This window comes from Bubalus bubalis, chromosome 2, assembly GCF_019923935.1.
Source record: "Bubalus bubalis isolate 160015118507 breed Murrah chromosome 2, NDDB_SH_1, whole genome shotgun sequence".
Classification (NCBI taxonomy): domain Eukaryota; kingdom Metazoa; phylum Chordata; class Mammalia; order Artiodactyla; family Bovidae; genus Bubalus; species Bubalus bubalis.
Genome location: NC_059158.1, coordinates 4,584,037 through 4,655,098, shown reverse-complemented (window position 1 = coordinate 4,655,098; position 71,062 = coordinate 4,584,037). Strand labels below are relative to the sequence as shown.

The following is a 71,062-nucleotide window of genomic DNA, read 5'->3' as shown; positions in this document are numbered from 1 at the left end:
AAACGTTCTCTATTTTGATTGAGATGAAGGTTACATGGAGGCGGGGTGTAAGTCTATCAAAACTTAATGAAATGTACACTTAAAGTGAATGAATTTCATTGTATGTAAACAGTTCCTTAATAAAGCTGATTTACCAAAAAAAAAGGACAGTGTTATTTTTAATTAACAAGTGAAACACAAATACTACATTATTAAAAAATTAACATGAACAATTAAAATTAATTATGGATAAAGCTAAACTTCCCTCTGACCACCTTCCAATCCTGGCTCCCATCCTTTCTCCCATCTATACCTCCTCCCCCAAGTAACCACTGTCGAGTTTGGAAGTTCTTCTGAACCTTTAAAAATATATTTACATACATATAGGGTGGCCAGATGGTAAAAATATCTGCCCGCCAATGCAGGAGATCCGGGTTCAATCCCTTGGCCGAGAAGTTCCCCTGGAGAAGGGAACGGCAACCCACTCCAGTATTTTTGCCTGGAGAATCCCCATGGACAGAGGAGTCTGATGGGCTTCAAACCACAGGGTCACAAAAGAGTCAGACACAAATGAGTGACTAATATACATATGAGAAGTCACAGAAAATGTGCACTGCTGTTCTTTACACAGATGGAACTTGGATGTGTTTCTGAAACTTGCTTTTCTTCATTTAGCATCATGTCTCTTAGATCTAGTCATGATAACACAGTTCATTCCTTCCAGTCTGGTACGCTGCTCCATCACATGAGTCTGCCCTTCCTCTTCTGATGCGTATTTGGCTTCTCTTCTCTGTTACAGTTCACCAGTGGTTATCCCCGAGGGGGCAACAGGTGGTGCTCCAGGGGTTGTTTAGCCTTATCTGTAAGCTTTAATTTTTTACAATAAGAATGCATTTATTTATTAGTTATACAACTTAAATATGCACTTTAAAGAATATTTTGATACATAAATTATACAAAAAAAAAAAGACAATGAAACACAATCAGCAACAAAAGGCGATCAACTAGGAAAACAAAGCCCTAGAGCATCATCATGTACTCATGGTATGAGAGGTGTTTATTGAAAAATAACGATATGAGCACTGAACGGCCAACAAGCACATGCTCCTACTGAAAGCAATGATGCCAGACACCAGCGTGCTGGTCACCGGGGCCCAGGCCTAACTACCGTGTGCACAGACACTCCGCTTTACATTTTTTGCTTTCTTCTTTTGTGACTGTGATGTCTTTCCCCATCCCTGAAACGAAAGGGGTGAAAAAAAATGACCAAAGCTTTAAAATAATAGTTCACAGCAATGTATTTACATCAGATATAAACCAGAACAAGTTAAAACATGCATTTAAAACAGAACAGTTTTTTTTTTTTTTTTTAAAGAGTAAAGAAAAAAAAGCATCACTAAAAATAAAGGACAAAACTGAGATGAGGATACAGGAAATGGATTTTTTTAAAGCTGTGCTTTAAAGTATATGTACAAGGTGGATGACCTGAGAGTTCACATCAAACAGGACTCTGGAGTCACAGGAGGAACTCAGAGCTCTGAGCTCCGCATCCCGGCTTCCAGCTCAGCTCCCTGCAGGTCATCCCACCTCAGGGTGGGTCTCAAAGAGTACTTCCTGCTGACACTCAACTTATCCTCACTAAAGGAAATCATCCATGTTTAGGTTTTGAGACTATTGGCCTTACAAATAGCTGTGAAAAGAAGAGAAGCGAAAAGCAAAGGAGAAAAGGAAAGATATAAACATCTGAATGCAGAGTTCCAAAGAATAGCAAGAGGAGATAAGAAAGCCTTCTTCAGCAAAGAAACAGAGGAAAACAACAGAATGGGAAAAACTAGGGATCTCTTCAAGAAAATCAGAGATACCAAAGGAACATTTCATGCAAAGATGAGCTCAATAAAGGACAGAAATGGTATGGACCTAACAGAAGCAGAAGATATTAAGAAGAGATGGCAAGAATACACAGAAGAACTGTACAAAAAAGATTTTCACGACCCAGATAATCACGATGGTGTGATCACTGACCTAGAGCCAGACATCCTGGAATGTGAAGTCAAGTGGGCCTTAGAAAGCATCACTACGAACAAAGCTAGTGGAGGTGATGGAATTCCAGTGGAGCTATTCCAAATCCTGAAACATGATGCTGTGAACGTGCTGCACTCAATATGACAGCAAATTTGGAAAACTCAGCAGTGGCCACAGGACTGGAAAAGGGCAGTTTTCATTCCAATCCCAAAAAAGCCAATGCCAAAGAATGCTCAAACTACCGCACAATTGCACTCATCTCACACGCTAGTAAAGTAATGCTCAAAATTCTCTAAGCCAGGCTTCAGCAATATGTGAACCGTGAACTTCCTGATTTTCAAGCTGGTTTTAGAAAAGGCAGAGGAACCAGAGATCAAATTGCCAACACCCGCTGGATCATGGAAAAAGCAAGAGAGTTCCAAAAAAACATCTATTTCTGCTTTATTGACTATGCCAAAGCCTTTGACTGTGTGGATCACAATAAACTGTGGAAAACTCTGAAAGAGATGGGAATACCAGACCACCTGATCTGCCTCTTGAGAAATTTGTATGCAGGTCAGGAAGCAACAGTTAGAACTGGACATGGAACAACAGACTGGTTCCAAATAGGAAAAGGACTATGTCAAGGCTGTATATTGTCACCCTGTTTATTTAACTTCTATGCAGAGTACATCATGAGAAACGCTGGACTGGAAGAAACACAAACTGGAATCAAGATTGCCGGGAGAAATATCAATAACCTCAGATATGCAGATGACACCACCCTTATGGCAGAAAGTGAAGAGGAACTAAAAAGCCTCTTGATGAAAGTGAAAGTGGAAAGTGAAAAAGCTGACTTAAGGCTCAACATTCAGAAAACTAAGATTATGGCATCTGGTCCCATCACTTCATGGGAAATAGATGGGGAAACAGTGGAAACAGTGTCAGACTTTATTTTTCTGGGCTCCAAAATCACTGCAGATGGTGACTGCAGCCATGAAATTAAAAGATGCTTACTCCTTGGAAGGAAAGTTATGACGAACCTAGATAGCATATTCAAAAGCAGAGACATTACTTTGCCAACAAAGGTTCGTCTAGTCAAGGCTATGGTTTTTCCTGTGGTCATGTATGAATGTGAGAGTTGGACTGTGAAGAAGGATGAGCGCCAAAGAACTGATGCTTTTGAACTGTGGTGTTGGAGAAGACTCTTGAGAGTCCCTTGGACTGCAAGGAGATCCAACCAGTCCATTCTGAAGGAGATCAGCCCTGGGGCTAAAGCTGAAACTCCAGTACTTTGGCCACCTCATGCGAAGAGTTGACTCATTGGAAAAGACTCTGAAGCTGGGAGGGATTGGGGGCAGGAGGAGAAGGGGACGACAGAGGATGAGATGGCTGGATGGCATCACTGACTCGATGGACTTGAGTCTCAGTGAACTCCGGGAGTTTGTGATGGACAGGGAGGCCTGGCGTGCTGCGATTCATGGGGTCGCGAAGAGTTGGACAGGACTGAGCGACTGATCTGATCTGATCTGAACGTGTATCAGTCAACAGGGACTGATTGGACATCAAAAATTACTTAAGAGGAGGAAGAACTAAGAAACCAAAAAAAGAGAGCACAATTTTCTTTAATCAAGAGTTGATGTGTATGCAATAACCAGAGGTTATCCTTCAGTAAATGAATCAAAAGGGACTACCAAGAAACTACTTCACATTTTGAACTCATAGCTAGCTTTAAACCTACAAATTGAATGATAACAAGATGAGCAGAATTATTAAACCAATAAGCCTGATTCCTGATCACCACTGATCCTGAAGAGACACCACTTAAGATCTTACTTTTAGACAAGCACTGTGCAAATGACACTGAACAAGGCACGGACCTGCCTGCAACGGGCTCGGTCCAGTACAGAAAAAAATAACTTAAGGTCAATGAAACGCAGGTGCTGGGCAGAGTGGCAACAAGATGGGAAAAAAAAGGCTTCGCGGAAATGACGAAGCTGCATCTTAAAGGCTGAGGAGGAGTTTAAAAGAACAAAGAGGCAGCAGAACAGCGTGTGGAAAGGCACGGATGAGGCACGGCGGGGACGAGGAACAGTGCGTGGCCCGGGCTGGCTAGGGCAGACGCTATGGAATCACGGGGTGTGGGCAAAGCACAGAGTGGAGGGCCGAGTGACCTGCTCCCGGAGGCCTCGAGAGCTGCTGTAAACCACAAGCATTCGGCTGCTGAAAGGCTCTGAGAGGTGAAGGCTCACTCCAGCAGCTGGGGAGGGACAGGTCCATACAGCACCAGCAGAGACAGAACAACCAGGAAAACTCCCAGAGGACAGCGCTCAGGGCAGAGGGGCAGGGAGCGCGAGAGGGCCCCGTCATGCAGGACCGACGACAGCCAGCCCAGACGGCGAGAAGTGAGGCAGCGGCTAGCAAGCTCTCGAGTTCTGGCTTAGGAGGATGGATGCCGGTCATCGCCAACCAGGACAGGCGTGCGGGGGCAGGCGAGCAGAGCGGAAAACAGATGAGTCCAGGGGCAGACCTGGCCAAGCTAAGGTCCAGGCAGAGGCCCACTAAATGGCTGGGACACACGAACAGGCCTCCGCCAATCTGCATTATCTCAGTATCACTTTCTATCTCCCCACTGATCAAACCTCTATCAGGAATCCCAACAAGGGCCGAGCTGAGTGCCATAAAGCCTGGGCCTTCCTCTGACTTAGTAACGCCCTTTATCTGAGGGATTAGCAAGAGAAGGCAAGAACGATGACAGGAAAACAGGAAGGGAGGGGCAGATACTGAGGGACGGAAGGAAAACCCAGGCAAACACCTCTGCAACACGGCCACCCTTCTGTCCAGACATTCCTTTCCTGTGTCTTGCTGAGAAGCAGTTCATGACAAAGGGAAACCAGGTCCGAGCAGGCGGACCGAACCACGCCCGCAGAGCTGTGGACAGCCGCCCTGCAACGGGACGCACGTGAAAGACCCTCACAGGCTGTTTGCTCCCCGACCTCGCGGTGCTCACACTCCATCTTCTCGACACGGCCTGTGACGGAAGGACTGTCCACGTGTCAGAAGCAAACAGCTCGGCCACGAACGACGCCCCGCCGGGCTTACCTCTCCTTCCTTCTCCGGGAGTCCCAGCCTCTGTCCTTGTCCTTATTTCTTTTCCGCCTGTGTGGGCTCCGACTTCGGTCCCGCCTATGCCGTGAACACTCGCCGTCCAGATGGCTCCCCCCGGAATGCCTCGAGTCCACTGAGGCCGATCGTCTTTCTTCACTCCTGAGACAGAAAGAACAGTCGTCAGCTAGTTTCAACCACTGGTCTCCACGACAGACCAGCCTCGAGCCCAACATTCTATAGCAGAGACCAAGTAAATATGCATAATCTTGCACTCCAGTAAGAGGACAGGTAAATAAACATAGCTCTGCATGGTATGTTTTACGACTGTGGAAAGAGGAAGAGGAGGAAGCCTCCGGATGAATCACAGTGTGCTGTGACTGGTCTTGGAGGTGCTCAGACCCAGCTGGACAGTGACAGGCAACAGACTCGACCGAGGACCGCTTCCACCGAGACACGACGACATACTTGTCCGCCCCATCCACCTCCTTCTCCTGCTCCTCCTGCCAGTGGCTGCTCAGCTCCTCCATGTGCACGTTGATCACGTCCCGGATCACCTGCGGGCGGGGAGGAACCAACTGCCAGGTAAGAAAGCTGCTCGAGAAACAGACGGTACTGCTTGCGATCAGTTAAACATTTCCTGAGAGCTACGATTCGGTGGACTATTGGAGGTGTGCAGTCTAGGAAACACAAACAGGCGACACACTGAGGATTCAGGGGTGCACGATCATGACACGTGTTAACTCAGCCTGAAGAGTTTAGAAATCACGCGCAGAAAGACAGAGTGCACACGCAGGAAGGGGGCACGAGTCACCCTGGGTGATCTGGGAGAAGGACACACACAATCGAGTCCTGTGTCCTGTCTGCAGTAGCACAACTCATCTGTATGCTGGAGATCACTGAGATACGATAAACCACTAAAAGGATGGGAAACATGGACGTTTTTACAGATGAAAGACATCCGGGATCTGCTCCCAGACCACCGACTGCTGGGGCAGAAGGAGAGACGGAGTGAGTGGGTGTAAAATAAACAGAGATTATATGCAGATAACGGGCTTCCCTGGTGGCTCAGTGATAAAGAATCCACCTGCCAGTGCAGGAGATGGGGTTCACTCCTTGGGTCGGGAAGATACCCTGGAGGAGGAATCCAGTACCCTTGCCTGAAAAACCCCATGGACAGAGGAGCCTGGTGGGGCACAGGTCATGGGGTCAGAGAGTCAGGGACACAACTTAGCAATTAAATCACGGATTAATGCACTTAACGGAGAAGGCAATGGCACCCCACTCCAGTACTCTCGCCTGGAAAATCCCATGGACGGAGGAGCCTGGTAGGCTGCAGTCCATGGGGTCGCGAAGAGTTGGATACAACTGAGCAACTTCACTTTCACTTTTCACTTTCATGCACTGGAGAAGGAAATGGCAACCCACTCCAGTGTTCTTGCCTGGAGAATCCCAGGGATGGGGGAGCCTGGTGGGCTGCCATCTATGGAGTTGCACAGAGTCGGACACAACTGAAGCGACTTAGCAGTAGCAGCAGCAATGCACTTAAATTTTATTATATACATAATACTGTAAGTTACAAATAATTTATACCAAAACACTTCTTAAGCCCAAATGTTTAGTAGAGTACATAAAAAGACTAAGTTTCTGCCAAAAAAAGCTATTTATTAAAAATTCCTTTGTCCATAAGCATTATTTCCATCACATCTCACGATAACCCTACCAAGTCTGTATTAGTATAAAATGAAAAAAATCTCAATCTTAAAAAGCTCAAATCATTTGCCCAGGTCAAACAGACAGTGATAAATTGCAGAATCAAAACTCAAGCCTGGGTCTGTCTACAGCCAAAATCTATGTTCTCATCATGATGCAGTATCACTTTGTCAAAAGCAGTATTTTTTTTTAAGACTGTACAACCTCTTTACATAAGGTCTTTGTACCCTGGAGAGCCTTTGCCTGGTGAAGGCTGGGTCTGAATGTGATGGAGCAAATACAAATCAGACGTGGCCACATTGGAGCCTCGTCCTCTCAGAAAACCTCTCGGCAACTGTGGAAACCACGGGACAGGCGATAACTGCGTAAGGGAAACCTCTGCATTCAACAAGGCTCTACACAATCATGCAGAACTTACCTCGGTGTATGACTTCTTGGTTATGTGAACGTTCTTAGCTCTATAGGACTGGCGTCTTCTTTTGTAATCTCTCACTTCTGCCAGGATTTCAAGGTAAGATTTTGGACTTTTTCGACTATTATCTAATAAAAGAACACAATAAAATTATTACATCATCAGAAACTGTAAATTCTTATGAATTAGAGGGAATGAACACCATAATCATCTGATATTTTACATTTTAATGTAGTACTTCAAAAATTTTATGTTGTATAAATGGACTATTTTATATCATTCCTTTTCTCTAGCCATTAGTTGAACATAAAGAGTGTTTTAAGTACAGAGATTAAAGTAACAGCCCAGTTCTAAGTAACGTATGTTACGGAAGGAAGGTATGCTTAGTGTAACAATCAGAGAACAAAATTTCAAGTACTAAGTAAACACCTTAACATATGTTAATATCAGATGATACAAAACCATCCTATTCCAACTCAAAATGGCCTGACAAATCATCTTAATAACACTTAAAGGACGAAATGACAATTAAGAAATAGAAAACTAAGATATTCATCTCAAACCTTGATTGACTTTGGCAGCCAAGTCTACAAAGAGATCGCTGTCATTTTCGATAATTTGAGAATCTGAGCGTTTTTTCTTTGTTTCCTCGACTACAAAATCGTAGAGAGCAAGACGATCGGCTTGAGTGAGATCACAAACAAACCGTTTGTGATTCAGAGGAACTTCAACAGGCAATGAAGAATACACCCCTAGAGTAAAAATAAGATCACAAGGATAAATAATACATGAAGCTCTGTGGATTTACGACCTACAATACTCATCTTTAAACATGCACAGTAACAATGTGACGTTTAATTAACACAAGCCATTTGTTTTCATAGCAGTCCCTAAACATACAGAACAGCCACCTGTGTGATAATGGTCGACACTGACTCTGTCCCAAATGCTGCATCCACAGAAAGGACGGACGTGGATGTTGGCTATTCTCCCCGACAGTGTTAAGACAGATCCCATGAAGGCAGACAGTAATAACCATAAGACAATTTGCCCATTGGAAAAAAAAAAAAAAAACTTTTAAAAGGCTCCCCATACTGTAAAAGTAGATATGAATTTTCTCTATATACGCTTTTCCGCACAAAAGGTGAAGGAAAATGATTTTAATAGGAAATACACATTACAGCCCCCTTGAAAATAAAATATATGAAAAATGTGTTAAAAACATATTTATGAGACACCAAGCAATATATTTCAGTCAAAATATATTCCATTTGGGCAATGACTTAGAGCTACGGACCAAGGGGCAGAAATCCCAAACTTCCTCAGATCAGAGAAAGACAGACTGAGACTAAAACTTCTTTTAATTTTCAGAAGCAGCAGCAGGTTGGCTTCACCAAACTAAAGAAAGTTATCAACAGCAAGTGCCCCATCCCCCCAAAATCATAGAACTTTCTATAATCTGCTCATTAATGAAAAAAAGTAAATACAATACCTTGATACGATGTATTAAACATTGAAGAAAAGTTTTGAGATTCAAATTTTCTCAAAGAAATAAAAAATTACTGTAACTGTAAATAAAGCAATTTAAAAAGATTCTTTCTAGATTTCATTATCCATGAATGCAAACAAAGAACACCGCTACTAAAGGAATCCTTTTAATGTTTGCCAGGTTATCCTAAAGTCATCACTCAGGTTCACAGGGTAATATATAACCAGTAGCTCTTCTCAGATACTTACAAAGTGGCAAAGCAAGAATTCACATGCGAGCCCACCATGAACTAAGGGTAACAGCGCAAGAAGAGAGGCGACTTCACAGGCTATAAGTTACCAGGAGAGCTACACTGAATCGGGGGCTTGAAGTAACAGCGATGGGTAACAATCTGTACTAGTAAGAGCTTCTGAATTAGTGGGGAGGAAGGGTTCCCCACTGTCAATCCCTCTTACTCTAATTCTGGCAAACACTAGGAAAAGCCCCTTTATGCAGCCAGACTTTGAACACTTCATTTAGTAATTCAAAAGTGAGTTATCTTTGATAAACCTAATTTATATGATTATAGGCTACATATTTTGGAAGAAAAATACAAAGATGAAAAGAACACTGATGTATTTTAAAACACGTTCCACACAAACCTTTGCCTGTTCTTTGTAAACAAAGAAGTGTAACTTCCTCCTTAAAATATTTTGGAGTTTTCTTTATTCATCTTAAAATTTCTGTCTGGTCAAGACTGATACTTAAATTCTTTGAAATTCAACTAAAATCCCAAGTCAACACTATAATGTTTTGACAGTGATTAAGATAAAGTTTAGAAATTTGAATGATACTTTTAAAAGGATATCATTTGCAAAAAGGATACTGCATATCTTTAAATAAGGAGTACATTCAGGTTCCTAATTCCTCTTTATACTCACCCCAATTACTGAAAAAGAAAAAGTACAGGAAAAGTTAAACAACAAATGGCATTCAAATCATTCAGAACATAGATATTTCTGACAAAAGAAAAAAATGGATAAACACACTTAAAGAAGCTCACATTTCCACAAAACGTAAAAAGCGCAGATGAAGCTTCTGTAAGATTTGGAGAGCTATCTGAATGAGCTGTCGTCATGCTAACTGTGACCCTCTATGTACTTTTTAAGAATAGTTTTTCAAAATTGCCGTAAAATAGACACAGCGTGGAATCTGCCAACTGACCCATGTTTGGGGGAGAGCTCGGCGGCAGTCAGCACACCCTCCCTCCTCGCGCCGTCAGTTCTGCCCACCGCCAGAACTCCGCCATCACCCCAGACTGAAACTCCACTCTACTTTCTCAGTAACTGGAACTCTCATTCTTCTCTGTTAGTCCTTGTGGCCATCACATGCCATCTCACACGTGTGAAATACAATATTAAATATCAATAATGTTAACATTACATAATAATATATTTAACAATATTAAATATTAACTTGTGTCAAAGATATGGATTCAGAATCTTGTGAAGAATTCATACCAAGTCAATTTCCTAACATGAGACGCAGAAATGAGGCCCTTACAGATAAAATGATCCACTGAAGTCTCACAAGTGGGAGAAAAAGATCAGGGTTAGAACCGTCATCTCCATCTCTTTAGGATGCTTTAGCCTGGTAACTCATGTTCAAATCATGGCCACCGGCCACACAGATGTCGTGAAATTCAAGTACGGCGACTTGAATTTTTAATATTGAAGGAAAAAGATCATCAAATATAAAGTGACTGTTTATTCCAACATAACTACATCTTAAAGTAAATAGGTAGATCTAATGCCTGTTCAAGCTTTGACAAAGATTAACAGGTTGAGAATTCTATACCTTGAGTTTGGGCCTGATATGACCAATGAAATGAAAATATAAGAAACTTAAAATTTAGTACATAACCAACAAAATATTAATTATATGGAAAATGTAAAGCTGCTCATGTTAGTCATTCCTTCAAAGTAGACATCAATGAGATATTAAAGAGATTTTTGTCCTGGGGTAAAAAGTTTTAAATGTGTAAGACATAAGTGGGCCACAAAAAATCATCTCTATTGAGAAATTGCAGAGCTGTACATAAGATGAAAAAAAGTTTTAAAAAGAGGATTACAGATGATATAACAAGTTGTCCTTAACAATTAAATATTAAGACAGTACAAAAATCCAAAATCAAAGTTCCTTTTATCTACTGAAAGAACTATTCATTTAAAGTAACTGTTTGCTTTTGTAAAGAACCAAATTCAACGTTCAAATCCACAAAATTCAGAGCTAGGTTTTCAATCCAGCTTATATTAAAGCACAAAAGTGTTAACTCACTTCTGTGTTCCTCTATTTTTTCACCTAATATGGAAGAGAAAATACTTGTCTAACCTATCACAACTATGATGTCAAAGAGAAATGAAATACACAAGAGAGCTTTGGAAAAAAACAAACAAAAAGAATCTCTTCTAAAATAGAAAAGTACTGAGGAACTTTAGAACAAGCACCCCAAAATTTCTTTCATCACCTCTGCTGGACAGGGTTTATTTCCTTATCTGAAAAAAACAGATGCTGGAGTAGATAAAATAAATTCAGTAAATCTCACTAGCTAAGATCAAATCAAGTTAAAACTAGTAACTTCTCCCAAAACACACAAACAAAATCCTCTACTTTTTAACTGGGTCTTAACTGAATAATGGCCAAAAAAGGCTTAACTGACCACAGCTCAGTATCTCTTTGAGTAAGATGAGAGTCAAACATCCCTCTCAAAGAAAACACCTGGAACTACATGGATCCTTCAAAACAGCAAACACAGGAAACATGCTTCTGGCTGCTACCAATACACTGAGACTAACAGACTTCCTCCTTCCAAAGCCACAATGCGATCAAGGGAGAAATTGAGCCCAGATACTGACTTACAACAACAGGGTCATGACCTTAAACATAAACAAGGGAGAAAAAGGTTAGGTACTCAGAGAAAGGTACCTTCAGAAAGCTCAAAGACAACTGAGAACCTTTATCAAAGGAGCCAGTCAGGGTTTGGCTGGATGTTCTACCTAGAGTCAGAAATCTATTAATTCCATTTACCCATTTACTTCTATGGTTTTGAAGGATGAAGTTCTTCCAATTTCCTAAAAGCTGAAACTTAAAATTCTAAGCTTGTCTCTGCTAAAGTGAAGTCCCAGGTAGCATCTCTTACCCCAGCTTCCAAAGCTGGGCACCAGGTACCCACAACCCTCTGAAATTGTACGTCTAACACTGTCCGTGCTTCACTACGAGCAGCAGGGACGGGGCTGGGTCTTCCTCAGCCTGAGCCTTTCCTCTCATGTTGCACTTCAACATCCTTACATGTAACATCGGGCTAATTCTCGAGAGGGGTTTCCCAGGTGGCTCGGTGGAAAAAACCTGCCTGCAATGCAGAAGATGGGGGTTCAATACCTGGGTCGGGAAGATCCCCTGGAGAAGCAAATGGCAACCCACTCCAGGATTCTTGCCTGGGAAATCTCATGGACAAAGGAGCCTGGCAGGCCAGAATCCACGCAGTCTCAAAGAATCAGACATGACTGAGCAACTAAATAGTAACAACAATAACAGTGGTCATGAGAGCAGAAATCTCAGGGTGAGACAGTCTACTCAGGGGCATTTATTTGACACCAAGTACTTAGTCTAATGTCAGATGGAAAGCTTAACCTATTCCATATAACTGTTTTCACAAGATTTCTCTTGAAAATTAGTGATATGCGCTATGGAAGAAAAACAGTCTAACTAATTAGCTCAAACTATGATGCCACTTACTTTGATTATAATAATCACCATCATTTCCAACTGCAGCTCTCGCTTGTTTAATTATCTGGAATTGTGAGTCCTTACCTGTCAAAAAAAAAATCCATAAACACAATATGAATCATCAGTGTCCACAATGGAATTATTAACTAGGTTCCAATAATCCAAGCTCTCTGGGCACACTGAGAAACGTTCCAGAATCTTAAAACCCACCTTGCTGCTGAGGTAATCTGAATGCAGAATTCTTTCTGATCCACCAGAATCCAATAAGTAACCAGACTTCGAGCAGTTCAGAAAACACTATTAATATAATCAAGCACGCAGCAGTTGCGGCCGCAAATTTTAGCAACCAGTGTAATATCTAACATTTCGTGAATCCCAGCTAAGTGTCAGGCAGTATTCTAACCATATCACATATGTGATATTTAATCCTCCTTACAGGTGTTATTAGCATCATTCCTATTTTACAAAGAAATCTAGGCAAAAAATCGGTTAATTACCTTACTGAAAGCCACACAACTATTAGTGACAGAATTAGTTAAATGAGGCGTTCTGATTCCAGAGCCCAAGATTTTAATCTCTGTGTAATCGGTGAACACTCAGAACACATTTCCATCCTCGGCTCTATCTTCAACGTATATGTGTGGCCAGGTTTTGTTATAACCAAGAAGGCAGGCACGTGCCCTACTGCAGGGCGCTCTGGAGGATTCCTGGTGTGCATTATAACCAAGAAGGCAGGCACGTGCCCTCCTGCAGGGCGCTCTGGAGGATTCCTGGTGTGCAGTATAACCAAGAAGGCAGGCGCGTGCCCTCCTGCAGGGCGCTCTGGAGGATTCCTGGTGTGCATTATAACCAAGAAGGCAGGCACGTGCCCTCCTGCAGGGCGCTCTGGAGGATTCCTGGTGTGCATTATAACCAAGAAGGCAGGCACATGCCCTCCTGCAGGGCGCTCTGGAGGATTCCTGGTGTGCAGTATAACCAAGAAGGCAGGCGCGTGCCCTCCTGCAGGGCGCTCTGGAGGATTCCTGGTGTGCATTATAACCAAGAAGGCAGGCACGTGCCCTCCTGCAGGGCGCTCTGGAGGATTCCTGGTGTGCATTATAACCAAGAAGGCAGGCACGTGCCCTCCTGCAGGGCGCTCTGGAGGATTCCTGGCGCGCAGTATAACCAAGAAGGCAGGCGCGTGCCCTCCTGCAGGGCGCTCTGGAGGATTCCTGGCGCGCAGTATAACCAAGAAGGCAGGCGCGTGCCCTCCTGCAGGGCGCTCTGGAGGATCCCTGGCGCGCAGTATAAACCTGGCCTCTAAATCTCAGATCGAGTCAACCAGTGTCACTATAGGCGATACCCTTCTTAATCAATCATCAGGAAACTTACAAAGCCCACTCTTCTGATAATTCAAAAATGAAATATAAATACCTATACACATATAGCTTCACTAAGATATTTAAAAATTATATTAATACTTACTCAAAGTAATTGAAGGTACGTTCGCATTCTCATAGAAAAAGTCAGAATTATACATTTTATCCTAAATGGTAAAAAAAAAATAAACAAATCTTAATGTCCTCCAGTATCAGATGACTATTTTAATATTTGACATAAACCAACAATAGGTTTAGTATCATTTAAGCATTTCTTGCAATCATTTGCAAAACGAGGCAAATCCCACTGAACCTCACAAATGACTATTATTTTCTCAGAAAACCTCACACTACACCTTCCACACTGTGAGGATTTACTAACACATGAACCACACGACATATACATAATAAATATACGGTACCTCTTCCTCCTTGGTGTAGCCCAGTTTCCTCAATCTACAAGACACCATGTGCTTTGCTAAAGACGATCTAGGCATGTGGTGATTGGAATCGTACGGGCATATCACAACTTCATCCTATAAAGATCAAACAGAAGCAAAGGAAAAGGTACATCATTTTTCAAGAAATAACTATCCCAGTAAATGTTTTGCATCCTCTTCTGTAAGCCTCTCCACTCCACTTCCCGTGTGAGTGTACGTACACGTTAAAAAAACAACCTCCCTGGTTCTCTTTACCCCTTACAGCCTCTGTCCCCCTCCAACCCTTCAAAGCCCACCTCCTGAAAGCTGTATGTACGCTCACTGCCTGGACAACCTCACTGACCATCTCCCCCTGAGGAACTCGGAGGTCCTTACATATAACCCCTGCCCCTGCCCCACCTGCAGGACACCGTCCTCTCCATCCGAGGTGACAAGAGCCCCTGCCAACTGCTCCCTCTGCCTCCATTCTCCACACCGCAGCTAGGGTGCGTCCGAGGCCTGCCACTTAATGACTGTATGAACATAGTCAAGGTCAGGAGCCTTCCTTTCTCTCAGTTTCTTCATCTGTAAAATGGGTCTAATAGCAGGACTACTCACACAGAGCTACTGTGAAGATTAAATAAATTATACCTGAATTCATACACATAAAGCAATTCAGACAGGGCCTGGTAAATAGCACACATTCAATAAACATTAAGCAGTTATAATTTTATTAAATTAAAATTTAGTTGCCTGAGCAACTAACACTTTGGCTTCAAGTACTTTCATGTCTCCCCCTACTGTTCTCATTAAGAAAAAAAATATATATATACACACACACACACACACACACGCGCGCGCGCGCGTATAGATTCTTTAACACAGCTGTACAAGGAGCTTTAAGCTCTGGCCCCTACCTGCCACCATTCCTCTCTTCCCCCACACCCCAAGCTCTTAGCTATGCTTAACTTCCAAAGGTTTCCTGTTCTGTGCATAGCCTTATATCTGGATTTCTACCCATGCTGTTGAGCTTTCTCTGTGCAGCACCTACCTAATTTAGCTCCTTTGTCAGTTTAGAATTCACCTTACAAAGGAAGCTGTGGCCGTCCACCCCACAGCCTACAATAACCCGCATGCCCTACAGCCATCCTGACTCACCCTTCACAGACTTTTTCACATTGTAACACACAGCGGCTACTCTCTGTATTCCCCCTCACCACCACCAGTCATTGAAGGGCAAAAACTGACTGCTGTTCACTCAGTTACAGGATGAAAGCACTCCAGCAGAGAAGTGAAGATTCACCGCCTTTCTGTACTGCACCTGGTCTAGGAATTAGCAATGCCGCTTACCAGGATGTTTATGCCAGTCACTCTCCTGAATATCAGGTGTTGGTTTTGCAAACATGAGATGCACACCCACAACTGATTATCAGAATTTCATTTTATTTTTTAACTCTTGGCCACACCCCACATCATGTGAAACCTTAGTTCCCTCACCAGAGATTGAACCCCCTGCACGGGAAGGCAGCCTTAACCCCCGGACCACTGCAGAACTCCCAAGAATTTCGGAATTTTAGAGTGGAGTTTTAGAGAGGCAGCGAAGCAATGAGGCACACAGACTCTCAGGGGTAGAATGCCTGGGTTCCCATCCTGACTACCACTTAACAGCAACGAGTCCTGGGACAAATGCTCACCTCTCTCGGTTTGTTTTCTCATCTGTAAAAGGTGGCTGAGGGGACCTACCTCATAGGGTCATTGTGAGTATTAAAGGAGGTAATGTACAGTAAGTGACATAAACAAAGAGCTATTTAACTGTTAATAAAAGAAATCTAAATTTACTACATTGCTGGGAGCACAGTGATGTGGAAAGGCCCAGGAGGCTCCGCTCAACGGAATTCACAGCTTCAATTATACCTCCAAACAATGAAAGGGTTTTTTAAAAAATCATAAACCTGTAAAGCACAGTAGGCCTCATGAAGGCCTCATGAAGTATGATGCCACATGAGCACTTCCTTTCATCTCATTAAAGAAAACAACAACTGGGGACTTCCCTGGTGGTCCCCATGGCTAGGACTCTGTGCTCCCAATTTTCCCTGGTCCTCCCCGTGGCTAAGACTCTGTGCTCCCAATTCAGGGGGCCCGGGTTCGATCCCTGGCTTGGGAACTAGATCCCACACGCTGCAACTAAGAGCTTGTGTGGCACCAACTAAGGCCCGCCAAAGCCAAAGTAAATAATATACATATTTTTAAAGATCACGATTGCTGACCCTAACACACTTGCCTACGTCTCTTCCCAAAGCAATCCTAACGTCCAGGAGAGCTGCTGGTACCGAATCCTTTAACAGTCCTAGAATGCTGCCACCCCTGTCAGAAGTGCACTATCTTGTGGCAGAGGAAGGCGACCCGCAGCTCCCCACTTCTCCAGACACGGAACCTGGTTCATTCAGTCCAGTCACTCAGTTGTGTCCAACTCTTTGCCACCCCACGGACTGCAGCACACCAGGCCTTCCTGTCCATCACCCTCCCAGAGTTTACCCAAACTCATGTACACTGAGTCGGTGATGCCATCTAACCATCTCATCCTCTGTCGTCCCCTTCTCCTCCTGCCTTCAATCTTTCCCAGCATCAGGGTCTTTTCAAATGAGTTAGTTCTTAGCATCAGGAGACCAAAGTATTGGAGCTTCAGCTTCAACACCAGTCCTTCCAATGAATTTTTAGGACTGATTTCCTTTAGGATGGACTTGTTGGATCTCCTTGGAGTCCAAGGGACTCTCAAGAGTCTTCTCCAACACCACAGTTCAAAAGCATCAATTCTTCGGCACTCAGCTTTCTTTATGGTCCAACCCTCACATCCATAGATGACTACTGGAAAAAACACAGCTTTGACTAGAAGGACCTTTGTTGGCAAAGTAACGTCTCTGCTTTTTAACATGCTGTCCAGGTTGGTCATAGCTTTTCTTCCAAGGAGCAAGCGTCTTTTAATTTCATGGCTGCAGTCACCGTCTGCAGTGATTTTGGAGCCCCCAAAATAAAGTCTGTCACTGTTTCTACTGTTTCCAATCAACTCCCCAGTTCTCCCGACCCCGAATCTGGTGTCAAGGAGGAATCCACGCGCGGAGGACACGGCAAGCCGCCAAGCAGCACCCCAGGCCTGACCGCTTATCTCACTGCAGGCCCGCCGCGATTCCGCGGCTTCCCCAGGAGCGGTGCGAGCGCCTGGGAGGCTGCAGCCCCCGAGTCCCGCGCGCCCCACCTTGGCCCTGCAGACGCCGCGCCCTGCCCGCCGCCCACGGCCCCGCGGTCCTCTCACCTCGGCCGCCGCCGCCTCCTCCCCGGGCTCCAGCCGGTCCAGGCTCCAGCCCAGCGACGCCGTCACCTCCTCCAGTGTCCGGCGGCAGCTCTCCACGAACTCGCTGAGCTCCTCCCGCAGCCGCCGTCGCTCTTCCACCGGGGGAAGCTCAGCCTCCATGGCCTCCACCACCAGTGCCCGCTCCCGGAAGAACTTCCGAGACTGCGGGCGACGCGCGCGCACGCACGGGCTTCTGGGGCAGGGGCGGGGCCACTCTGCCACGTGACTGGAACCGCCAATAGGGAAACGGCCCGGGAAGTGGGGCGTTTGAGAGGTCTCTTCCGGTTTTTTCCTGAAGTGGCTGTTTTCACCCGCTTTTTGGATGCATTGGGCTTCCTTGGGCGCTCAGACGGTAAAGAATCTGCCTGCAGTGCGGGAGACCTAGGTTCGATCCCTGGGTCAGGAAGATCCCCTGGAGGAGGGCATGGCTGCCCTCTCCATATTCTTGTCTGGAGAATCCCATGGACAGAGGAGCCTGGCAGGCTACAGTCCATGGGGTGGCAAAGAGTCTGACAGGACTGAGTGACTTTCACTCACTCTGTATGCATTTACCCTTGGCCTTCTCCCAAAGGTGTTATCCAATCAACAATCCCACTCCCCCGCCATTAAAAAAAAAAGGCTTATAGCAACAGGAAAGTTTAAAGAATAGTACAATGAGCATTCACGTAGCCATCCTCCGCTTATGAATTGCTAATACTTGGCCTTTCTCCCACTCTCTCCATATACACGGTCCCACACACTGATTCCCTGGTGGCTCAGATGGTAACGCGTCTGCCTGCAATGCGTGAGACCCAGGTTTCATCCCTGGGTCGGAAAGATACCCTGGAGAAGGAAATGGCACCCCACTCCAGTACTCTTGCCTGGAAAATTTCATGGACGGAAGAGCCTGGTAGGCTACAGTCCATGGAGTCGCAAAGAGTTGGACACGACGGAGCGACTTCACTTACGCATCTCCTAAGAACAACTGAGGGAAATTTCCTAGCGGTCCAGTGATTAATAGGACTCTGGTGCTTCCACTGCAGAGGGCAGGGGTTCTGTCTTTGGTTGGGGAATTAAGACCCCCCTGTATGCCATCATGGTCAACAAAAGAGTTCGAAATGCAGTACTTGGATGCAATCTCAAAAACGACAGAATGATCTCTGTTTGTTTCCAAGGCAAACCATTCAATATCACGGTAATCCAAGCCTATGCCCCAACCAATAACGCTGAAGAAGCTGAAGTTGAACAGCTCTATGAAGACCTACAAGACCTTTTAGAACTAACACCCAAAAAAGATATCCTTTTCATTATAGGGGACTGGAATGCAAAAGTAGGAAGTCAAGAAACACCTGGAGTAACAGGCAAATTTGGCCTTGGAGTACGGAATGAAGCAGGGCAAAGACTAAAAGAATTTTGCCAAGAGAACGCACTGGTCATAGCAAACACCCTCTTCCAACTACACAAGAGAAGACTCTACACATGGACATCACCAGATGGTCAACACCAAAATCAGATTGATTATATTCTTTGCAGCCAAAGATGGAGAAGCTCTATACAGTCAGCAAAAACAAGACCGGGAGCTGACTGTGGCTCAGATCATGTACTCCTTATTGCCAAATTCAGACTGAAATTGAAGAAAGTGGGGAAAACCATTAGACCATTCAGGTATGACCTAAATCAAATCCCTTATGATTATACAGTGGAAGTGAGAAATAGATTTAAGGGACTAGATCTGATAGATAGAGTGCCTGATGAAGTATGGATGGAGGTTCATGACATTGTACAGAAGACAGGGATCAAGACCATCCGCATGGAAAAGAAATGCAAAAAAGCAAAATGGCTGTCTGCGGAGGCCTTACAAATACCTGTGAAAAGAAGAGAAGCGAAAAGCAAAGGACAAAAGGAAAGATATAAGCATCTGAATGCAGAGTTCCAAAGAATAGCAAGAAGGGATAAGAAAGCCTTCCTCAGCGATCACTGCAAAGAAATAGAGGAAAACAACAGAATGGGAAAGACTAGAGATCTCTTCAAGAAAATTAGAGATACCAAGGGAATATTTCATGCAAAGATGAGCTCAATAAAGGACAGAAATGGTATGGACCTAACAGAAGCAGAAGATATTAAGAAGAGGTGGCAAGAATACACAGAAGAACTGTACAAAAAAGAGCTTCCTGACCCAGATAATCACGATGGTGTGATCACTGACCTAGAGCCAGACATCCTGGAATGTGAAGTCAAGTGGGCCTTAGAAAGCATCACTACGAACAAAGCTAGTGGAGGTGATGGAATTCCAGTGGAGCTATTTCAAATCCTGAAAGATGATGCTGTGAAAGTGCTGCACTCAATATGCCAGCAAATTTGGAAAACTCAGCAGTGGCCACAGGACTGGAAAAGGGCAGTTTTCATTCCAATCCCAAAGAAAGGCAATGCAAAGAATGCTCAAACTACCACACAATTGCACTCATCTCACACACTAGTAAAGTAATGCTTAAAATTCTCCAAGCCAGGCTTCAGCAATACGTGAACTGTGAACTTCCAGATGTTCAAGCTGGTTTTAGAAAAGGCAGAGGAACCAGAGATCAAATTGCCAATATCCGCTGGCAGAGTTCCAGAAAAACATCTATTTCTGCTTTATTGACTATACCAAAGCCTTTGACTGTGTGGATCACAATAAACTGTAGAAAATTCTGAAAGAGATGGGAATACTAGACCACCTGACCTGCCTCTTAAGAAACCTATATGCAGGTCAGGAAGCAACAGAACTGGACATGGAACAACAGACTGGTTCCAAATAGGAAAAGGAGTACGTCAAGGCTGTATATTGTCACCCTGCTTATTTAACTTACATGCAGAGTACATCATGAGAGACGCTGGGCTGGAAGAAGCACAAGCTGAAATCAAGATTGCCAGGAGAAATATCAATAACCTCAGAAATGCAGATGACACCACCCTTATGCAGAAAGTGAAGAACTAAAAAGCCTCTTGATGCAAGTGAAAGTGGAAAGTGAAAAAGTTGACTTAAGGCTCAACATTCAGAAAACTAAGATCATGGCATCTGGTCCCATCACTTCATGGGAAATAGATGGGGAAACAGTGGAAACAGTGTCAGACTTTGTTTTTTTGGGCTCCAAAATCACTGCAGATGGTGACTGCAGCCATGAAATTAAAAGACGCTTACTCCTTGGAAGGAAAGTTATGACCAACCTAGATAGCATATTCAAAAGCAGAGATGTTACTTTGCCAACAAAGGTCCATCTAGTCAAGGCTATGGGTTTTCCTGTGGTCATGTATGGGTGTGAGAGTTGGACTGTGAAAAAAGCTGAGTGCCGAAGAATTGATGCTTTTGAACTGTGGTGTTGGAGAAGACTCTTGAGAATCTCTTGGACTGCAAGGACATCCAACCAGTCCATGTTAAAGGAGATCAGTCCTGGGATTTCTTTGGAAGGAATGATGCTAAAGCTGAAACTCCAGTACTTTGGCCACCTCATGTGAAGAGTTGACTCATTGGAAAAGACCCTGATGTTGGGAGGGATTGGGGGCAGGAGAAGGGGACGACAGAGGATGAGATGGCTGGATGGCATCACCGACTCGATGGACGTGAGTTTGAGTGAACTCTGGGAGTTGGTGATGGACAGGGAGGCCTGGTGTGCTGCGATTCATGGGGTCGCAAAGAGTCAGACACGACTGAGCGACTGAACTGAACTGAACTGAAACTGTATGCCGGGAGGCATAGCCAAAATTTTTTTAAAGTTTAGGGAAAAAAAATGTAAGAACATTCTCCTACAAAAGCACAATATATGATCAAACCCAAGAAAATTAATAGTTTACAGTAATATTCATATCTCTCTCTAGTTGTCCCCCAAATTCCTTTTATAACCATTTCATCACTTTTTTCAAACCATGAGCTATAATCGGTTCTTTTTTATTCTAGAAAAGCCTCCCTCACTCTCTTTTTAATTTTTATTTTTTTGGCTGCACTACAGTGGTTCAGACAGTAAAGAATCTGTTCAATCCCTGGGTGGGGAAGATCCTGTGGAAGAAGGAAATGGCAACCCATTCCAGTGTTCTTGCCTAGACGATTCCATGGACAGGGGAGCCCGGCAGGCTAAAGTCCATGGGGTCACAGAGTCAAACACGACTGAGTGACTAACACACACACAGTGGCCAGTAGGGATCTCATTTCCTCAACCAGGAATGAACTGGCACCCTATGCAGTGAAAGCAAGGAGTCTTAACCACTGGACCACCAAGGATGTCCCCACACTCTCCTTAAACTAAGTCATTGAATTTTGTCAGGACTCAAGTCGACTATCTTGTAGAACATTCCTCTTTCTGGATCTGTCAGATTTTTTTTCCTTTATGATTAGATTCAGTTTAAGCATTTTTTGTTAGATGTGTGTACTGCTTTATTACACTCTATAAAGGACACGTAGCTTAGATTTTCCTGCTGTTAGTGAAGCTAAATTTGATCACTTGGTAGGGGTGAGGCATCACTCCATTTCTACATTTCAGAAATCTAACTCTACATTTTCCTTTTGGTATTTGCTAACTGGACATGGAACAACAGACTGGTTCCAAATAGGAAAAGGAGTACGTCAAGGCTGTATATTGTCACCCTGCTTATTTAACTTATATGCAGAGTACATCATGAGAAACACTGGGCTGGAAGAAACACAAGCTGGAATCAAGATTGCCAGGAGAAATATCAATAACCTCAGATATGCAGATGACACCACCCTTATGGCAGAAAGTGAAGAGGAACTCAAAAGCCTCTTGATGAAAGTGAAAGTGGAGAGTGAAAAAGTTGGCTTAAAGCTCAACATTCAGAAAACAAAGATCATGGCATCCGGTCCCATCACTTCATGGGGAATAGATGGGGAAACAGTGGAAACAGCATCAGACTTTATTTTTTTTTGGCTCCAAAATCACTGCAGATGGTGACTGCAGCCATGAAATTAAAAGACGCTTACTCGTTGGAAGGAAAGTTATGACCAACCTAGATAGCAGATTCAAAAGCAGAGACGTTACTTTGCCAACAAAAGTCCGTCTAGTCAAGGCTATGGGTTTTCCTGTGGTCATGTATGGGTGTGAGAGTTGGACTGTGAAGAAGGCTGAGTGCCAAAGAATTGATGCTTTTGAACTGTGTTGTTGGAGAACTCTTGAGAGTCCCTTGGACTGCAAGGAGATCCAACCAGTCCATTCTGAAGGAGATCAGCCCTGGGATTTCTTTGGAGGGAATGATACTAAAGCTGAAACTCCAGTACTTTGGCCACCTCATGCGAAGAGCTGACTCATTGGAAAAGACTCTGATGTTGGGAGGGGTTGTGGGCAGGAGGCGAAGGGGACGACAGAGGATGAGATGGCTGGATGGCATCACTGACTCGATGGACGTGAATCTGAGTGAACTCCGGGAGTTGGTGATGGACAGGGAGGCCAGGCGTGCTGCGATTCATGGGGTCGCAGAGTTGGATACGACTGATCGACTGAACTGAACTGAACTGACTGAAGTAATCCGAAGGATGATACTCTGAAGCCATCTGAACTTTCTATTTCCAACAGTCACACAATGCTTCCCTGAATCTGATTACGTCAGCAGTTATAAACGATGATTCTTTATCATGGCTCCTACATTTATTAACTGCCATTCTTACCACACCTTCATTTTTTCTGTTGTTTGTTTCACTATGAAATTCAGGTTTTTTAAATTATTAAGGATTTTAAAATTCATTATTACATACTCCATTACCATCGTAATTCTAGTTTTTAAGCAGAAATGTATTTGCAGAAATTATAAACAATACAAAATATTGGTATTTTTGAGAAAACTGAGTTGGATAAATCAATAATTAAAAATTCTCCCATGGTTCCATGGACTTGTTTTGAAGAAGTAAATCACTGATAATTGACATAGTCATAATGATGCTGTCAACACAAGTGAGCAATGCAGGAGGCATTTACTAAAGGATAAGGAGGACTTGTCATATTGATTTGGGCCATTAATAATCAATGTCCATTTATATCCTATGAGTATTCTGGACTTTTTTTTTTAACCATCATAATTTTTGTTGCTCAAATGGTTCCAAGTTTGACCAGTGGAAACCACTATAACCACCTGTCTCTTTGACGTACCCTGTTAGCCCTCAAGTACTTCCCTGTTTTGATTAACCCAAGTTCACTTTATCAGGCCTTTTGGTTTCCCCAAATAGTTTTAATAACTCCTACAATCTAATCCTTCTTTTTTTCTTTTCCCCAAGCCTGATGCTTTCCCCAAATCTTTGCTTTCCTTTGCACTTGTTTCCATGAGGCAAAGAAACAGTGGAGGATACTTTTGTAAACAACTGTTTTCAAAGGTAAATAGCAGAGTTCTCGCACACGCACACACACACACAGACACACACAGATAAAGCTAATAACATGGAAATCGTCCCATAGCTGCCAGTGGGTGTGCTGTGAGAAGCATTCTATTCGCTCGGCCCATGGCATCCTTACTTTTTGTTTGCATTTACATACTTTGCCAAGCCTCCTGGAAAATGGGAGACTATTTTTGGATGTGAAGTGATGACTGTCATTGAAAATTTCCCTTTCCTGTGGATGTACAGTGTACGTGAACCAGCTCAAACCTCAGCCCAGGTCAAGTATGTCCACTCTCCAGGACCCAGCCCTCTCAGCTCAGAACTTAATGCAACTCTGGCAGCAGCTTGGAGCGGGTGCACCGTTTCAACCCAAAGAACTCCTTTACACTGCTTCAGGTTGCTCTGTTCATCACCATTTCCTAAAGAGGTCTCCTGACCCTGTTCTAGGTTAGGCCTTTAGGATGGACTCAATTGTGTCCCCTCCAAAATTCATAGGTTGAAGCTAAAACCTCCAACGTGACTATTTGGAGACAAGGCATTTACAGAGTAAATTAAGTTTCAATGAGGTCGTAACCATTGGGCCCCTATTGTGATAGAACTAGTTTTCTTTGATCTGAAGAATAGGCTTCAACAGAGAACCAAGAACTCTTCTGGAATCTGGTTCACAGATTCAAAATCAATTCTTTCCTCTTAGGGGACAAAAATGCAACCATGTAGTTTAAGGCTACCCAAAATGGAATCTTAGCCACTTCATGTTTTTAAAGGGTATGACCGTGAATTAGCCTATGTTATTCACTGCCCAGAATAAACTAGAAGTGTGTGCAGACCTCCGACCTGGCCTCTACACAGGCTTCTTTCTGATACTCTATCTAGTACAGAAATCTTGAAAAAACTACCTTCAGAAGACCAACTTCTAACAAGAATTCAGAACTAACACAGCTTTTTAATGGTCTTTCATATTGAATCTGGGTCTCCTGCATTGCAGGCAGACTCTTTACCACCTGAACCACTAAGGGAGCCTAAGAGGTATTTAGTGAACAGTTTTAGGCATATTTTACAATAAACAAAAACCTTCTGCTAAATGCCCTTGTGTGTATGAACATATCATGAAATAAAAACGCAAAACTTCAAACATTTAAAACTTTATTGCTGGAATAGCAAACTTCATAAAGACACCTTTTGAAAGTACACAGACAATGACAAGCAAAATAAACAGGAAACTTTGATAGAAGAAAAGCAAAGATTGTTACTATCATGCATATACAGTCAAGCTAATACCAAACCAAACAGGTACACTGAAGAGTATATGGGGTCATGGGTCATGCAATCCAAGGAGACTTATTCCAAACATTTGAGTTTCAGAGGGCTTCTTTTTTTTGGGGGGGTGGGGGGTGGGGGTGGGGGGAGTAGGGTAATTTCCTCCTAATACATAAAATAGAAATATTTAGATGAGAAGCAGACTGATGACTATAAGGTCAATTTTATTTTCTTCTCCAAGCATAGAAATCTGAATTATTGGCCAAAAGAAGTTCAAGAAGCAGTGATCAAAAATCTAAACACAGAAGAGAGGAAACAAACTCTAGATTCAATCTGTGCTATCCTTATAACCAACTACTGCTACTTCATAGATACTACATCCAGTGTATTGCATTAGTTCCGATGAACTAAGAAGATAAAAAGCCAGAACAGCCTCTGCTATGTATTTCCGCCCCCCTCCCCTTGGCTACGTTTTCTTAAGCCTAAAAAGTTCTATCACTATCCCACAAGCACGAGGTTTGCTTTTTCTATTACTGAATACAGTGAAAATCCATATAAACGAGCGCCGAGGTCTAGCCACCTTTCCTACTGACCACTAGTGCCCAATCGAGCTGCTGCTAAAGGAGTAGGAGTAAGAGTAGGAGGAGTTCCCTGTGGCATCGAAGCTTCCTCTCCGGGACCCACTGCGGGAGCCGGAGCGGGACCCAGAGCGGGACCCAGAGCGGGAGCCAGAGCGGGAGCCCGGGGCAGAGGACATGTTGTAGGGGCTAGGCAAGCCCTTGGAGGACACAGAGGCGGCCTCCAGCAGGCGCAGGCCAGTGACGTCTTCCACCATGGAGCGGTTGATGGCATCCTTGTAGGATATTTTCAGCTTGGTTTTGGGGCAGGTCAGGATCTTGCCGTAGGTGCTGGTGTCTTGCAGCCTCTGAGCTGCCCGGCCGTCGATGTACCCCTTCCTGATGGCTTCCTCCGTGCTTATCCTCCCTTGTACTTCGGGGTCCACCAGGCCCCCCGTGAGGTACTGGAACTCCAGGAAGCGCTGGCCGGCCTCATAGGGAAGCCACTTTTCCTTCACTGCCTCTGCCGCCGACATCTTCTTCTTGCCCTTCACTCCTTCAAAGCCAATGAAGGCTTTCTGAGCGGGCTTCAGCCTGGTGGCCATATCCTGGTCAATCAGGCCCTGGGAGACCGCATCCTGGAGAGACAGCTTCTGGCCCGTGGTTGGGTGGATGATGCCGCCCGTGCAGGCCTGAGCCTCCAAAAGCCGCTGCCCGCTGATGCTGTCAACGATGCCCCGCTCTATCCCTTCCGAAATGGAGATCTTCTCCAGGTTTTCCGTGTCAAAGATGGCTGCGATGGGGCTGGACTCTTCCAGGGGCTCAGACAGGGAGCTGCTCCTGATGGTTAAATTCCTGACGCTGGAGATGGTGGAGATCTTACTGATGGTCTCATGTCGGGAGCTGCCAAAGACATCATCGCTGAGGCCACCCCCGGGGCTGCTGCCACCGCCCACGCTGCCGCCCACACCACCACCCACACCGTTCTTCAAGGAGATCATATCTGCGAACTGAGTGAGGCTGAGGCTGCCGGACCGGTACTGCTCGAAGAACTTCCTGTCGATGAGGCCCTTGTCAATAGTGTCTTGGATGTCGTACTGACTGCCCGTCTTCCTGTCCACCAGGACCACCCGAGTGGAGCCGTCCGAGCCGGTGATGGTTATTTCCTCCCACTCGCACTCCTGCTCACACAGTTCTTTGAAGGTGTCGTAGTCTATGAGGCCCTTCTTGTAGGCCTCCTGCACCGACATCTCCTTGTTGGTTTCCGGGTCCACGATGACCACTCTGCGCTTCCTGAGGGTGTTCTTCTGGGAGGTCTGCACCTGTTTCTTCTTCTCTTTCAGGGGAAGGAGACACAGGCCAGTTTCTTCGTCTTTGATGCACCTTTCTTTCAGCTGCAGATATGTAAGGTTTTCTTCAGTGTTCGGGTCAAAGAAGCCTTTGGTATCGTCACTCGGATCCGAGAGAATCTCACTGAGCTCCTCGTTGAAGTAGCCCCTCTTGTAGGCGATGTTGACAGGCAGGCGATGGCTCTCCTTCGGGTCGATGATCCCACCGGTTGCAATCTGCGCTTCCAGCAGGCGGATGCCATGGCCCTTTTCAATGAGCTCCTTGTTCATGGCTTGGAACAAGGAGATGATGTTTCCGGTCTCAGGGTCATTGTACCCGGTGACGGCTCGTTCCGCAGACAAGAGCTTCTCCTTGAACTCGATGCCCACCAGGCCCCGTTTGTAGGCTTCTTCCACCGGTAACCTCAAGTTGCTCACGGGATCCACAATGAAGCCAGTTGCCGCCTGTGCTTCCAGCAGCTCCAGGGCGGTGCCGGGGCGGACCAAGCCAATTTTCATGGCCTCGTAGATGCCAAGCTTCTGTTTCGTGGTCTCGTTGTAGATGCCCGCGATGCAGCTTGAACCCTGGAGGAAGTCCTTAATTCTCTCACCAACCTCATCGTAAGAAATCTGACCCGACTCCAGTTCATTGACAGTGGACGGTCTCAATATACCAGAGTCGACCAGCTCAGAGACGGTCACGGGCTGTCTGATTCCTTGGAAGGACATACTTCTTTTCTGTACTGACAGCAGGAGCAGCCCAGTGTGCGGTTCAATTCTGCACCTCTCCCTCAGCTGCATGTAACTGACCTTCTTTTTGGTGACTGGATCCACGAAGTTCTTCTGACTATCCCGGGGGTCGTTCAGGGAACGATACAGATCTCTGTCAATCAACCCGCGGGCCAAGGCCACATCTTTTGGCAAAAAGACGCTGTTCACGGGGTCCACCACGCCCCCCGAAGCAATCTGGGCTTCCAGCAGACGCATTCCGGTCTCTCGATCAATCAGATTTTTCTTGATGGCCTCTGACACAGACACGGTCTTGCCGGAAAATGGGTCATCGAAGCCAGTGATGGCTTTCTCCGCCGTATATATCTGCTGGCGGTCATCGAAGTCGATGAGGTCCCGTGCAATGGCATTGTCCACCGTCAGCTTCTCGTTCCTGTGGGGGTCGATTATACCACCCGTGGCTGCCTGGGCTTCCAGGAGCATGACTGTGGATTCTGGGGTGATCAACTTCTTTCTCTTGGCCTCCACCAAGGAGTACTTTTCCTTCGGGGAAGCGGAGGCCCCAGCGATGGCTCCCGCTCCCCGGAGGAAAGGTTGGATCTCAGAAGCAACTTCCTCCACGGACTTCTTCCCCTTCAGCAGCTTGTCCAGGGTCGCCTTGTCGATCAGTTGGCACTCGTACAGCTGCATGGCTGTCACCTTCTTCCTCAGCCCGTCAAACACCAGCTTGGAGGAGTCCACGGACCACTCGTACTCGGTCTGGGTCTCACGGTGGGACCCATAGGGGCGCTGCTTGAGCCTGTCGATCTCCCTCTGCAGCCGGCAGCGCTCTGTCTCCAGCTGGGACTGCGTCTCCCGGCTGGAGTCCTCCAGCTTCCGCCGGCACCTCTCCTCGATCCGCTTGATCTCCGCCTGCAGCCTTTCAATCTCGCTCCGCAGGCTGTTCTTCTCTCTCTCGCTCTTCTCTCGCTCCGACTCGATCTTCCTGATGGCCTCCTCCTTGCGGGAGTACTGCGTCTTCCACTGGTTCAGGTCATTCTGGATCTGCTGTTTCTCACACTCCAGGCGCTGCTTCAGCCTGCTTTCCGCCTCCAGAGTCGTCTTGGCGCGACTCAGCTCCTCCTCCAGCCTCTGCAGCCTGGCCTTGTCTTGTTCCAGGACTTTGATTTTCACCAGGAGGCTCTCCCTCTCCTGCACCACCTGAGTGCACTGATTCTTGGATTCCTGAATCCTATTAGATGCCTAAAATGCAAAAAGAAAGAAATGGAAAAAAAAAAATAATAATAATGGTTTCATCATATCATAGGACCTCTTTTCCTGTTATTTATACAACATATAGTTACTTATTTGCCCTTTCCCTCTTTCCTTAGTTGTACTGTTATTTTATCTTACAAGTTTGTGGAAAAAAAAAATCTGTACATATACATTGCCACTTTGATAAATGGCTTCTATACTTACTATACTTTTCCATAGGAGATTCGAGCAGTTGTATACCTGGTTTACTCTTAATAGTAATTATGGTTTGAACAAATATGCGAATTTTTTTCCAGGTTATCACACCGGCTGTACCTACATGCCACCTGTTACAGCTATATCGATGTGTTTAATAAAGCTATACAGATCTATGGACTCATCCACCCCCCCACCCCCAGCCCCACACAAATATTGTTTACAGAAGTCAAACATGTTAGAAGTTAAAGAAGTGTTAAAATTAGGGGTTAAAAGAAAAGCCAAACAAAAAGAAACATATTAGGGCCAGGATGAAAAGAGCATAGACTAATGCATGCAGAAAAAATCATGAAAAGCAAGCAAGAAAAAGTGATTTAAAAATTGCGCAGAAAGCGTGCAATTTAACATGGCTGAAAAAGCCCTTTAACGTGGCTTTTATTTAGGAAGATTTTAACTACAAACGCAGGTCGCAGCTCACAAAGTAAGAGCCACCGTCTTCTAGAAAACAGAGTGGAACATCAAGAGGAAGAGATGTCAGGTCTTACACCCGGTGGAAGGTTCTAAAGGTGGAGCCAGCGTGGGTTACACAGAGAACACAGGTGAGAGAAGAGACGGGCCAACCGCACCACAATCAGTCCACCGCGGGTCTGATGAGGACAGACAACAGCAAAGAGAAAACGTGAGACGGCTGCAAGCCTCCAGCCCGGCGGAGAGGTCCGCGGAGGGGATTAGTGAAGCGGCAACAAGCGGCGATCAAATATTTGTGAATACCTCTAAGGCCTGCTTTTGGAATCTCTCAATTTCCTGTCTCAAGTTTTCCCTCTCTCTCTGTAAATCGTTAATCAGGCCCTGCAGCTCCAGCGTGCGGTTGTTGCTGATCTGCAGCTGGTTCCGGAGCTCCGCGATGGTGGCGTTCTTGTCGTGGTCCGCCTCGCTGCGGCCCCGCTGGAGGTCGTCGTACTCCAGCCGGAGCTGGCGGAGCTCCTCCTCCAGCATCAGGTGCTCCTTGGTGAGGCTCTCGGTCAGTGACTGCAGCCGCTCGATCTCGATCTTGCTCTCGTTCAGGCTGCGGCTCTTGTCCTCGATGGCCTTCTGGAAGTGCTCGTTGCGCGTCTGCGCCTGCCTGACGCTCTCCTGCTCCTGCAGCAGCTGCCGCCGCAGGGCCTCAACCTCAGAGGCCAGCCTCCGCAGCTCGTCCTGGGTCCTCTGTTTCTCCCGCAGGTGGCCATCCAGCGCATCCCGCTGCTGCCGCAGCTCGTCCTCGCTCCGCTTCTTCACGATGGACGCCTGCTCCAGCTGCTGGGTCAGGCTGGTGACCTTGATCGCCTGCTCCTTCAGGGTCCTCCGCATGCCCTCCAGCTCCTCCTCCAGCTTCTTCCTCTTAGAGGAGTCCTCGGAGGCTGCCCTCTTCAGCCTGGCCAACTCCTCCTCCGCCTTCTGTTTCTGCAGCTGCAGCTCCTTCAGGGAGGTCTGGAAGCGGGCGATGTCCTGGTCCCGGACGGTCCTCTCCTGGGACACCCGCTCATAGTCCAGCCTCAGGCGCAGCAGCTCCTGTTCTTGCACCTTCAGCTTGCTGATGGTCTCCGTGGCGCTGCTGTGAGCTTTCTGCAGCTCGCCCTGCGCCCTCTGCAGCCTGGCGTTTTCATCCTCCAGGCACTTCCTCTGGCTGGCTTCCGTCTCGATCAGCTGCTTCAACCTGTCGATCTCCTTGTTTTTGTCCTGGATCGTCTTGGCGGCCTCGTCCAGAGACTGCTTGTACCTGGCGCTCTCTTCCGTCCGCATCTGCGTCACCTGCCTCAGCTCAACCTCCAGCTGCTGTTTCCGCTGCGACATCTCCAAGCCGGTGGCCTTCTGCTGCTGGACGTTCTCTTCAACCCTCCTGAGGGTCTCCGTGTTCTGGGCCAGAGTGTTCTTCAGCCTCTTGACTTCTTCCGAGAGGCTCCGGTTTTCCCTGGTGAGGGTGTCTATCTGGGCCCGGTAGCCGCTGGTGTCCTCTTCCTTTTGCAGGGTGAGCTGGTGGATGGTCGTCTTGGTGATGTTGATCTCCGTCTCGAATTGGTTCTTTAAGCTGATGATTTCCTCGTCGTAATTGGCCCTGACCTTAGCCAGTTCATTTTCATATTCCCAGCGGCGCTTGGCCTCCTCCTGGAACTCAGTTTTGAGTCTTTCGATCTCCTTGTTTTTGTCCTGGATGGTCTTGGCCGCCTCCTCCAGGGACTGCTTGTGCCTGGCATTGTCCTCGGAGCGCTGCTGGATGACCTGCTTCAGCTCTATCTCCAGGTGCTGCTTCTTCTGCAGCATCTCGGAGCCACAGGCCTTCTGCTGCAGGGCGTCCTCCTCAGCCCGCCTCCGCTGCTCCGTGGTCTGCAGGATGCTGTCGTTGAGACGGACGATCTCCTCCTTCAGATCTCGGTTCTCCCTCGAGAGTCTATCGAGCTGGTTGCGGAGGTTTTTAGAATCATCCTCTTTCTGCATGGATATCTCTTTGATGGTAGTCTTGGTGATGTTAATCTCTGTTTCATACTTGTTCCTTAAATTACTCATCTCCTCATTATAGTGGTTTCTTACCTTTGCCAGCTCATTTTCATATTCTCTCTTCCGGGCACCCTCCTCTTGCAGCAGCACTCTCAACCTCTCTATCTCGAACTCCTTCTCCTTGATGGCCTTCTCAGACTCCATCTTCTGCCAGCCGAGGCTCTCCTTCTCGTTCTGCCGTGCTTTCTGCAGCTGGTCGTAGTCGCTCTTCTGCTGGTCAAACCTGTCCTCCACAGCCTTTCTCCTGCGCTTCTCATCCTCGATCTCGTACGTCAGCCGGGTGATCTTCTCGTTGAGTTCTTTGATCTGCCCGTAGCACTTGTCTAGGTTTTGCTTGGCCGACTTGCCGTCCAGCTCGGCCTGTCTCTTCAGCTCCTCCAGGCTCACGAGCTTAGCTTTGAACTGGGAGCACTCCGCCTGGTATTTCTGCAGGTTCTGATCCAGGAATTTGTTCTTATTGCAATTCTCCGAATTGGCGTCTCGGGCCAGCCTAAGCTCCTCTTCCAGAACTTCGATCTTGGTATTTTTCAGCTGTGGAAGGGAAATCAGAGAAGGTGTTGAAAGAAACATACCTCGACATTGTAAGAAAGAAGTGGTACTTCCTCCCCAGCAGACCCATGTGCTTTCTTCACTTCTTGGTACACAACTACACACGCACACACAAACAAGCACATAAAGCGTGCTACAAGGCAAAAGCTAGGAGGCAAAAACATTCCAGAAACCCCTACTCTCGTCATTCTTCCATCGGGCGCTTGCATGGTCTTAGTAAGGGACCTATCCTCTTTGAGTTTCGGCTTCCTTCAATATCTACAAATGAAGGAATTTCTTTCAAGACCAAAAGCTTATGATTTCCTAAATTACTGTCCTTAATTTCCAGACATAAAGTAAGTTTCCATATAAACTCAGCACGAGCATTAGAAATGAGAAGTAAATTCAACAATCACCTGACGTGAAAAATTCAAATCCAGCGAGTCCTGGGTGTTCTTCTTAATTTAACACAAAGAAATACAGCTAATTCCTTGACCAAACGTTAAATGAAATTCCTGGGGGTCTTGGCAAAGTAAAATGGCTATAATTTTGAAAATATGACCTCAGTCCACTTCTTGCAGTGAACTGGAGAACAGGACTGATACCTGGTTTATGAACGAACTGTATTCTACTATTTAGAGGAAATACAGCTTCACCAAGGAATACCCATGTTAAGATGAGGCAGTGGAAAAAAAATGGGCATGTATACACTGCTATTTTTAAAATGGATAACCAACAAGGACCTGCTGTACAGCACATGGAACTCTGCTCCATGTTATGCGGCATCCGGGAAGGGAGGAGGCCTTGGGGGAGAAAAGGTACATGTATACGTATGGCTGAGTCCCTTCACTGTTCATGTGAAACTATCACAACATTGTTTGCTAATTGGCTGTACCCCAATGCAAAAGAAAAAGTTAATAAAAACCCAACAAGGCAGTAATAATTAAGTTCCATTCTATTTTCTTTTCAATCGTCCATGGAAATAAAGTGAGTAGATTACCTTCAGATCTTCCAAACTCTTCAGCATCTCACTTAAGAATCTGTAATAGTCTCCAGACCTTGTAAGAAGCTCTATGTACCGAGCATGCATATCTGCAGCCTTGGAGGAAAGATAAGCAAGGACCGGTCAATGACATTGCTTTCAAAAGAAGTCCTATGCAAGCTGACCAATTCTGTTTCTAAAACAATCCAATAGTGAAATTATAACTTAGAGAGTGAATTCCCTTTTTTCATCTGTGCTAATTCCAAAATCCAATAAAACAATAAACTGCAATAAAACGAAGGGCCTAAAACCATGCATTTTATCCTCATCCCTCTAGGGTATGCCCCCTAAACCCTCTGATATGGGGGATGCTCTCTGATTATCTTTGAGAGGAAGCTGTCTTTAGAAATTGACTAGATATTTTCCACTTTTTAAATGTCTCCCTCAATAAACCCTGAGTTTAAGCCCGGTTTCTGCAGACAGTCTAATGTATAAATAGACCCAGACTTCTCACTGATCATTTCCTAAAATGCATCTTATACTGATGATTTACACTAGAGAGAGGATAACCTATTAAACCGTTTTGAATGGAAACCCTCCCTATAGCAAGAGATGAATTCAGGGAGGGTGGGGAAGACAGGAAGGGGACAGGGAAGAAAGAAGATGCAGACGGAGGGGCAGGCTCTCAGAGAGAAGTAATAACGTATCCACCTCTTGCAGGATCACCCCAGAAGGAGACTGAATCACAGTTCTCTTGATAGGGATACTCAGCAGAGTTTCCAGTCCTGAGGTGTACGATGCCAGCTGCAGTTCATAATCCTGCAGAATAATGACGTTTCAGAAAAACATACGCAACCGACTTAAAAGGAGTCACTGGCAGCTACAATTCCAGTTTTAAATCACCACGCTGGACTTCCGATGTCCAACCCCAAAGGCCATAACGTGCTGCCAGTGTCCAAGCATCCTACGATAGTATTAAACCAGCGGCTCATCTTTATAAGCTAAACGGAGACCTCTGCACCACCACCAGTCTAAAGATGAAGACCAGCCCACTGCCGCAGATACTGCCGGTGTATAATGACTTCAAGCTAATGGATCATAAGTGTTTATGGTTTGATCAGGAGAGAATACACAAAAGCCATAATTGCTGTCCTCAAGAAGTTTATCATCTTTAAAGAAAGATGATGTCTTACATCAGAAAATAATGTAGTCAATAATGTTCTTTTTTAATAAAAAAAAACACAGAACACTTCATGAATTCGCATGTCATCCTTGCACAGGGCTGGGCTGATTGTCTTTGTATGATTCCCATTTTAATATACATGCTGCCAAAGCAAACACCGTTCATAATATTCTTGATGAAACACAAACAGGCTTTCTGAAACCAACATACCTTAATTGAATTTGCACAAAGTTCAGCAATTTTTTGTACTTCTTCTGCTTTGTCTCGTTTGCCACTTATCTCACTGTGCAAGTTCTACACAGAAAAGAAAATATTTACAAATGTTAAAGTGTACACATATTTTAAAATAAACGTTTTTTTCACTCTTTAACCATTGTTCTTTGTCTCCCCGCTCCCCCCGCCAGGTTAAGACCTGTTCTGACCCCATAGTCTCACAGTTAAACCTCAGGAGATGAGTATGTTTTCTATTCAAAAAATAGAAGGAAGATCTTCAACTTCTTATGATCTAAGAGGTTACTATCTAGTCAGCACTCTTTTCTGGTCCTGTTAACTCAATTTGTAAAGATACTTTACTACAACATAACATTATTTCTATGTTCATAATTGCATTTCTTTGTAAATACCTCAACTGCTTTTCCTCTGGGCTTTATTTAAGCATTCCCCAAATGGACTAGTGGTGTTAAAGATTTATCATTTCATGAAAAGATACACACACCCCTATGTTCATAAGGGCACTATTTATAATAGGGAAGAAATGGAAACAGCCTAATATTCATCAGCAGACGAATGGATAAGGAAGATAAGGTGTATATACACAAGGGAGTATTGCTCAGCCGTAAAAAAAAACAAATGAAATAATGCCATCTGCAGCAACATGGATGGACCAAGAGATTTTCATACTAAGTGAAGTAAGTCAGAAAGAAAAAGAGACAAATACCATATAATGTCACGTATATGTGCAATCTCAAATATGACACAAATGAATTTATCTACGAAATAAAATAGACTTATAGACATAGAGAACAGACCTGTGGGTGCTGAGTGTGTGTGTTGGTGGGAGACAGAGACTGGGAATCTGGGATTAGCAGATGCAGACTTCTATACATAGAATGGAAAAACAACATGCCCTACTGTATAGCATAGGAAACTATATTCAATATCTCATAATAAACCATAATGAGAAAGAATGTATATTTATGTATAACTGAATCACTTTGCTGTACAGCCGAAACTAATACAACAGTGTAAACGAACTATACTTCAATAAAATACATTTTTTAAAAAACTTATCACTTTAAACCTCAACACTGCTATGAAAACCAGAGGAAAATACAGCTTATACCCAGTGAAATCTATGCAGTGACAAATCTGCTTATACCTTCTGCTCATTCAAAAATCTCATGACCGTGTTGGAATCTCCAAACTTCATGGATTCTAAGCTATCCTGGCGGCGTTTGGCATCATAGAGCCATTTGCAGAAAGTCTGATAGTTATCACGGTAATTCCTCAGTTGCTTGATTTGTTTCTCCAGGTCCCATAATCTGGTGAAAATAAGAGATAATAAAATTATCAGAGCGTTGCTGCTGCTGCTGCTAAGCTGCTTCAGTCGTGTCCGACCCCGTGCGACCCCATAGATAGCATTGCTGCTGCTCTGCAAAAGTATTTAACACAGAGTTAGTGGATGACCCAGCAATGCCACGGGGCCCACACTCAAGAAAACATACATCCACACAAAACATACATCCACACAAAACATACATCCACACTAAGGTAACATGTGAACGCTCGCAGCAGCACTTCGTGATGGCCAGAAACTGGGAACAGCCCAGACACACATCCAGTGATGGAAGAGCCAACAAAATGTGGCTTAGCCATACGATGCAATATTATACAGTCAGAAAAAAGAGGTGAAGCACGGACATGAGCTACGCCGGGGGTGAACCTGGGAAATGTTATGCTAAATGAAAAAAAAAATCAACAGTCACAAAGGACCACATATCATATCTTTCCATTTATATGAAATACCCAGAATAGGCAAATCTATAGAGACGGCAAGTACAGTGGTGGTTGTTTGGGGCTGGAGGGTTGGGAGGAAACAGGGCAAAGTGCCAGTGGGCACAAGGTGTTTTGTTTCTGGCCATGCCACGCAGATGCGGGATCTTAGTTCCTTGTGAGTGTGAGTGAAGAGGGAGTGAAAGTTGCTCAGTCGTGTCTGAGTCTCTGCGACCCCATGGACTACAGAATCCATGGAATTCTCCAGGCCAAAATACTGGAGTGGGGAGCCTTTTCCTTTTCCAGGGGATCTTCCCAACCCAGGGATTGAATCCACGTCTCCCACATTGCAGGCAGATTCTCTACCAGCTGAGCCACAAGGGAAGCCCTTAGTTCCCTAACCAGGGATCAAACCTGTGCCCCCTGCAGTGGAAGTGCCGAGTCTTAACCGCTACACAACCAGGGAAGTCGTCAAGGTTTCTTTTTTAGGGTGATGAAAATGTTCCAAACTCGGAATGTGGTGATGGTTACACATTCTGAACTTACTAAAAACAACTGAATTGTATACTTTCAGTTGTGAATTGAAAGTGAATTGCATGGCGTGTGAATTATATATCAGTAGAGATGTTTCTAGGAGCTGTTTTCAGGAGATGTTTTCAAATCCTCATTTGCAGTAAGGCATTTCTTTCGTATTAAATATAAGATTTAATTTTCACTAAATTTTGGAGAATGCTCCCTCAGAGTCACTACTCCTTCTAACAAATGGTCATAACAGGAGTTTAGGGGGCACAGCAGAGCGTGATAAACAGCTTCCCTTATTTCCCTGTGAGCCTGGAGGGTACCTGACATAAGTGAGTTTGAGCCTGGCTACTGGGCTGAGGTCTCTTCCACTCCCAGCAAAGCTGCCAGTGTGCGAAGAGGGCACCTAGGAAGCCGAATTGACACACGAACAAGACCACTGGCCTCTTGTTTTAGATTCTGGCCAAGCCACAGGGCATACAGGATTTCAGTTCCCCAACCAGGGATCGAACCTACACCCCCTGCACTGGAAGCACAGAGTCTTAAACACTGGACCACCAGGGCAGCCTCCAGAACCATTATTTTCTTTAGTGATGACTTCAAGTGCCATTATATTGGGAACAACCAAACGGGCAGAAAGCATGGGAGGAGTCTGGCACACCTGTAGTCTATCTGCTTGTCGATTCTCTGCCAGCGATCTGTCAGCTGGGTGACCTTTTCGCTGAACTTGCCCAGGTCCAGGTCATACAGTGGATACTGCTGTGAAGTCTGGGAGTGGATCTGCTGGGCCTTCTGCAGTTCAGTCTTCATGGTGGCCAACAAGGACTTCTTCAAGTTCAAGTCATTTTTAATTTTCTGTCACAGCAGAAAAAAATAAAAAAGTACAAATTAACCTCATCCCCACTTGATGCTACACTGCAAGGAAAATATCTTTAAAGACTGCATTTCCTAATATTTGTGCTAATGACATAGTTCTTTGTGCTAACTCAAGAAAAAAAAATTTTGAAAAAAACTGATGTGTAAATCAGTTTAAGGAATGCTACATATCACACTCCATTCCATTCCTGGAAAATTATAAAATCTATTAATATATTTAGGCTTCCCAGGTGGCATAGCATTAAAGAATCTGCCAGCCAATGCAGGAGATGCAAGAGATACATGTTCGATCCTGGGTTGGGAAGATCCCCTGAAGAAGGAAATGGCAACCCACTCCAGTATCCTTGCCTGGGAAATCCCGTGGACAGAGGAGCCTGGTGGGCTACAGTCCACGGGATCACAGAGTTGGACATGACTGAGCACACACACACATTAATATATTTAATATCATATCTCAGGCTCTGAGAAGTGCTACCGTACTAGGCTCAGCTGCTAACTCATGCTACACTCTTTATGACCCCAGGGACTGTAGCTCGCCAGGCTCCTCTGTCCATGAAACTTCCCAGCAAGAATTCTGGAGTGGGTTGCCATTTCCTTCTCCAGGGATCTTCTCGACCCAGGGATCAAACCTGAGTCTCCTGTGGCTCTTGCACTGTGGGCAGATTCTTTACCGCTGAGGCATTGGGGAAGCCCATCCCAGCACTACAGTACCAGCTGAACTAGGCTTAACTCGCATTCCCCAGGCTAATCTCACTACAAATGACCTTCTCAGGTAGGTCCTGCCAACGTGCTCTGGACCACAGCGTTCTGAGGATAACAGCTGATGTCAGCCACGTGTGGCCAACAAAATCCAGTAATCCTCAAAAGTCATGAAGACATAGCGAAGCTTTATCACTGGGGACTGAGTATTCCTGCATTTTTTCCGAAATAAACCGGGCCGCTGTTAAAACTCCTCTTATTACCTTGAGTCCACAGCGGTAAGCCTCCACTTTATCCAGATCCAGGCACACGGTCTCCTCTTCCGTAAGTCTGGCCTCATAAACCTTCAACATGTCTTCTGTCTGGAGAATGGCCTGCAGGAGGGCTCTCACAGCGCACAAACTGTCAGGAGCCAAAGAGGCAGATAAAATTGCCAATGACACAATTAGACTTTGGCTCTTGCCACTCTTCATAAAAGGGAACGATGTTAAAACAGAGAAAAATTGATTTTGCTTATTTTAGAAACAGCACAGCAATGCATTCCCCTCCCCCACTTTCATGATTCAGAACACCACTTTGCAGTAATGGAAGAATTCTAAGCTCTGGCCTGAAGAGGCTGCCTTGGTTAGAAGAGACACCGGAGTTCAGAACAGTGGGACTGGCGCCCTAGGCTGGAGGATCCTCTCCCAGAAGTACAGAAAATGTGAGTTCCTCATGAAAAGACAAACCACAGGCAACGGCTCCAGCAACCAGCACATAAAGCAAATGCAGCCTCACAAAATGAAGCTTGAGAAAAGCCGAGCATCTGACGTCAGTGTCAGTCATGTTTACCTATTTAAGTAGCCGTCCGTCACGCCGTTGATATTTTCCAGTTTCTGAAACAATCCAAATACCTCATTCTGCAAATAGCAGTATTTTTCCGAACCTCTGAAGTTGGCTAGCATGTCCTTCAGCTGGTTAAGAACTTGAGCAATGGCTTGAGCATCATTCTGTATGCTCTGTCCAGAAAGAAGGAAAGTGCCTTTGATTTAGCTGTATGCCTGTCACCATCATTCTTGCCCTCAAAAAGCCCACAAAATGTGAATGATTCCCTTCCTGTCCTTCATCAGGGAGGCCTTACCAGCAATGGGTCAATCAACCCTCTTCCTTAGAAAGTACACCTCAGACATTCTAATGCTATGCCCAGGCCTGGCTGAGCAGAAGGAATGACTGAGCCTGACGCCGAAGCACCTGGGCTGCAGTCCCAGATCCACGGCTCTTACACCCACTCCCCCAACCAAATCTCTCCACGTCCATTTCCTGTTTGCAAAGGATATCATTCTACCTGTCTAACCCACATCATACGCTGTCTTGGGCAGAAGCCAAATTCATGCTTGTGAAAACTTAGGAAATCTACAAAGTACTATATGGCAGAAAAGGAAGAACACGCAGCCTGATTCAGCAACGCATTATCTAACAGCAAAGACAGTTTAATCCCCAACCTGGTATTGTTCAACAAATTTGGAAGCATGGGAAAAGAAAAAGGAAGTCGGGCCAGAAGACTTTTATTGAAAACGAAGGTTTTCAAACCTAAAAATGTTTAAACCAGGAGGTTTTTTCCATTAGTTCTCAGTTAAATATAAATATACCTTGAATCAAGCAAAATAATAACAAGCGCCTACCTTGAGCTCGTTTATTTTCACTGTGATGTGGTGGGAAGACCCCTGATCTGCCAGAAGGATGTTCTTCAGGGCCATCCTGCTCTCACAGAGCTCCATCTGCCGGCGTATCTTCTGGAGCTCTATCAACATCCACGCTTCTTGCTTGTCATTTTCTCTGTTGGTTTCAATTACTTTATTGTGGTTGACATCTTGGCAGGTCCCACGGTGAGTGATTTCAGTTGTGGTTACTGTAAAAATGTTAGGACCACAAAAATCAGAGAATTCCCGGCAAGAAGGGTGCGAGGCCTCAAGAAAACAGCTAGGCTGCATGAGAGTGTTGCTACTGCCTTGAATTGGGTTCTGAAAACTTAGCATCTTTTTCTTTCTTTTTGAACTTTTTATTGTGTATTGGGGTACAGTCGATTAACAATGTTGTGATAATTAATAGCTTCAGGTGAACAGCAAAGGAACTTAGCCATACATATACATGTATCCATTCTCCTCCAACCTAAATGACTTTTGAAATGTGATCTTTCAAAGAAGTGATTCCAAAACTAAGGCAAACTATGTCCTTTCTTTCGAAAACTGCACGTATGGTGGCTGCAAAGAGAGAGGGCTCCGAACCAACCTGTCTGGTGCTGGGGGTAGCCGGGCAGCTGTATGACCAGGGTCTGGTAGTGCTTCTGGGCGTCTGTGAACTGGGTCTGCATCTTCCGCTTGTCGTCGTCTCCGAACATCTCCGAGCCCTGGCTGTTCCTGATGAACTCTTGGTAATGTAGCTCGAGGTCAGAGATGGTCTTCATGTAGTCTTCCTGCCTCATGGTTTTCAGCTGGAAATAAACCCAGCAGAGGTGTTTCTGGCGGCCCCACACAGTGGCCAAGGGGAGTCTGCTGGGAAACGCAGCATGCTGGGGGCAGTGGGGGGTGGAGGGTGTGGCCTGAGGCATCGCCCCTCAAGGACCCATTAAGACAGAAGAGGTCTCTGAGGATTTAGACCTTGCTCCTGAGAACCACAGCAGCGAGTTGTCAATTTTTTTCTTCCTATGAGATTTTCTTCTCCAAAGGAAACAGGACGCAGAAACCCCAAGAGTCAAGTGGATCACAGCAAAGCTGCTCTAAGAAGAGTGAAGGGGAGGCCCCAGACTTACCCTCCCTGCGTCCACCCTGTCCTCTTGGAGGACCTCTCCCCCTGAGGTTCTTGGACCACAATCTGAAAACTACCGGTCTAGGGTAGCTAATGCTTTGGATTCCAAGAATCCTACCCTACCATTTACTTCTGCGCTATCCAGTCAATAATTATGACCTCATTTTCCATTATGTCTATTAAGGAGAAGGGGACCCAGAGGATCACAGGACCACATGCCTTTGCCACAGGGACTTCTGGCTTGTTGGGTAACTTTAATTAGTCCTCTGTCTGGTAAGCAGCCCGGTGCCATTCCTCCCATCTGTGTTGGATGAACTACAACCTCTAAGGAAGGCTCAGTTGACTCTTTTGCTGACCCCAAAAGCATCAGCTGCACAGCTAGGTTTGTCTGGTAGAAACTGCAGTGCGGGGAGTGGCTGGGCAGCCCCTCTGGGCAGCGAGTGGGTCCTGAGGACCTACCTTGGCGATGGTCATGGCCTTGATCTTCTCAATATCGATCATGCAGTAGTGCCAGGACACCAGGCTCTTCATGTTGATGTAGAGCTGGTTCCACAGGGCCAGGATGGCTTCATAGTACTGCTCGATCCTAGGAGGCACAAGGGAAAACATGCGGGCCTGGTTCTCCCAGTTCATCCCAAAGGGGAAACCTGGCCCCATGGCACAGAAAGCTCAAAGGAGAACTAACAGAGCAACGGGCACATGGACATCTGCAAAACATCAGCATTTCAGTAAGGACTTCCCCGGCGGCTCAGCGGTGAAGGATCCGCCCGCAATGCAGCAGACTCAGGCTTGATCCCTGATCGGGAAGATCCCTTGGAGAAGGAAATGGCAACCCACTCCAGTATTCTTGCCTGGGAAATCCCATGGACACAGGAGCCTGGTGGGCTACAGTTCATGGGGTTGCAAAAGAGGCGGACACAACTTAGCAAGTAAACAACAACAACATTTCGATGGATTTGGACCAATACCCGAAAGTATACTCTCAGTGACCGACATGGGTTTAGATACACTGGAATCATCTTGGTTGAAACACGCAGTACAGTTTGGGGTGGTTGGGTTATTTGACAGCAGCTTTTTAATTGATAGAGGTCTGACTCCATGCATGCTGGCAGGAAGAAATGGGTCTCGGGTCATAGAAATCTGATGGCTTCTGGGGTTTGGAAATATTCCTTGGGCTATGCTCACCCCACCTTGAATGGGCTGAAGATTTCCTTTATAAAACATTTGGAAGAATCTGCCCTGGACAACCTGTCAAGCGAATGTTCCAGCTACTTACTGATGGCCCAAACGTTTCTGTGAAATGTTTAGCCACATATTCTATTTGTGGCTGCATGTCAGATTGTGTGTGTGTGCATTCAGTTGCTCAGTCGTGTTCAACTCTTTGTGACACCATGGACTGTCCATGAGATTCTCCAGGCAAGGACACTGGAGTGGGTTGCCTTTCCCTTCTCCAATATGTCAGACTATCGATTGCCTAAAAGGAGGAAGAATTTTGAAACCATGCCTTTCAAGTGCATGGTCAAGATGAGTTCCTCTACTGTCAAACTTTCTTTTTCATCTTCCAATGATAAGTACAGTATCTTCAACATAAAACCTCAAGACAAGGTAAAGGGACCTTCCCCAGATCGCACTTTGGGGCAGGCGACAGCAGGTGTGGAGCGGTGTGTCTCCGCATTTGTACCGGGGTCGGCCGCACTTTTCCCCACCCGTGTCCACATCACAGCCAGCCAGAACTTGAACTACGTACTTGCTCGAGAGGTCCACGGCCAGAGGGTTGGGCGGAGGGATGATGAGGCCCACGGAGGGCACGAGCATGTCCACGCCCCCCGGGCCAGTCACGTACCACTTGCTCCGCTCATTGTTGTCTTTCAGGATACATTCGTCCCCTTTGTGGACAATTTTCTGCAAGGCAAGCAGCACCGTGTTTTGGCTTGATCCACAGGCCCACATTTGTATCTTTTTGCTCAAAAAACAGAAGCAGCCACAAGGACAACATGCAAAGTGTTGCAGCTTTCAAACACTTAATTGCTCCTCCATTCAAGCTGACCTTGACACAACCCAACAGAACTGATGCTTTAAATACAACAGGTGAGTCTACAAGGTGTATCTGAAGGGATTTAGGAGGAGTGACTTTCCAGGAGACAGCCAGGGGAGTCCCCCAGTGAAGTGATAAATCCTTTTATAAAGCAAAAATTCACCCCCTGACTTTTCCACACTTGTGAGTTTTTGTTTCATATAGTAGATTTCAGTGTGTGGACATCACATCTCATTCACTTGTTAAAATTTTTAAATAAAAACAAAAAATTTCTGGTATCAGGTCCCCAGAAAAACAACTTTCTAAATTAACTCCAACATCTAAATTGCTTCTTTTCTAAATCAACTAGATAGCTTCTTAAAATGGGTAAATTAAGATATCTGTCTTAACTATTAATGTAACAAGTTTGACAAGTAGGTATTTCAATCTCCATTTTGAGTTCTTCCTTCTCTCCAGCCAAGTTCTAAAACCATTTCTGCATGGTATAATAAACTCCATTGTTTTATAACATTCATCTCATCAACTAGCCACATTTTCATTTATTAAATCCTCCATAATTTTTATAAGAAAACAGAGTGGTGGGAATTTCATAAAAACTTGCTAAAATGGAGCCATCTTTCCATATAAAAGTTTGTATTGACCATAGAGCCTACAGAACCAACGTGTTCATTTAATACATAAAATCCACAATGACATTCCCTTTACATGCAGCACAGTGGCCATGTATCTTGTTTGCTTTTAATCTCAGAAGAAAAGAAGTCTTAAGCCTTAAAACAGAATTAGTTTAAAAATACTTATTGTCCTACTTATTGATAATTATCACATGATTCAGAACAAAATCACTCCATTCTTTCAACAGCTTACCCTTTGTATACAAAAGAAAGACATTTACTAGGGTGCTCCCTGAAACCTAAATTCAGTTCTGCTCTCTCGATGGACAGAAATCCACCCATAGAGAAAGGGAACACTTTGGCAGCATTCTGAGTAACAGCACACACCTGGTCCTGCTTGTAGTCACAGAGAGCCCTGAGAATGATGGGTTTATTGCTTCTGTAGTCCGGGTTACGCGGTTTCAGCTGCACAATCTTCTTGGACTTGTTTACCAAGCTCTGCACCTGGCGCTTGTATTCAAGGATTTTCTCCCGTTCTTTCTGCAATTGCAAATAAAACCACCCTTGAACGTACATACTCTCTGAAAATTAGGTGAGATCTTGAAATGGCGTTCCTGTAGCTATCGTGACAACACAAATTTGACTCTGCTGTAGTTGCATTAGCTGTAAAAAGCCACCCATTCATTTGTGTGCAGGGACCACGGGTACCTTTCCTAAGAAGCCACTACAGAGGCAACACGGCCATGAATTAGGGGGGTGGGAAAGCATATCACTGTGTGAGAGGACTATGCTGATAACATGTGACGTATGCTTTTCCAAAGGGATCTTCATGTTAGGTCATCAGCGTTCTCTCCCGTTTTGTTTAGAGCAATGGTAACTACTCAAGCAGAAGTAATCTGCAACAGTAGCTAAGCACGCAGAGAAATGTATTTGAGAAAAGCCACTGAAAGTGAAGATATGGTTTGCTTGAGCTTTGAGCACTCACTGCTCTGCAGAGCAACACAAATCCAAACAGCAGTCTGAATCCATGGGTGGGTGCGTTTGTTTTATTCCCAGGAAAGGGCTTGCATCTGAGACGCTACCTCCAGCTCCTTGATCTGCTCCAGCAGGCGCTGCAGGGGCGTGTTCTTGTCACAAGGGTACTTCTTCCTGATGGAGTCTTGGAGACCCTTCAGGTAGGCTTCCGTCGACTGAGCCTCTTCAAAAAACTGTGAAGGACGGGGGTGACTCCATGTCAGTTAAAAGCAACTGAACACGCAGCATCACCTAGTACTTCAACTTGCAGGAGTATCTTCCCTACAAGTCTATCTGACAGGTGGTTAAAGGAAAAGATTAGAGCAGAAACTTACAGGAGAGCACGAGACTATCAGAAAGACTGGTGACCCGTCTACGCTCCTCTAAGCTAAACCCCAACAAATAGTATTTATGCAATATTGTAAATACTGTTTTCAGTGCTTTTTCAAACACATTCAAAAGAGAAGGCATCAAGACCCAAAAGACAGTTAAATGGTTGCTAAGGATAAAAACCTGAAAGTAGGCAGCGTTTTCTTTGAGATGAACATCAATGCATTTGGTGATCTGAAGAATCCAGCTCCACTGGGTCTGCAGGGTGTCCATATAGGCCTGAAACAAGAGAACAGCAGCCGTGTCTCCACCACCCAGCCGTGGAGAGGCATCCATCAATCTGCAGATGGGTGAGCCTCAGTGAGAAGTATGAAGCAGTTTTTTAAATCTAATTCCAAATCAAGTAAAGTTTTTTTCTAAAAACTGAAACTAGAATTTCCCAACAGGAACCTTTTGGTATGGTAGAAATTAAATTTTAAGACCAATTTTGGAAATTCCCTGGTGGTCCACTGGTTAGGACTCAGCGCTTTCACTGCTGTGGCCCCAGGTTCAATCCCTGGTCAGGAAACTAAGATCCTGTAAGCTGTGCAGTTAAAAAAAAGACCTAGTTTTAACAAATGGGTATCCTTACAAGTATTAGTTAAAATATTCATCCAAATGACATAGCTCCTGACCAATTATAACAGACCAGTCAGAACAAGGATAAATCGGGGGCATCAAGTCCTATTCCTGTTTAGCTGTTAGATCATGGGGAGGTTCAAGGAGAAACGGAGCAGGACCCTATGGTCCGTGCCCCCACCCCCTCGCCCATGTCCTCAAACTGCCTTTTGTCTGTGGAAAAACTTGACCCAAACAATGAGCTTACTCAGAGAAGTGAGAAACAAAGGAATATGGTCCAACATGACTAAACATTAATAGTTTAGTCATTAAGCAAAGTCAAGGATCTTTGGTTCCTCCTCAAGGACTATATCCTGTGAGTTGTCCTGTACATACTGAAACCCACACCAGGTGGAAGAAGTTATCTACATGATGACTAGACTGTAGCCATGACATAAGCTGCTGCAATTCTGAGAACTGGCCTCAAATAAATGTGAACAAACCGATCCTGAAACTAAAGACTAACTGTACTTAAGAGCATCAAGATGACACCAGTCATCACTGCATGACTAATTTTGAGATGACTATCAGAGCTGACTGTGCTATTTCTGCATATAGCCCCTCCCACCGTCCATAAAAGCTCTTGCCCACTGATTGTCAGTAGAGGGAGTCAGCCTTTGGACAAGGAGTCTGCCTTGAGCACATCCCACAGATCACAGTCTAGGACAGAGGTCAGCAAACTACAACTCAAGGGCCATATCTGGCCCACTACTTGCATTTATAAATAAAGTTTTATTGGCAAACAGCCACATTCATTCAGTTACATGTTGCTACAGTTGCTTTCACACGACAGTGGCAGAGTTAATTTCAACAAAGACTAAATGGCCTGTCAGTCTAAAATATTATATTTTTTGATTCTTTCCAGAAAAGGTTTGCCAATCCCTGGTCTAGGGTGTTAATTAATAAACTTGCATGGCTTTGCAATGGGCAAAAACTATTCATTTGTATAGTCTTTTTTGTTTCTTGGACAGTCTTATTTTTTGAAAAGTGTCCCCTTTCTTCCCCTGATAAAAATATAAATCTCATGAAACCCACCTCAATTTTGTCTGACGCTGGATGTTGATTAAGGACAAGTTGGTCACTTTCTTGTTTAAGCTTATTGAGCTCTTTCTCCTTAACCTCCAGCTGACTCATCCGTATCTGTGAATGAAAGAGAAGCAAATCCTTTAGAGTAAGTCACTGGCAGCTTTCCATCCCTCCCACCATCCTTAGAGGAATCAAATACAAAACTGCATCTTGGAAATGAACAATGCCAGGGAACTGTGTGATGTGTTCCTCAAGAACTGTAGCATTTTTAAGACCAGAAAGGATGCCTGAGATCCAGTATGTGGCTGAGGCCAGACAGGTGACATGTCTCATCCGAATTCACACAGGAAGTGACAGAGTCACAACACATACTTGTCATTGTGATTCAGCCCCTAGGTCGTGTCCAGCTCTTTGTGACCCCACGGACTAGCCAGCCAGGCTCCTCTGTCCATGGGATTCTCCAGGCGAGGATACTGGAGTCGGTTGCCATTTCCTTCTCCAGGGGATTTTCACGACCCAGGGATCAAACCCAGGTCTCCTGCATTTCAGGCAGATTCTTTACCACTGAGCCACCTGGGAAGCCCACAACACACACTGAGACTGTCTACTTCTCAGGTCTAAGCCACCACGTTCTTCACTGTACACTCAGGGATATCTGACTGAACTACCTCACTCCTCTGTCTTCTGAGATGCTAAGCACCGCACTGCCCATCTTAAGTCACTGAAAAGCCTTCAGAAAGGAATGGTTTTTCACGATCTCTCCACCAAGGCTGAATGACAGCTGGCCAATTAAATGATTACAAATGCGTCCATCACCGCCGCACGACCCCTGGGGGCTTACCGAGAAGGCCTCCTGCTTCTGAGCGATGTTGGTGTTCCTGTCGCTCCAGTCATACAGCAGCTCCTCCTCCTCACAGTCGTTGATCCACATGATCTCACGGGACGTGGCCTGGATGATGTTCTGCAGCTGCCGCAGGTGGTCCATCCTCTCGAAGGACGCTTTCTGCACAGGACGGTCAAAGCGGCATTAGGACAATATGCAGATGAACCGTGCTCCCTGCAGACGCCACAGGTAAACCCTGGCTGGTTCCTTTCACCAACAAAAATCCCAAGAACCAGTCAAATGTTCATCTCTTGCATTCAGTGATCAGCCGGGAGGTAGAAAGGACCCACCCAAACTTAGGAACAAGGGGACAATTTTAGATACAATGAACTAGCTTGATCCAGATGGGTCTGGATTCATACACTGATGTTTGGCTTCACTAATTAGTTTTGGACTATAAAGAGAAAACAGATTCTTAAAAAGATAAATCAAGCTCCCTTTGCCCTCTCCAATGTCCCCGAAATTCAAAGTGTCATCACCTTGGAAAATAGCTGTGTTGCCACTAGCCATGTTATTTAAATAGTATCATGGCCAACAGGGAAACACTGGAAAAGTGGAGACAGGGTGACTCAAATAGGCAGAAGAATAGAAATCTCTCTTTTCACGAGTCAAGGAATTGATTCCGTTTTTCATAAAACGGTAAGGATGGTCTGGAAAATCTCTCTCTAAAGAAAACAAGTCTTATTTTTGCTTATATTTGGTAAAAAGGCTGCAGTTCACAAGTGGAAAAGCTTTATGGCTTTAACTGCAAGTATTTAACAAGGGCTATTGACGGGACCCTAAGTACTGTCTTCAGAAAAAATTCTTTTAAAATTCCTTTATAAAGAAAACAGCAGCAGAAATGAAATTAGCACCTGCAAGTCCCTCATATACTTCCACGTGCTTCCAGAGTCCTTGAGGATAGCGCCAAGCAGGTGCTTTAATCCCCAGGTCCACATTTACAAGACCGAACTGCACTGAACACAGAGCTTTCAGAAATAAGTCGTCTTACCAGTAGGTTTTCATACTCCTCCTCCAACTGGTAGATTGCAGATTTCTCCCGCTAGAAGAAGACCAACAGCGAGTTAATTATTTAATTCCCCTTGAGGGTTTACATAGAAAGAACAGCCCTTCTAAACCTCCTTCTGTCAAACACATACTAACTTCTGATTCCCCAGTAACAAGAAGTAGCTGCTCTACGGAAACTTTTACCCACAGGGACCCTTCCCAGTCGGTCTGGAGGCGAAGTTCACTGGCCTGGTGTTGGTACCTCTACAAAGTGAAGGGCTCATCACTATCACTTACAGACTCGCTGTTACACAAACTTTTAAAAGTTTGAAAATATCATTTAGGACTCCTCAGAACTTAGAGAAAAGAGGGAAAGACCTGATGGGATACTCAAGTAGACAAAAGTAGGTTAAAAAAAAAAAAGAGTGGAAGAAGTAAGGACGACCATCTCGGGCTAAGAACAAAAGTCAATGATGTAAATGGTACAAATGAACTTCATCAACGAAGCAGAAACAGACGCTATGTAGACAATAGACTGGTTGCCAGCGGGGAGTGGGGTCGGGGGGTGGATTGGGGGTTTCGATTAGCAGATGTAAACTAGTGTATACAGGATGGATAGACAGCAAGTTCCTACTGTACAGCGCAGGGAACTGTGCTCAATATGCTGTGATAAACTGTCATGGAAAAGAATATGAAAAGTAATGTGTACATGCATAACTGAATCACTTTGCTGTACAGCAGAAGTTAACCGCAACATTGTAAATCAACTACACTTCAATATTCAAAAAAATGCCTACAGGCCAAGATGAAAAAAAAAGAATTCCCAGTCTGTTAGGGAAGAAATCACAGACTCATGTTTGAGCCCAAACTGCCTGGGATGATGTAACTAGAGCACCCTTCAGTACACTGTTGGACGCCTCTACAAGGAAGAGTTCCAAGTACCAGGTCAGCTTTGATCTTGTCCAGCTGCCAGCGGTAGTCCCCGATGGCGTTGTGGATGCTCCTGTGGCTGCTGATGTGCTGCTCCACCGAGGCCAGGTCCACGCCCCAGGTCATCATGTCCATCTCCGCCTGCCACGGGAGACAGAGGGCCCTTATTTCCAACTCCCTCCTCGACAGCACCCCTGGTGGCCAGGCGGCTGCGGCGCATATGAAGCTTCCACTCAGATACAAATGAAGCTGTAACTAATGAATATTTTTGAAACCAAAAAAAAAGTTTGTAAAGGCTGCTGCTGCTGCTGCTGCTAAGCCACTTCAGTCATGTCCGACTCTGTGCAACCCCATAGACGGCAGCCCAGCAGGCTCCCCCATCCCTGGGATTCTCCAGGCAAGAACACTGCAGTGGGTTGCCACTTCCTTCTCCAATGCATGAAAGTGAAAAGTGAAAGTGAAGTCGCTCAGTCGTATCCGACTCTTAGCGACCCCATGGACTGCAGCCTACCAGGCTCCTCCACCCATGGGATTTTCCAGGCAAGAGTACTGGAGTGGGGTGCCATTGCCTTCTCCGTTGTAAAGGCTAGGGAATCCCAAACAGCTCATGGGGGTTGCCCAACACAGTAAAAGCTGGGGGTTCCCTCAACTTATCTGCCCTCATCTCAAGATGGGCTGAGCAGAGATGATTCTGTAATGAGATCCTTGAAACCTAGACCATGCACTCTGAAGGAAAAAAAAATCTACCTGTGCACGTCCAAGTGACCTGTGCGTATACACAGCTGTGAGTGCAGATCTAAGTATGACACAGTGCGGTAAGATGCTGACAGAGGTTTCTATATTCAGTTGTTTTTAAATGGGCATCAAAAATAGTTCATTAAGCTCCATCAAGTACTACTTCCCAAGCTTAACAGTTGGCCTAAGACAATTTTTCATTGTTTATTTCTTTAACTTGTTTTGAGTAATGCAGTCGTTGACTCTTTAAATCCAGAATTTAGCACTGCCTTGTGGGTTGCAAAACTCTCCATGGCCCATTTCAAAGAGAAGTGACAATATATATCCAACACCTTCAGTTCAATGAATATTGGCAATATTAAGATTATGGATTTATCTTAGCTTTCTAAAAAGCAAACCTAACTTTCTAATTTACATCTCCATTACTTCAATTTCAGAGTGCCAAATAATAAGAATCAAACACATTATTTCACAAGCTGCATACTGGGGTGAGTCTATCATCTCATCTTTCTTTGGCTTGAGCTCATGTCAATTGCCAGATCTCTTGGACATGGCGAGGGCAGACATTCCAGAATGGTACTGCAGCAGGGACAACACACGCTGTTCTGGGCCACATCCATGTTCTCATGTACTTGCCGAGCCTTCAGAAAAGGCAGCCCACCAGACAACTGTAAGTTACCCAGGACTCTGACCTTGCCCTCCTGTGGCTCCTTTCAACCTTAAAGCAAAGCAAGCAAGTGCACCGGGAAGTTAATGAAATGACCAACCCCGCCTTCATTACCAGCCAGGTGTGCAGTATCTGCCCTGTTCATCAGCAGAAACACAAATCAGGGAAACAAGACCCTGGCCCCGGAGCTGTGCGACTGTGTGCAACTGTGCTGCTGGAGACACCTCTCCCTTATCAGCTGGCCCTGCGCTCAGTCCCCCGGGAGTGACAGGAAGAATGCAGGCGTGCAGGAAGCAGGGATAAGAGGGAAGGGCTGGAGAACCTCAGAGCAAACCGGCAACAAGGGATAAAACAGCTCACAGTTCCTTTGAAAGCCTCATCAATATCATCTATTAGACGATGCCCCCGTTCTTCACCACAATGGAAAAGTGAGTCCATGTGATAATGCTCTTTTCAAATGCTCAAAATTTGAAAATGTTGAGCCTTGGGGCTTCCCTGGTGGTTCAGTGGTAAAGAATCTGCCAGCCCCTGGGTTAGGAATATTCCCTGGAGAAGGAAATGGCAACCTACTCCAGTATTCTTGCCTGGGAATTCCCATGGACAGAGGAGTCTGTCGGACTACAGTCCATGGGGTCACAAAGAGTCGGACACAAGTTATCAACTAAACAAAAATGTTGAGCCTTGGCATACTTTTAAACTACTGTTTTAGCTTGAATATTCTATACCAAACTTTTCCAGAGGATACATGCTAAGTCACTAAAAACTTATTGTACTGTAGGGATAGTGTAAACATTTTGTGAATAAAATGCTATGTTTACAGATTAAAAAAAAGTTGAGCCTTTGCTACAAAAGATTCTCACAAAGCTACACCCAGCATGAATTCAGAAAGTGACAAAGTATGAGCTGTCATTTTATAGAACTGTCATAGTGACTAAGAAGAAGTAAGGGGATCTGCCATTTTAGAAGTCATCTGGTTCAAAGGTTGTTTCACCTAATGTCACTGATCCTCCCGACATAGTCCAGGCTCCAGGAGCTCTGCCCAGCTTTCTCTGCTGGTTCCATCCTGTGAGGATGGGCGTGCCACCCCTCCCTACCCCTATCTGAGCACGGTTTTATTACAGCTCAAACCCAGCTATCAACCCCACACTGCTCTGCATAGAAATTTGGCACTTGGGTGTGTGTGTGTGTGTGTGTGTGTATATATATATATATATATATATCTTTTTTTCTTCAGTAATATTCCCTTTCAGGGCTATGGGACACAAATTTGGAACCCTCATTTTCTGGCATGGAGTCAACATATAGCAAACGCTTCAGAAACGTGTGTTCAAAGATTTAAAGGGAGTTCGGAAACCTGCAAATAAGTTTGTATTTACGTTTCTGGAATTACAACTTTGCTCTCTATAAGCCCCACCTTATTATAAGAGTGTTACAAAGTGTTTGTAAGACATGGGAGAAAAGGTTAACTGAACGAATGAATGAATGTTTAGTCCCATAAGCCCTCACACTTGGGAAAGAACACCCACAAAAAAGATTGAGAAACTTGAGAACCACTGCCAAACTCTTCCAAGAACAAGTCATAAGACCACTATTTCTGACAACCGCGATCCCACCTCTGCACGACCGATCACATTCTCAAGAGAAGGATGTTTCGTCAGGATCGGTTCTCACTATAAAATTCCCATCTACATGATGATGGTACATTCCTCCTGCCACCTGTTCATTACAGCTCCTAATCACTACATAAAACAACAAAACAATCATTAGCAGTGAAAAATCCTTTGTAGAAACTCCAGTTCTCGGAGCTCAGCACATCGGGTGCCAGCACCTCACTTCACTCCCACATCAGTGATGTCACGCTTGCACAAGACGCCTGACACTTCAAAAATACAAGATGAAACAACCCGTGAGCCCAAACTGGAAGATCCAGTCTCCCTGCCTGTCCAGCTCCTCCAATTCCTTACCATTTTAAATGAACCTCCACAACGTTCTCCTTCTTTCTCTTAGGGACCTCTCGGTAACACCTGAGGAGCTCAGGGATGAAGTGTTTTTAGCCCATGAACTCCCATAACAGATGATCCTGTAAGAACTAGATTTTCACAACCTACCAATTCAATCATACCTGTTAAATATTACTCGAGTGATAAAGTACGACTATAAAGCCATGAGGCTGGTTCCCTAAGCCACAGGAGGAAGAAGAAGAAGAAAAAATCCCCGGAAGTTTCATTTATTTCTAAATAAAAGCCTTCATTCCAAAATAAAAGCAGATGAGGAAAAGGAGAAAACAGCAAGAGGCCCAGGTCACTGCCCCGGCCGCCCCGGTTCGCACGCAGGGCCGGGAACTCTGAGCACCAACCTCCTCCCGCCGGAAGCTGCTTACCCTCTGCTGCCTCATCCACCCCAGACACTCGCTGGTGAGGCGCTTGGTGAATTCGTCCCACCCGGAGCCACTCTGGCAGGTGTACCCTCCGCCGCCCTTGGAGCTGGCCCTGCGGACGCGGGGGCCGCTGATGGCTTTGTAGAGGGCTCGCATCTGTTCCTGCAGCTGCAGCAGCCTGAAAGGAGAGGGGAACCATCACACCGCGGCAGGAAGACAGCCCCTGAAGACCCGTCCTGGGCAACCATCCCCCTTTGGGTCAGTACAGGGACCACACGTGCTCTTTTTTTTATGACCTCTTTTTTCTTTTATAATTTTATTTATTTTGTCTGCACTGGGTCTTCATTGCTGCAGGGGCTTTTCTCTTGTTGCAGCGAGTGAGGGCTACTCTTCATGGCAACGCGGGGGCTTCTCATGGGCTCTAGGGCACCTGGGCGGTCTTCACTAGCTACAGCTCCCAGGCTCCAGAGCACAGGCTAGGTAGCATCAGCACAGGCTTAGTTGCTCTGAGACATGCGGGATCTTCCTGGCTCAAACCCTCGTCTCCCGCACTGGCAGATGGATTCTTTACCACTGAGCCACCAGCTGCTGCTGCTGCTGCTGCTGCTAAGTCACCTCAGTCGTGTCCAATTCTGTGCGACCCCATAGACGGCAGCCCACCAGGCTTCTTCGTCCCTGGGATTCTCCAGGCAAGAACACTGGAGTGGGTTGCCATTTCCTTCTCCAATGCATGAAAGTGAAAAGTCAAAATGAAGTTGCTCAGTTGTGTCCAACTCGTAATGACCCCATGGACTGCAGCCTACCAGGCTCCTCCGCCCATGGGATTTTCCAGGCAAGAATACTGGAGTGGGTTGCCATTGCCTTCTGAGCCACCAGAGAAGCCCACAAATGTTTTATTTATAGGCTTTTTTTTTAACCTTAGTCATAGACAAAACCTTAAGTATTCTGCTGCTCCAAGCCTGAAGCATCACAGCAAGGGTAACTGCCTTTGCCCAGCCTGGTAGCATCTTCTACTTTCTCATGAGTTGCAGCCCGGGGGTCTCCTAGGACCCCACGCTCTGAATACCATGATCACACAAAATCAGACTACACACCTCTGCATAAAACGGCATCTTCAACTCTATGAGTCTCATTTCTGTATGCAGTAAACTTAGCTGGGCTCTATTTTATTCATTCTTTTAAAAATATTTATTCACTTAAAATATTTATTCAGTGGGTCTCAGCTGCAGCATGTAGGACCTTCTATCTTCATTGCAGAGTGAACTCTTAGTTGCAGTATGTGGGCTCTAGCTCGCTGAGAGATGTACCCCAGGCCCCCGTCAGTGGGAGCACCCAGTCTTAGCCACTGGGACACCAGGGAAGTCCTCAACTTAATCTCAGACTCAAACGCCAACGACCGCACCAAAGGCTTTTGTTGCCCCCTAAGTGGAAGCATGGTGAACACCTCACAGCAAACTCGACTCTTCAAAAGGAGCACACCCTCCTGGGCAGGTGTGTTTAAGTCACTGCTCGGCAGCTTCATGATTCCACAAAAGATGAAGGTAGTGGGTTTAGGTGATTTGTATTAGAGATCCAAAAAAGGGGTGAAATTATCAAGCAAGGGGGCCTTTCCCAGAGAACGTCTGTGCTTCCCTCATGGGAAGACCAGGGTCAGGGGACTGAGCATAACTCCTACACCACGTCTGCACAACTCCTGCATGTCTGCAGGCCCGTCTGCACCACGCTCGCTCTGTGGACAATACCTTTTTTCTTTCTCTCTTTTTTAAAAATGTCTATCTGGCTTTGCTGTATCTTAGCTGGCACTCGGTATCTTCGTGGTGGCATTCAGGATGTTTTAGTCACGTGTGGGATCTTTAGTTGTGGCACATGGGATCTAGTTCCCTAACCAGGGATCGAACCCGGGCCCCCTGCACTGGGAGTAGGGAAGTCTTAGCCACTGGACCGCCAGGGAAGTCCCTGCAATACCGTTTCTGATAAGCATCACAGGGCTGGCCCATCTGCCGCATCTCTCTGATCAAGCTATCGGTAATTTCCATCTGATCGTTGGCCTGGGCGAAACACTCGTCCAGCTCTCTGCTCCGGGCCAGCTGAATTCCATCTCCATACTTCAGTTCCTGCAAGAAAGAAGTCACGTGAAGGGAGCGCACGATATGGGAAAGAAGAGCTTCATGTGTGCTAACTGGAAGCTAAAGTTTCTGCTATAAACTTAAATAAGCCCCCCGCCCCATTCCATGTAACTGCAAAAAAATCTTTAAATGAAAATTATCTTATTAATTTGAAGAAACTGCCTGCAATGCAGGAGACCTGGGTTCAATCCTCTGGAGAAGGGAATGGCTACCCATTCTTCTTGCCTGGGGAATTCCATGGAGAGAGGAGCCTGACAGGCTACAGTCCATGGGGTGGGACTTTCACTGTTACAAACCAAAATTGTAGACTGTATTTTAAATTTTGAGAGGCCTTTAAAAGCATATCCAAAGATTGCTAATCTCGCCCTTGCTTCAATGTTAAATGCCTATCTTTCTTATTTACACAAGCCATTCATCTAACTGGAATTCTGCTGTGGTAAAAGCCCTGTATCGTTATGCCAGATAAGGTCTTTTTTTTTTTTTTTTTTTTTACACACAAACTGAGTTTTTCCTGCATCTTGTAGGAAATAACTTTTCAGTTCTTAAAAAGAAAGCTGTCTAGTTGGTTGCATTGAGCTAATAACTGTCCTGATTTTGATGATGAGTGATACTTAGCGAAATGCCACTTTTGGAGGGAGCTGAATGATGGGTATTCAGATAAAATCACACATCTCTTGACTTCTACGCCTGTTTCCGTGAGATCCTACGCTATCTCAGTAACATCCAGGAGCATGAGGCCTTCACCAATGTTACCATCTCCCCTCAATTTTTAATTGCTCATTTTCCCACACTTTGTAACGTTTCTCCTGTAGAACTGTTCTCACAAGATGGTAAATTTTCCTGAAAAAATGACATTAAATTGATGGTGGACATCACAATCCATGACAACCCAGTGACACAAACATGTCAGGGTGCATCTCTAGGAAGAGAAAGTGTTACCAAATCACATAAATGACCACAGGTGATCGCAATCCCAAAAGGGTGGCAGTCCACAGAGCACGCATTTGCTGGGGAAAAGGTGTGAAAACTAGTTCCCATGGTGAAATCAACCCTGCAGGTTGGCGGGGGAGTCTGTTCTGAGACAAAGCATCGCTATGTGCTGTGTGTGTGAAGGAGGTGAGGGGTGAGAGAGCAGAGGTCCATGAGTCTACATCAGTAGGAGCAAGCCCAGGAACAGAAGCAGCTGCGGTCGGCACTGGGGGTGGTGGGGGGAGCGCGCTTACGGGCTGCACGATGAGCTCCGCCCTCATCAGGCAGTCGGAGCAGTTCTGCAGGAGCTCCTGGATGGTGTTCTGGTTCTGGTGCCTGGACATCGTTCCCGTTTGACTGAAGGAAAAACACAGAGAAGGCAGGTGGTAAATTTTTTTCAATTTTGAAAAACCGTAAACTTTGAGAAAAGATGCAAAAGCACTTCACCCAGGTCTCCCAGTTGTTCACACTGGCTGGGTCTCTGTGTCCCCTCCCCCGTTTGTCTGTGTGCTTCCCAGGAGATGCAGGTTTGACCCCTGGGTCAGGAAGATCCCCTGGCAACCCACGCCAGTATTCTTGCCTGGGGAATTCCACGGACAGAGGAGCCTGGTGGGCTACAGTCCATGGGGTGGCAAAGAGTTGGACACGACTGAGCAACTAAGCACAGCACAAGATCTAATCTGGATGAGTTGTGGAAATGCATTTCTAGCATCTTCTCTGTCACTCATCCGATGTCAATGCCATCAAAAGTCCCTCTGGAAAAGGGGGCTTCAGCCCAGAGCTGCAGGGCTTCCCTGACCAGTCTGTGAGGACACTTGTAGGAGACGAAAGAAAAGCTTATTCTGAAAAACTATTTTCTGCAATTGCAGAAAAAGAAGATAATGGTCAAGAAAAAACGGAGTGAAGAAAGTGATGGCAAATTTAAGTATCTTTAATGCAAAAACAAGGCACTTTTCCTTTCAAGATGACCATGGAATATTATCCTGTATGATGATGCTCAGCCACAAGTGTATTGCAAGCGCAGCACTTTACTGGAAGAGAAGTGGCAGAAACCTTAAAACAAGGGTGGTGTTTAAGGAGAATGCTGTAGATATTCTACACTTTAAAACAATATTTTATTTGTTATTCATTTGTTTCGCTGTGTAAGGTCTTAATTGCGCATGTGAATTCCTAGTTGCGGCATTCCCAGGCAGGTGTCGAACCTCCGCCCCCTGCATTGGGAGCGCAGTCTTAGCCACGGGACCACAAAGGAAGTCCTAGATAGTCTACATTTTAAAGAAAGAAATTAAAGAAATTCAGTCTGTTCCAGATATACATAAAGAGTCATCTATAATAAAACAAGTCTTATTTTTTTTAATTTGCCAAGGTACCTTATGCCACAGCACAGCCCACTACGGCTTAGCTTAAGAGACATTTAAAGCCCATTAAATCATTACTGTTCAGGAAAGACTTTAAGAGTGTCCTACAAGAAACCTGAGCTCCTGCCAGCGTTCAGAGCCACCAGTCAGGCCAGCCCAAGCTTTCAGATAAAACAGACGCCGGCTCAATGCACTGGACTTTCTTTTACGTGTGTCTGTGTCGGGAAGGGTGTTTGTGCATTTTAAAGGAAGAATTTCACCGTTTAAAAAAAAAAAGTTTGAAAAGCACAGGCTGTACTAGGCAGAGATGGGGTAAGGTTACAAGAATGTGGGATGTTCCCCTCTGCTCCTGATTCCGCCTCATCTCACATCCGAGAGGCACTTTCTCTCGCTGCCACCCGTTGGCAGTCCGTCCCTGCCAGCCGGGCTCCCGACATGCCAGCACCAGCTGAGAGTGCGTGGGTGAAAAACCAGCTCCCCTGGGAACCGCTGCCAGGTGGGGCCCGGGCTGCTCCAGGCAGGCCGGGCACCGCCCACCCAACAAAACCAGGGCGCCCCACCCTCCCCGCATGAATGCCACCCTTCTCCGCCTCCCACGCGGAATCAGGCAGGAGGCCTGGCACACCTCTGGGATTGCTGAGATATAAACAGGACTCCAGCCCTTGTCAAAACCTGTGCAAAATTCCAATTGACTTAGAACACCTTCCAAAAGGCACCTATTGTAATAGGGAGGAAAGAACTTCAGGAGACAGAGACATTAAGAAGCACAGAAGTGTCATTGAGAAGCGAGGATGGGTAGGCAATTAGGGAGTCCTGTGAATTACATTTGTTTTCCTAGTTGAAGAGGCATGAGAGGACCTTCTTCTGAAACACTGGGTCATTCTGATACAAGACTGGGTTCAGAGGGTGATTCCCACAAAGAATGCCAGTCCCTCCCATGCAGAGAGGGCACTCTCAGCACAGTGCAAAGTCCAAGTTTCTTAAATGACTTAATAGTGTGTGGGACTATAAAAACTGGCACAGGGAGTTCCTAGGCAGGTGCAGATGGGAACTCTGGGTGAGGGAAGGGCTTGGCCAAAATGTTCGCTGGGGTTTTTCCATATCGTAAAAAATTAAAATATTAAACACTAAAAAAGTAAAAAAAGAAGCAGAGAGGCCAAACTTGAGAATGAAAGTCTCTAAGTGTATATATGCAAATCTTTTTGGGCCCACATGCCTCGGGCACGGGTGGAAACCACGCCTCTTGCAACGTAGACACAGAGTCCTAACCACTGGACCGCCAGGCAAGTCCCTATATAGGTCTTTTTAAAGTGACTTTATGCCACTAGATTCCTTTGACAACAAAATTAACTCATCAGCTCTCTTTACTCAACTACTAGAGTAGTTAGTTACACGACACTTAGAAATGAACTGTATCCAGGAAAAAGAGGAAAAGCAATTAAATGTTGGCTTAAAATATTATGAATTTGCACTTAAAAAAAAAAGTAACTTCACAGTCTGTTAATAATACTAAAAAGAATTCTTCATATTTTACAATAAAACATGCTTATGTTCACTATACACACCCTTGACAGCCGCTAAAACCCTCTGTGTTTGCCTTGGCATGTTAGGAAATAGATTAACAGCTGCCATGCACAAAAATCTAATCTCTTTAAAGTTATAAAAAAAGAAAAATGAAAAGCTAAACTGTAAGCACAGTGTAACGAAGAACCCTTGGTACTGTGATTGGTCTATAGGAAAGTATGATCTGATGAAGCAAATTTTCTCTTAGACACAACCTTTCAAGACTGGTCCTTAAAGCAAGACCTACAGCTCCCGTCTGTCTGTAAAATCTCACTTCAGTCTGAACATCCTTGGGAAACACCATCCAAATGAGACCAGAGGAAGGGAGACCCAGGCCCCCTGAGGTTTACTGACGAGGAAAGAGAATCCACTTCACATTTCAGCGGTCCTATATCCGCCCAGTGACAGACCCACACAGAACCGGCTGTACTTAAATCAAGGAGGCTGTGTCTGCTCAGGATTCTGACTCACCAGACACCCAGATGCTTAGCAAGGCTGGACCTTACAGCAGAGGAGCCAGGAGAGCTTGCTTCAGGGAACACTGGTGGTTTTTTGTCATTCAAATTTTTTTAAGTCAAAAACATTTTTTCACATAATTTTAGATCTTTTTTAGTTAATATCTGAAATTTTTTAGATCTCAGTTAACTCATCTGTTAGGCTAGATTCTATCTAAAATTTCCTTAGCTCATTTGTTCTGTAACTTTATTTTATGAAGCCAACAAAAACACTGCTCCTATTGAAAATAATGCAAAAGTCTATGTTCCGTTTAAAGATAATAAAGTTTCCTCTTCATATAGTGCATTTTGGGAAAATGCGAAATTCCATCAGACAGGAAGAAATCACTTTTAAATAAATACTTATTTAACAAGCACATAAGGACTTTACAAATCCTTAGCCTCAAAGAAATTTTCAGAACCAGTACAAACTGGTGTTAGGGGTGCAGAGATTTTAAACCATGTTAGGAACTGAACTAAAGACATCAAAGTTCAATTTTTAAATTTTATTTCAGTGACATGGAGGATGAAGGATATCAATGCAAAAAAAGAAAAGAAAGAAAGAAAAGAAAACTCATTTGGGTCAAATCAATAAAAAATAATTTTGACCAAAATTAATAGCTTGCCTTGAAAAAATAACACGTGTCCTTAAAAGTCTTTAACATCTCTGAAATCCTGTTTTATCTTCAAACTCACAAAGACAAATGATTCATACAACAAAGGACCTGCCTACACTTTTTCTGAAAATCCTTCCTAAAACTTGTTTAAACAAGTAAGGGTTGCAGCAGGTTTACATAAAGCTCCCTTCATCGGAGGCTAAATGGAAAACGTGGTCAGCATGTTCATCCAACTGGGCCACATGAAAGCAAGACTGGTATTATAAGCTTTCTGTTTTATTTTACTACCTACAAGTAACAGTCATTTCTTAAAGGAAAAAAAAATTCCAAAATTAACTGTGACATCATTAGTTTAGCACTTTCCCAAGATTATAGAAAAAAACACGAGAAAAATATTTCGAAAAGCGGCATGCAACATTACAAGACTAAGACTTTTTTTTAATACTTTGCTTTATAAAAGTCTTTTACAATCGTTCATGCTGTTCATTAGATATTTGACCGGTGCCCCCAACTCTGTATTTCTTGTGTACGTATCTCTCCCACCCGGTTTCTTCCTCCTTCCTTCGCTCGGTCTCTTCTCTGTCTATCTCTCTCTTTTTACTCATTCCACCAACACAGGACCCTGGACATGTGCCCGAAATGATGTCTTATGTGTATTCAGATTCACGGAATAATGACCTTGGAAAAACTCAGTAAATATTTGATGGAAATTATGATGATTACGTAATACTCTTGAAACTTACTTTTATTAACATGGACTTAAAGTCTATCTGCTTAGCTCCTCACAAGGTTCAAAACACATTCCATACATAGTTTGAGTTTCTTTAAAAGAGCTTAAGTAAAACATCCATGGAGTTTGTTTTTTAAAAAATCGCTTACTTCATCTAAGGAAAATACCCTACCTTTAAGACTCACTAAACACATGTCAGTGGAAACATCATGTATCAGAAGTTACACACCCAGGGCTGCGGCCTCCATGCACAGAGCTTCCAGGCACACCTCTGCCCCCATTCTGCAGTTATTTACACACCTGTCTGGCCTGCTCCTGGAGAGCAAAGTCCCACATCTCAGCCGCTTTCAACTCCTACCTGACAACACAGGGCTGTGCACACAGAAGCTCTCTAACGCATGTTTGGTTTAGGAAAGGGGAAGAAAAACAAAGGCGAATCAAAGGCTGGTACTTCCAAAGATCCATCAGGTAGCGCATTTACCTCACCCGAAGAGTGGGCAAAAAAATGCTGCTGTTGTTGTTTTCCTATCAATTTTAGAAAGAAGCCTTCCTCTGATCCTTCGTTTTGTCCTCACCCAGAATCTCCGGAATCAGTACTCTAATCAAGGTCCACTTCCTCTCCATGCTTACCATTTTCACACGGTTTGTTGGTGAAAGGTGGGGGCAGGGTGGGGAGGGCAACCCGATTACAGATCATTAACTTCAGAAAAGAGTTTGGGGGCCACCCCCTGCTCGGCCACTTCCGGCAAGACAGCCTGTGACTTGGAGCAAGTTAGTTAGACTGGAGGGGCCTGGGGTTTCTGCAGGAACACAGCCACCTCCCAGGGCTGGCCTGATGCTTAGAGGAGGAGCCCCCGAGGGTGAAAGCCCCACAGAAATTAAATCCTCCTGCCAGGTCGCTCTTACAGGGGAGCAGTGGCTGCTGTTGTGAAATGATTCTTAGATTTCCCTTTGATTTTTCACTTTGTGGTTTTTGCCCCAATTTATAATCTTGAACTTTGCCTAATTTTAAGGATATCTTGCAGCAAACTGAGGGTAGAGTGACACGCAAAAAAAAAAAAGAAGAAATGATGACTGAGTACTAAGTGTGAGGCATTTCAGGCTTTGTCAACTAATTTTTAATTCCTAAAATTATCTATAAGATCTAAAATAAAACTTGAAACACTTCAAAGAGAGTAATACATTTTAACTGCATGAAAGACATTTTTTGAAAGGATCAGAAAAATATGCTTTATTTTCCTGTATTAAGTGGGGATGAATATTTGATCCTTAAAAATTCAAAGCCAAAATAGGGATTTCTATTTTGAATTCTGTCCCTATGTGAAAACTTACATTCCTTCTGATGTCTATAAAAAAAAAAAGTCATGTAGAAGTTATCTAGTTATCCACCAAGAAGTAAAAGAATTGAAGTTGTTAGTCTCTCAGCTATGTCTGACTCTTTACCACCCCACGGGCTGTAGTCTGCCAGGCTCTTCTGTCCATGGAATTTCGTGGCAAGAATACTGGAGTGGGTTGCCATGCACTTCTCCTGGGGATCTTCCCCATCCAGGGATCCAACCCGGGTCTCCTCCATTGCAGGCATATTTTTTTTTTTAACATCTGAGCCACTACCCAAGAAGCCAACTCAAATTTTATTTATTTATTTTTTCAGGTGCCAGATGAAGCAAGGGAAAAATGTCTGCATGTCAAGACTCTGAATTCCAAGCAAAAACAGACCTATTGGCTACAGCCTCCCACTCCTGGGTCATCATCTTCATGAAATCTAGATTTCGCATTCCTAGGGTCTCTGAAGGTCCTGGATCCTCCCCAGCCCAGGGTGTTGGTGTTAAGGTGCCCGTGATGATGGGGCCATGTTGGCATTTTACGAGATGCTGTCTCTCGGAGTCTTGGGGTCTGTAGGGCGGTGGTTTCCACATCAGAACCACACCTGCCCATTTTCCCAGGATTGCAAGAGGGAGACAGAGAAAAGCAAAGGGTGGGGAGCAGGGCCCCAGGCACTCCTTCCAGAACCTCTGAGAAGTCTGGAAAGACTGGTCGGCTGAGAGTTAGACTCCCCAAGACACACCCAAGCCCTCCTGGGATCCACCCCAAGAAGTCAGCGTGGAGGCATCAGCACTTTTTGTCTTTCCCAAGACATTTCAGCCACCTAAACAACAATGAAATTATGCCCATATTTAGAGAAAAAATTAACTACTTGTTGGAAGCTGTTCTGTAGATCTGCCCAGCAATTAGTGGGCTTAATTGCATTCCTCAGCAGATGGAAACTCTACAGGAGTGTGAATGAAAGAACACGATGCTTACAAAATACATCCCAGGAATGCAACAATTTAAAAAGAAGTTAAAACGCACTGGATAAAGAGTTTACAAGGAGTAGAGATGTTCAGGTTTGATCTTTTCTTGAGCCATGGTGGTATACTGGACGCAAAGGCAGCTTAACCACTAACTAGCTGTGTGACCTAGGCCAAGTCATGGAACTACGTTAACCTCAGTTTTCCATCTGTGAAATGGGAAGTCTGTCCTGAGGCTTGAGACAACAATATACCTGGCCCTGTGGTGATGTAACTATTATTAACCACGGATCTGATGTTTGTATCAAATATATTACTTAAACTTAATCACTATGTAAGTGGTATCACCTGCCTTATATTAAGCCACACTGAATCTTCCTTTGCCATCATTTCCCATTAAAACATTTACAATGACCATTCTGAGTCACCCACCCCCGAGCCTGTTTTCTCAGATTCCGCCTGCCTCTCTGATCCAATTCTGAGCTGAAGCTGCCGCTCCATCACATCTACCTCCTGTCCCACTGCCACCAAACGTGACCAGACTTTCATTACCTCCCGCCTTCACCTGTACAAGCCCTGAAAACAGTCTCAGAGCTCTCTGTGACAGTCTCATCTCCCCGCTCCTTCAACAGAGACCGTGACTGGCTTGGATGAAACCTGAAGTGGGTCCCCTGTGCCTACCCAAGTCCCCCCACCATGGAGTCTAGGTCCCCAGCCCACCCTGCCTCCCTACTTCTTTACTATGTCCCCACTTCAGCAAATGCTCCATAAGGAGACCACCATCTCTAGCCCTTGAACTTGCTCCCGGTTTTCCAGCTCTCATATTTTTCTCCTGTTCTTCCCTCCCACTGGAGCACTCTCTGCCCACCTGTCTTTACCAGCTGAAATTCCCCAAAGTCCAATTCAACCACTGCCTTAATAATAAAGTCTTCCAAGTGCCGCCACTATAGATGTTATCATGTCCCTTATGAAGCCTGAGTCACGGGCGCCCCTCCTGTGTAACAGAGTACTTATGTCCTTATCTTCCCTTAAAAAGCATCCGCTCCCTTCCATAAGTCTTTGTATTCCCACCTTTGAATCTCCCCAACATCTAACACACAGCAGATGCTCAGGAAGCATTGGCTGAGTGAACGAATACACGCACTCGATGTACTTTCTTCCTGGAAGGACAGGACTGTCCAGTCTCATACACTTCAGCGCATGGTCTGAAGGTACAAGAGGGCAGAGGGCAGACGGACGAGCCCTGCGTGGACTCTGGGATTCGGGGCAAGTCTTAATCTCTTTGTCTCTCAAGTGGGAAAGTGAGGTTTATGTCCTCACCAGCATCCCCTTCCCACTCTAAAATTAAATGCAAATATGCCTGTTTAATTTCATGCTAAGAAACAGGCTTCTCTTAAAAGGTAGTTTAAAATAGGTACCAAATAGTGAGGCTTCCCTGGTAGCTCAGATGGTAAAGAATCCGCCTGCAATCCCTGGAGAATCCCATGGACAGAGGAGCCTGGCAGGCTACAGTCCACAGGGTCACAAAGAGTCAGACAGAACTGAGCCACTAAGCACAGCACAGGGACCACACACATTCTGGTTTGGAAACTGAGTTCTGGAGAAAAGCGTTACCATTATATGCACATATTTCTGTGGCTTAATGACAGTGAAGTGAAAGTCGCTCTTGTGTCTGGCTCTTTGCGACCCCATGGACTATACAGTCCATGGACCTCTCCAGGCCAGAATACTGGAGTGGGTAGCCTTTCCCTTCTCCAGGGGATCTTCCCAATCCAGGGATGGAACCCAGGTCTCCTGCACTGCAGGCATTCAGTTTACCAGCTGAACCACAAGGGAAGCCCTCAGTGACTGTATTTGGTTGGTAATCCTCCTACAAATTCCACACTTCGATCAGCGGAAGATCTAACTGGAGGACTTGGTCACTTGGCCACCGAATTTCACTACAGATTTGTGATTTCTACAGGAAAAAGACTAGAGTAATTCTGCCTTCATTGAAAACAGTAACATCCTACACAGGAAAAATCCAAAGTTTAAATTTTCAAAAATAAACCTCTTTAATTATTAAGCATGTAGTAGTATGTACTAAACTTGAAAATATTAAGCTAGAGCAGCAGAAGGTAAATAAAGTCATTGCAGACTCCATGCAGTCTGAAACAAAGCCGAAAAAGACGAGGGAAGGAGGGACTGTCAGAGTGAGAACGGTTAGTCCTAAACAGTGACAACTGTTGGAAGACAAGGACCGACCAAGGCAAGAGACTGTAAAGCCACTTCCAAAGGAAAAGTAAGATCTGGGCTCCGTTCACACTCAAATCAGTGTATTTAGGGAAGGGCTACATGCAAACACGGATCACGCAAAAAAAATCACCAATCCAATTCAGCCAATAAAGTGGGAGTTTTAGAAACAAAGGAGTTTAGATTCAACCAGTCGCTCTCATGCTGGTTTTTTATAGGGGCTTCTTTTTGTTTTCCTTTTGTTTTTTACTTTAAAAACAAAGCACCTCAATTTAGAAAAACTTCTGGCCAGAAAAGTGCTTTTAAAATCTTTCCTCAACATTCATTTGGCAGAGGGCAGGCGGGTGAGAGATGACATCTTGCTTCTGCAAAGTCCCTGCCAGGGACTAACAAACTCCCTCGGCACAAGACCGCAAAAAAAGAAAAGAAAAAAAAAAAAAAAAACCAAAACCTGGATTACAGGTGTGGCGTGTGCAGGGACCCTCAGTCGCTGTTTTAGTAAAATGCAGACCTCGGCTTCTGCTGGCTTTTGTGTGTGTGCTGATAATGCTCGGCCTCTAAGGGCGACAGCACCCGCCAGGCAGGGGCAGGCGAGGGGAAACTCCAGTTCCTGGATCCACAGAGACCCCTGGCCACATGCCAGCTGAGGCCCCGCACCAGCCCCCCACCGCCCGTCGGCCGGGCAGCTCCACAGCAAAGAGCAGAAAAACAACCTCCCTCGAAGTTAGGTCATTTTTCACTTGAGTCAGTTTTCCCTTCCCGCAGAGATGTAAAACTTGACAGATTTACAAACAGCCTTCAAGTTGGAAAAACCAAACACAAAAAAATGATGCTCTACTATGCGAAAACATTGAACCTCGCCCAAATTTAAGGTTTAAGAATTTAAGAATTCTTAAAAACCACGTGTCTTTATGCGGTTCATTAAGCAAGATATTAATTACAAATTTACTTCTAGGAGAAGCCAAGGGGGTGAAATATTCCATTAATAATAATGTGTATTGTCAATTTAAAACAGGATAACAGGAGCATTTAAAAAAAGAAAAACAATTTGGTTCATAAAATACGGGAAAGAAGTGGCCTTGCTAATTCTGACTTGGGTTTAAATGGCTTTAAATGTATTGGTGGATTTAAAAGCATGTGCTTTCCAAATACTGGAAGACTTGGAGGGGGAAGTAAAGTTTCGGATTTAAATGGTTGGCCAAGTTTTCAAACTAACTTAAAAACCAAAGTGAAAATGAGCAAAAGTTTCTTCCCAGTCTCCCTAGTGGCTTAGCACATTCTTCTGGAATCCCCCAGGCGGATTTTGTTCATTAAAGACCGCCATCCAATTTTTTAAAGAAAATTTGTAAGAAAAGAAAGAGCGCCAAGATTGAGACTGTTCTCTGTTCACTCAGAAAGGGAAAATAAAATTTCAAGGTGCTCCAGGAAGATAAAGAAATGAATAAATCGAAGCACAAAGCACGTTGCAACTCGAGTCGGTCCCCGCCTCCAAAACCGCTGGCAAAACAAAACCCCCGGGAGTGGATTCAATTTGCTCCTCCCCAGCCTAAGGCCACAAGGCAAGGTCGGCAGTTTCTGGAACCCAGGCCTCTATTCCCCAAAGCCCTACAAGGCAAGGACTTGCAGGGGGGCGGAAAGAGGGGGTGAGGACCTAGAAATTCTCACGATTCAGGTGGGCGACCCCGGCTCCAGGGACCGGGTAAATGTAGGTTCGTTATCTTTCTCCGCCCCCACCCGAGTGACCCCCTCGCTGGATTTCCCCGCTGACTCGGAGGCAGACCTGGCCCTCTTCCCACCGCCCTCCCCGGGGCACCTGGACCAGGGCGCCCCCAGCGTGGCGGGCCGGCGGGGGTGGGACGCGGCGCCGCTCCTCCGCGAGCCCCGGCTCGGAGCGCAGGAGTCTGCGCCCGCCCTCCGCCACCCGGACACCGAGGTCGTTTCTCGGGTGCATTTGAAAAACCAGGAGACAAAAGGCGCAGGCGCGGGGCCACAGGTGTGCTCCCCAGCCGGAGCTGCGGCGCGGCCGATCCGGGCCGGGGGGCCGGGGGGCGCGGGAACAGGCCGCCGCCCCCGCCAGGCAACTCGGTCTAGGTAGCAGGAGAAGCCGACGAAGCGGAGCCTTCTCGACCCGGGACCCCCAGAGGCCGGGACGCGCAGCCTCTACACAAAAGCCTCCCCCGGTGGCCGAGCTGCCCAGGCGCCGCTGCGGACGGGGTCTCGGGGTGACCACGAGTTGGCGATGAGCAGTAGCGCCCGCCGAGTCCACCTCGGCCAGCCCGCAGGCCGGAGCCCCCGCTTCTGTACTGATTTATTTTTGGTTAGAGTTAGAGAAGTTGGCTTTGGTGGTCGCAGCCCCGTCCGCCTGACCTCCCATCTGTGGCCCTAGATTAACGCCACGCCGCGCAAGGGATAGTTCCGGGGGTAGCCGGGACCCCCGCGCCCCGCCGGCACCCTCACCGGCCGGCCGCGGGCGCCGTAGGAGCGGCTCCCTCCCCCGGGCGCACGCGCCCACCACGGTCGGCGCGGCGCGCGCGGGACACGCCGATCAGGCCCCAGCGCAAGTGGGGAATGCGCGCGGGACCTCGGACTGACCGACCGTCCCATTTCGGCACCTGAGTTTCCCCGTCGGTCAGGGATCCCTCCCGGTCCCAGGGTACCAGGGGAGGGTGGCGGCCCCGGCCCGGTACCCACCCGTAGCCGTCCGAGTTCTGGTCGGTGACCGTGCAGCGCCGCGAGTAGTACATCCTGCTGGTGCCCCCGCCGCCGCCGCCGCCGCCCCCGCCGACCCCGCCGCAGGTCATCTCGTAGCGCAGGTCGGGGCCGGACTCGGCGCGGGTCATGCGGCCCAGCGTGTTGATGCGCGGGTGCGAGCCTCCGTTGCAGCTCATGTCGGCGGGTACTCGGAGCGCCGCTCAGCTCCGGGGCGGACGCGAGGGCCGGCCGGCTCGGACAGGGCGAGGGGCTCCCGGGAGAGGCCCCACGCCGGGGCTGAGCTGGGGACGCAGAAGGATCGCGAGGTCGCGCCTCTACTGGGGCCGGCCCGGCCGCTGCGAGCGCGGCAAGCGGGTGGGGGTAGGGCGCCGGGGACCGGCCGGGAGCGGGAGCTGCGGCTCGCAGCGCGGCGAGGGCGCAGAGGAGCCGGGCCGCGGGCGGGTGGTGGTGTTGGTTGGCGGGGGCGCGAGTCTCCTCCCCGCTGGCGCCGGGCGCCGAAGCCACACCTGGCCGGTTTCTTCCCAGGGCGGGGTGCGGCTGCCGCTCCTCCCCGCTCCCCCGCGGGTGTCACCGACGCGCCCCGGCCGCCCCTCCCCACCTGCGCCGCCGGCCCGCGGCTCCGCCCTGCGCGCGGGGCCTGAGTAACTCGACGGGGCAGGGGCCCGGGACCCGAGCGCCTGGGGCGCGCGGCGGGCCGAGGGCAGGGCGGGCGCGCCGCCCGGAGCTGGAGTGGCGGGGAGGGAGACGGCCCCCCTTTTTTGAGGATTTTACGGCCCCCGGGGCGGAAATAAGCTGAAAAATAGAAGTCATTCGATTGCACAGTTACTTACTAAACATTTACTTTTGATTATCCCTGAAAACGGTGCCGGCCAAGCCTCCTCTAGAAACTATTGAGAGAACGCGTAGATGATGAGGTTTTGTTTGGAGGCTTTTTAAAAATTTTCTTTTAGTTTGGTAATTCAGAATACTGAAGAAGTCCGTTTTCCGACGCGTGAAACGAGTCCTTAGCCAGAATCACTACTTTCCGGGGAAGTCTTCACCGTAAATAACGAATTTCTTTGGCGTGAAGATAAAGAAGAAAACATTACGGTTTCCATAGGGCACCGTGAAACTATAAATTGCAGTTTCTTTCATTCTGCCTGATGATGATCAGTCATTTTAAACGAGAAATTGCAAAGACTGCCACCCTGAGACCGTTTCCAAATTTTATTTAAAAAACTTGGGGACCACTCCTGTTTTGCGCGCCCCTGGGCACCAGCTCCTTGGACCCATCCTTTTAGAAACAGCTTTTCCCACAAGTCAGGGAGCTTCAGCCTCCCTGAGAGCAGCAGAGAACCCTGGACAGAGATTGTCCACTGGCTACAGAGGAGTAAAGCAGAACATTCCAGCAACTTGATCTAGGGCCCCTCCCAGTTAGTGCCTGAGTGTGACCCACACCGCGGTCTTTGTCACACCGTCCATAAAAAGATGTTTTTATACTTCAGAAAAAGTGTTCAATTACTCTAATAAACACCATTTAAAGATCTTTATAATAAATACTTGTCCTCTCTCTAAACAATGACAGTTAACTCATCATCTTATACAATATATTTCTGCAATGTTTATCAACTGAAAAGAACAAAAATCAAAGTATATTTGTATGTATATGTGTAAACTGAAAAGAACAAAAATTAAACTGTATTTGTATGTATGTGTATAAACTGAAACTATATTTGTATGTATATGTATAAACTGAAAAGAACAAAAATCAAACTATCTTTGTATGTATATTTGCATGTTGTAAAGAGAATGGAAGTTCTCTAAAGATCCCATTTTATGGCACTCCAAATTTCCCCTCAATTTTTAGGCACAAATCTTGGACAGCATATCCTTTTTCTCCACCACGAACTGCAGAGTTCACCAGCCTAAGTCCAAGCAGTTAAAGATATCATGAGATAAAATTTACCATTGTTAGCACACTCAGTAATTCCCAGCATTTTCTCTTCTAATAAAGGCAAATGTGATAGTGTTCAAAAGATTTCACAAACACAGATATATAGACAAGAACATTCCCCTGGAGAAGGAAATGGCAACCTGCTCCAGTATTCTTGCCTGGAAAATTCCATGGACAGTGAAGCCTGGCAGACTACAGTCTATGGGGTCGCAAAAGAGTCAGACACAACTGAGTGAGCACACACACACACACACACACGGACAAGAACAGTGCTTCTTCTGAAACTGAATCAGTGGCTGGAAGTCCGCATCAGTGCAAGTGGTGATACCCATGGATGGGAGGGGGAAACCCTTCCAGGGTATCAGTCCATAATGTATAAAATACCTCTATGTACCTCTTCATTCATCAAGTAGTTATAACCTCTTATGCGGAAGGACCAATGTTAGACT

General features: G+C 45.7%; 2 protein-coding genes and 2 non-coding genes across 5 annotated transcripts; 1 reads left to right on the top strand and 3 right to left on the bottom strand.

The window, feature by feature from the left end:
- Positions 1 to 129: 129 nt before the first annotated feature.
- Positions 130 to 17,775, bottom strand: SNRNP48 (small nuclear ribonucleoprotein U11/U12 subunit 48). Its single transcript, XM_044926807.1, has 9 exons — positions 17,552 to 17,775; positions 14,245 to 14,358; positions 13,929 to 13,989; positions 12,474 to 12,548; positions 7,774 to 7,962; positions 7,217 to 7,338; positions 5,554 to 5,642; positions 5,083 to 5,247; positions 130 to 1,217 (listed from the first exon to the last, which is right to left on the bottom strand). The coding sequence occupies exons 1-9, from the start codon at positions 17,708 to 17,710 to the stop codon at positions 1,169 to 1,171; spliced, it is 1,023 nt and encodes a 340-aa protein (XP_044782742.1). The 5' UTR covers positions 17,711 to 17,775; the 3' UTR covers positions 130 to 1,168.
- Positions 17,776 to 25,047: 7,272 nt separating this feature from the next.
- LOC102411643 (desmoplakin) lies at positions 25,048 to 68,991 on the bottom strand. 2 transcript variants are annotated; one of them, XM_006044771.4, is made up of 24 exons: positions 68,660 to 68,991; positions 56,941 to 57,043; positions 55,557 to 55,705; positions 53,595 to 53,769; positions 49,825 to 49,953; positions 48,887 to 48,937; positions 47,854 to 48,015; positions 47,022 to 47,126; positions 45,513 to 45,608; positions 45,068 to 45,193; positions 44,373 to 44,525; positions 43,087 to 43,241; positions 41,799 to 41,925; positions 40,824 to 41,025; positions 40,217 to 40,443; positions 39,387 to 39,553; positions 38,819 to 38,957; positions 37,642 to 37,835; positions 35,848 to 36,010; positions 34,680 to 34,763; positions 33,998 to 34,105; positions 33,305 to 33,403; positions 30,013 to 32,307; positions 25,048 to 29,034 (listed from the first exon to the last, which is right to left on the bottom strand). In XM_006044771.4, the coding sequence occupies exons 1-24, from the start codon at positions 68,854 to 68,856 to the stop codon at positions 25,774 to 25,776; spliced, it is 8,667 nt and encodes a 2,888-aa protein (XP_006044833.2). In that variant the 5' UTR covers positions 68,857 to 68,991; the 3' UTR covers positions 25,048 to 25,773. The 2 variants fall into 2 exon arrangements, with proteins under 2 accessions (XP_006044833.2, XP_006044834.2); XM_006044772.4 differs by having other exon boundaries at positions 31,810 to 32,307.
- Positions 34,522 to 34,623, bottom strand: LOC112583054. Its single transcript, XR_003107417.2, has one exon. It is a non-coding gene; the product is annotated as a U6 spliceosomal RNA (small nuclear RNA).
- Positions 45,825 to 45,897, top strand: TRNAE-UUC. The gene has a single exon. It is a non-coding gene; the product is annotated as a tRNA-Glu (tRNA).
- Positions 68,992 to 71,062: the final 2,071 nt, after the last annotated feature.

Excerpts from the sequence above, each read along its gene's own strand:
- SNRNP48 (XM_044926807.1), bottom strand. The coding sequence starts at position 17,710 with ATGGAGGCTGAGCTTCCCCCGGTGGAAGAGCGACGGCGGCTGCGGGAG. Across the intron at positions 7,963-12,473 it reads TGGTGATTATTATAATCAAA|GGGTGTATTCTTCATTGCCT; the intron begins GTAAGTGGCATC and ends TTTTTACTCTAG. Across the intron at positions 7,339-7,773 it reads GGCTGCCAAAGTCAATCAAG|ATAATAGTCGAAAAAGTCCA; the intron begins GTTTGAGATGAA and ends TTCTTTTATTAG.
- LOC102411643 (XM_006044771.4), bottom strand. The coding sequence starts at position 68,856 with ATGAGCTGCAACGGAGGCTCGCACCCGCGCATCAACACGCTGGGCCGC. Across the intron at positions 41,026-41,798 it reads AGGCCATGACCATCGCCAAG|CTGAAAACCATGAGGCAGGA; the intron begins GTAGGTCCTCAG and ends GTTTATTTCCAG. Across the intron at positions 33,404-33,997 it reads CTGGGGTGATCCTGCAAGAG|GCTGCAGATATGCATGCTCG; the intron begins GTGGATACGTTA and ends CTTTCCTCCAAG.